This window comes from Nesoenas mayeri, assembly GCF_963082525.1.
Source record: "Nesoenas mayeri genome assembly, chromosome: 1".
Taxonomy (NCBI): Eukaryota; Metazoa; Chordata; class Aves; order Columbiformes; family Columbidae; genus Nesoenas; species Nesoenas mayeri.
Genome location: NC_137541.1, coordinates 34022768 through 34094856, shown reverse-complemented (window position 1 = coordinate 34094856; position 72089 = coordinate 34022768). Strand labels below are relative to the sequence as shown.

At 38.9% G+C, this 72089-nt stretch overlaps 1 protein-coding gene across 1 annotated transcript; it reads left to right on the top strand.

Moving 5' to 3' along the window:
• Positions 1 to 21600: 21600 nt before the first annotated feature.
• LRIG3 (leucine rich repeats and immunoglobulin like domains 3) lies at positions 21601 to 63337 on the top strand (the record flags this gene model as incomplete). Its single annotated transcript, XM_080352501.1, has 19 exons — positions 21601 to 21785; positions 29011 to 29082; positions 29395 to 29469; positions 42900 to 43034; positions 43659 to 43802; positions 46072 to 46215; positions 46529 to 46672; positions 47089 to 47232; positions 48505 to 48585; positions 49252 to 49323; positions 49701 to 49772; positions 52129 to 52292; positions 55931 to 56251; positions 56774 to 57055; positions 57657 to 58109; positions 58322 to 58480; positions 59555 to 59698; positions 59787 to 60062; positions 63093 to 63337. 19 exons carry the CDS (start codon positions 21601 to 21603, stop codon positions 63335 to 63337), a joined length of 3312 nt encoding a protein of 1103 aa, XP_080208627.1.
• Between the last annotated feature and the right edge of the window lie 8752 nt (positions 63338 to 72089).

The window sequence follows — 72089 nt, the reverse complement described above, 5'->3', positions numbered from 1 at the left end:
CAACTGTACTGCCTCCTCAAATGGAGAATACAGGATTAGCTCCAGAGAACATATCCTAGGGTTCTACCAAATGGAGGATGTTCAGAGATGAGGATTAACTCTATTTTAGTAAGGCAGGAGGAACTACTAAGTTTGGGGGCTTTTTTTAGGCTTTCATTATCAGAGAAAATGGCATGACTGACACAAGAACAATTTCAGTTATGATATACTCCACATTTTCAAAGCCAGTTTCCAAAAGTATTCACAACTTCATGTTAACCAGTTTTGCCACAAATATTTATCTCTTTTACTATTGAGGCTATTAACTAACTAAACCCATGTAAAATTAAAAAGCTATAAAAGATTAACATATCCTTTATTTCGAAATGCAAGCTTAATTGAACACATGTTTTGACCTACAGAGGAGCCTGTTTGTTTACCTGCAACTACACAATGTGCATGTGGTGAGATTGCCACATAAATGGACTGGGTAAGTGAAGCAAACAGTTTAAATGATGAATTTGGTGTCCAATATTTCTGACCTTTCTTTGTATCAGTAAGAGCAATATAGGCTCATAAGAAGTATACAGCCAAGTGAACATATTCCAGGAAAAAGTAGTAATGAAAACTGGAAAATAATAGAGAAATATATTAAGATTTCAAAAGAGATAATAGAAATAATTTCTTTTCATAATTTTCTCAATAAATTCTTTTTCATTCTACGTTCTAATTCCTTTTCAAGGCCAGTGATTTAACACTCCTCATTGTAATCAGGAGAAACATAAAAACTCTATGATTAAAAAAATGAATTGAGTAGCTATTTACCTCTTTGTCATTGCTACCAGCGGATCTTCTGTGTCAAAATAATGTGTTTCTTGAATTCCTGAGTAGTTTTCCGTAACTAACCCACAGGGATATTTGGTATGTGCAGAATATTACTCACACGATATGTAACTTAATCTTTAACATAACAGACTTTTCCAAACAACAGTTTAAAACCATGAGCTATTCTCTTACTACTCCAAAGGCAAAGAACCAGAATTTGCTCTAAATTGTACTGGCAACTATTTTCCTCTTTTGAAATGCGTGGAGTCATCATAAATTTGCTGCAGACAACTTGAAAGAATGGGTTTCCCCACTGTCCAGTATAAATCAAGCTCATGGATCTGATCCATGAGTCACACATATTGAAGTCAGCGCACACGCAGGCACAGCGCGCAGGGCTGCCACTGCTGCATGTGACATCCTCTGACATCACGCTGCCAGTGGTGGGAACTAACAAGAAAAGCTTTGGTGACCCATCCCTGGATCATACAAGACTTGTGGATTTATGCATAGACAACTACGGATCTACATCTCTTTCATAGAAAGAAGAGGAAGTTCATCTCACCAGTTTCTCAAGATCCTAAACATTCAATCCCATGAAAATTTATTTGAGCACTCAGAAATTAGGGACTGAGTAAATCTATGTTTAGCTGCGTGCAAGGGAACGGACTTTATGAGCCAGACAGTCCTCCTCTATCATATGTTCCCTGTATGAGAATGGAGGCTAAAATAAGTGATTTGAATAACTCTTTTAAGATTTTACATTAGCTGTAACAAATATAGATTTCTACTTTCAGTGTGTAGCTTCAAATCACACCTGAGCTAAAATACTTCAAACAGTCAAAAATCAAATCTGCAAACCCCCCGGGGTCTCTTTTTGAATGAAAAAGGTAACAAATCGCAGACTTTTTATGGTGGAAAAGTCTCTTCCATGCCATGACCCAAGACTGTTGACCCTATAAGAATTTGGTTTTATTCTGTTACAGTAACAATAGTGGAAGGGTTATAATAAATGTACCTTAGATTTGTTACCATAAAATTCATTTATACCAAAAAGACTAGTTAAAATCTTTTTAATTGGACTACTTTAACAAACTCTCTGTTGCTATAGCAACTGCAGCAGAGCAATAGAAAATTGAAGAATACCCCAATACTGAGAGTTTAACTATTAATACAAGTGATTTGCCTGACGCTAGGTAGAATTAACAGGGCAGAACCCTATTATACATTGCTCATAAACTGATGTGATCTAGTCTCAAAGAGAGCACATAAAGGATGTCTTTGCAATTATTTATTAAAGAAAAATCTGTGTTCTACATTCATGCTACATGAGTAAGTAGTGTGGACCATTAGAGGCAAGCTGGTGCTGTATGTAATTCAGAGGTGTTTATTTTGGACTACTTCTAGTCTGGTCCTGTGGACTGAATGCCCATTAAACAATCGGAGCCCCCTGACTGTATTCCTGGACTACATCTCCAATGTGAACTAAAGCAGGGAAAGTGGGGAGAAAAGTGCACTCCTTATGATTACTGGAGATCTAGTCACCAAAATCAATGGCATCTAGCTCCATGAATGCTTACTTTTCCTTGTTGACTGTAGTGAGAGTTTGACATGATGAGCATTTCTAAACTGCTGAAGACAAATGCCACGTTCTCCATCTCAGAAGATGAGGATGCTGTCTCACAGTGTCTAACAGCATTGTCCTGTGTAAGTTCTCCCGTGTCTACTAAATGTAACCTACTCCCTCAACCATTCTCTTCATTCCACTCAGAATGGTCCCTCACCTCTTCTGTTTAATTTTCTGGAAACTTAGTGACATATAACCTGCCGGTCCTCTGTATCGGTTAAAACTGATAGTAGGTTCAAAAATGATAGAGGATAACAAAATGTAGACAAAAATGTAGAAGGACTGTTCTGTCATTCATTTCTTTAGGAAAAAATAGCACCAAAAACATTAACAAAATCACAGTAGAAGACTCAAAAAGGTTTCTACTTTAAAGAAGAAATACCCAAAGCTTTATAAGCTTTGCAGTCAAACCTGGGCTGCCTCACTCAGTGCATGAAAGCAACAGGACATTGCAGATTTTTTTAGCCAGAGCCACTAGCTGTTAAATATCTTCCTTTCAAACCATTCACTTCCATTTTGGTTTCAAGTTACACACGCAAACAGAGCTAAAAGAACAAGCTGAAGCAAAGAGGCACTGAAGTTCTTCAAAGGAACAAACCAGAAAAAAAGGGGTTTTTTATTTTCTCATATTCACACAAATGGAAATCTGAAAAGTGAAAATGCTAATGGTACTTTGAAAGTATTGAGTATTTTGTGCAATTTTAATCTTTAAAGATTAATGCAGAGAGAATGGTATTTCCACAGTTTTTCTCCACCAGTATCAGAAATTCCCCTTTATTAAACAAGTTCAAATAACAGCTCAGTGTTTCCAAACTTAAAGAAAATGTGAAGTGTTATTTTTTCCAGAGAGAAAATGAGACAACATTTTCTTTTCTGGAATAAGTCTTTTTACATTAAGGGAAAGAAAAAAGAAAATAGATAGATAGATAGATAGATAGATGATAGATAGATAGATAAATATATAAATGCCAGTTCCATCTGAGAACTGCAGCTACTCCCAGAGAGAGCAAAGTCCTGGAAGCATATCCTACTTGGAAAATGGAATCTTTACCATTGCATGTCATAGTTTCATATACCACAGTAAAGGCACTTCTGCCACGTTTCTCTGGAAATATTTTAATACATGATTCAAAAGTTTCACTGTATTTGGTTTTCCTGAGCTTCTGTCAGCAGCAGTTAATATTCTAGAAGATGATAGAGAAAGTATCTCTTAGAAATACATCATTTATGTAAGAATAAAGTATCATGGATCAGTCTGGAAGTGATGACATTAACAAATATTACTGTTATTGAATTAGATTATTTCTTCATCTATCTGTGAAAATAACACAAATTGTTTTAATCAAGAGGCAAACTTTCCTTCTTCAATTTCCAATTTGAAGTTATTCATAGAGAAGAAGCAAGGATAAAGGAACGCAAGACAGAGACAGACTGACTGCAAATGTCTTGGCTAAGATGGTACAATTCCATAGTGTGGAAAGCAAAACAAAGATCAAAAAGAAAAAAAAAATGAAAGCCAGAACTCCATTATATCCTTGTGTCATATTAAGAATTTAGAAAGCAGCAACACATCCAGTGATGAGGGCACTGAGAGCCTTTATCCAGGATTTTTAGATCCTTAGGATTTTTAAATTATTTTCAGAAAATATCATACTGTTTCAGATCTTTCTGGAGAGATAAAGTCAATTTCAATTAAAAGCTTTCAATGGGGACATTTTCAGCAGGGAGTTTTTGAGCAAAACAAGCATAAAGAAGACAGCAAAGCAGCCAGTAGCAGTGAGAGGTAAGCACAGCATCAGAGCTCTGGATTTAAGTTCCTGAACTGCTTGTACAAATTCTAACAGCTGCATCACAAGGGGCTGAGAAGTGTGACTGAATACCCAGTGACCCTCTGGTTAAGACATCCATGAGGCTGAGCAAAGTGCTAGCTGTGCAAAGCATGGGTATGGATTATATTCTTCTACATTGCTATGTTACCAGCCAGATTATTCTGTGGTGAGTCTCTTGCCTCCAGTTTTGACCAGACTTGCCACCTGGTCGATACATACCAGTTTCTATATTTTCCAATTAAGAAAATATAATTTCCAATTATATTTTCACTGGAAAATTCCTAACCAGCTCTCATCAAGAATTGGCTCTTGTTTGTCAGGTTAGATGAGCCACCCCACCACCTGACAACCTTTCCCACACTTTTTGGCAGGTGGCACTTGGTATGAATGCCAAAAGGCATCATCCCATGCTGGAAGGTGTTCACTGTAAGCTGAAGCAAGCATCAAGGGGACTTCCATGAATCGAAACAGCAGCTGGCAACAGTCTCATTACTGGAGGAGAGAGGTCTGGAGAGAAGCATTCCATGACCACAGCATCAAGCTTCAGCAGATGCCTACATCAGTGCTAAGGTAGAAATATTGGGCTGAAAGCAAACTGGGGGGAAATTATGTTCAGATTCTGGTTAGACAGTCAGACACAGAAAACCATGAGTACAGTGCCCAGAATAAAAAATAAAATCAGATTGTGGTGATGTATCTTTTCAGATTCTGCAGTTACCTATGATAAATCAATGTATCATTCTGGTCATTAATTATGCAGTATAGAAGCAGAGATGCAAGAAGAGAACACAAGCAAAGTGTTAGTCCCAATGTACACAATCCTCACAGGACAGCTGGAACTGCACTGCCTGGAGAAGCATTAGCATTGCATGAAAACCCAAGGTCATGTTCTCTGGAAAGGGATGAGTTAGTGGGATGTGTGGTCTCATCACCAGGAACCATCACAAAGAAAATATTGCATGCTGCAAGACTAAGCACAATTCACATTACTGAGATGCAGTGTTATGCTGCAAGGATAAGGAACAACTCACTAAGAGCACTACTAATAACAGAGATACACATCAAAGCATGCCTTCTGGAGACAAGTATTCTTCCCGCTCTATAAAACAGAAAATATATGCAAAATGCAATACCTTTGATTCTCTTTTGAGAGTGTTGAGAATGGCAGCCAGTAGAAAAGTTCATACTCCAGAGCTAGCCATGTCTCAAGGAGCATACACCTCAGGAAGTTAGTCCCTATTACAGACAAAGCTACAAGATGGAGTTTTGTCTAAAAAGACAGGGATAAAACTGTAGTTCCAGAGGATCTGGAAGTTGGCAAAAATGCATTTGTCACACATGGAGAAAGAGATATATCTGAGATGAGCTGGGGGAACAGCTACTTCACAAGTAGAAATGTTAAATCAGCAGCATATGCAGATCTAGGAAAAGATATTTCAGCAATCAACCAAGAAATCACAGTATCACAGAATCACAGAACGTCAGGGATTGGAAGGGACCTCGAAAGATCATCTAGTCCAGTTCCCTTGCCGGAGCAGGAACACCTAGATGAGGTTACACAGGAATGTGTCCAGGCGGGTTTTGAATGTCTCTAAAGAAGGAGACTCCACAACCTCCCTGGACAGCCTTTCACTGTGATGAAGTTTCTTCTCATATTTAAGTGGAACCTCCTGTGTTCCAGTTTGTACCCATTGTCCCTTGCTCTATAATTGGTTGTCACTGAGAAGAGCCTGGCTCTATCCTCATGACACTCACCCTTTACATATTTATAAATATTAATGAGGTCCCCTCAGTCTCCTCCAAGCTAAAGAGACCCAGCTCCCTCAGCCTTTCCTCATACGGGAAATGCTCCACTCCCTTAATAATAAATAAAATACTATATAAATATAAATATAAATAAATATAAATTTATATTTATAGGTATAAATAAAATACTAGTAAAACCATGATGGTGTGAAGGGAAAGGATGGTTTCCTAGAACATCTGGACACTGCTAATGTCTGGCCCCAGCAAATGAAGAAAGGCTTTCACAGAGAACACACTAAAGGAACTTGAAAGTACAACTCAAATGGAAGGATATGGCCTGGAACTGTTCATTAGTTGCTTCTTAAGCTGTGGAGGGAGGTTCCCTTATAGCAAAGCTGTTCAAGAAGTATATGCTGAGCTCATACTAACTCAGTGAGGATAAGTGATATACAGTATGCAACAAGGACTGTTTATATTTTCTCTGAAGAAGGATCAGTTTTAAGATACGCATTCTCCAAAAACCAACATCTTGGAAACACCTCCAATCCTGACTTAATACTTCGCATCACTGCTAAGAGGATTTTCTCTGAATCTGTCCATGAAATTCTCATTAAATTCTTCAGTTCTCATGGTCATGTTGGAGGCAGCTAGCACTTTCCCTTCTTCATCCATAGGTGAAAACAAATAGTGTGAGAGCATCTCTTATTAAAACAGCATAAATTATTTATATATGTATTAGGTTTTACCTTATGTTGAAGCAGATTTACAGCAATCAAACAACAAAATCAATGAAGGGAGTGCTGACAGATACAGGGAAATGGTTAAGAAAGTCATCATGGGTTTTTCAAATGTGACTGCAGGTGTTTGTCTACAAGCAACGCTATTCTTTAAGAATCTAGAAATCCTTGCTTGGTGAATTTAGTGCTTGCAAAATAAGTAACTGTTCTCAGTATGCTGCTCCAGGCAGTGTGCAGTGTGCACTAGGGAACTCCAGCAATCAAAACATAGGCAGAATTTTGGTAACAGTAGTCTTTAATTTTAATTTATGGTATCTGACTGCTTCTGTGGGCCTAAGTCACTTATTCGAAAGTGTGTTTGAAGCCAAGGGCAGAGTTGGAAACAGAGTTTTGATTTAGATACTGGAACTCTGTGCTGAGGCCATCCTTATGTGACTGAATGGAAGCTGAACTTACCAGGTTCATAACCTAATAAATATATGTGAAACAGTGTCCTTGCTTATCTTAAAATGAAGATAAACTCCCTTGCCTTTTTTTCTAATGGTGACTTTGTTCTATATATCACTTTTAAGTATATGTTTGGGTTTTTTTTTTAGGTTGGAGGCAGCAGGGAGAGAAAGGGAGGAAGAGGACATCAGTAGTTCCCTTTCAAAATTATTTTGCAAAAGCATATTTTACTTTCCTGTACATAAAATTTTAATCAATGTGTAATAACCATGTTGTCTGAGGCTAAGACAGTCTTTTCTGCCTATGTGAGGGAGAGAACTGAGACGTATTAGATGTGTCTACAGGTATCTACAGTCTGTCCATGACCTCATGTCTCTTCCCTCTGTGGAAGTTCCTGCCTTTGGATACCAAAAAGTTTTAGATAGGGAAAGCAGAAGGAGAGGGAGCCTATCTGCTAGCCATAGGAGCTTCCCCTGCTGACCCCATACTTCCACTTGGAAATCCAAGGAAAAGTTAATGCTTGCTTCAAAGCCTGAGGCCCAGATAATTTCGTGTCTACTCTAGCTGGCTGCAACCAGGAGCTGCTGGGGGTCTTGGCATGTGGCAGCCAGCTTGCATGGGACTATATTGGGCATAGTGAAGAACAGGCTTTAAGCTGGACCCTGTTTTTCCTCATTCCTGTGAATCAAAGAATCACAAAATACTTACATACATCTAAACACAAACAAAGCAAAACTTTCTGTTGTTATTGAAATTTGACAAAATTATTCCGGAAGTGAACTTACACCTCCACAGGGTAAATGGCTCCAAGAGAGCGCCATCAGTCACTGCGCTGAAATACCTGATTTATTATACACAAGTATGAGGTAATTACTACATATTTATTACTTATTATTTTATTACGTTTATCTTGGAGAGGCAATAGACTATCTGTAATGAGGTATGCATCCATTATGAAGCTTTTTAAAGCTGTTTTGTACCTTTGACTTGCCTTGGCTTGAAAATTACCACATTTATTCTGCTGGCAATAGGGAATGGGTCTTGTTCAGTTTGAAAAAAAAATACATCCTAGCACTCCAGTAACTGAATTTCAACTCAGAAGCAGCAAAGAAAGTTACTTTTATGGCTTATTTTATTAAGAAGGAAAAAAATGTGTTTGATGGAGGAATTACATTTATTTTGTTCGGCTTTTACAAGTTTTTTATGAAATCACTTGCTCTAAAGCACATGGGGGGGCTTTAGTCCTGCCGTGAGTTCCATCCTTTCAACAGTCTGAGTATTCACAAAGCCTGCATCAAGCGAATGGTGATCTGCCTATTTGCAACTCATCCTCCAGACTCAGGGGTTTATGATCTGTTTTCCATTTGTTTCCCAGGTATCATCCTCTGACTGATCAATAGGATATTTGAAACAAGCAAATAAACGAATTTGAACTGAAGCACTGAAAGTTCCATACTGGTACTTGTTGCATTTGAACTGGTGGTGTGTGTGTGTGTTTGTTTGTTTTGTGCAAAATTGGTATTTTCTCATTATTTAAATGCAAAACTTTGTTCCCCTAAGCAAGATTCTCCCCTTTTAGTGGTAGAATGGTGGAAAGTAAAACATTCGATTAATACATTCCTTGGCAATTTCCCACCAGCACAGCCAGGGATAGGACTGTTTTTCATAACAATCTTTCCTTCAATAACTCTTGATAGAGGTTCCCTTTAAATGCACCAGGGTCTAGCCCTTGCAGTCCTCAAGTGCAATTGGTTTTATCATGCCTCTCTTCAGTATGTAAATGCAGCTGGGTTTATTCCATTTTACTCTGTTCCTTAAGGAGAATTTTTTTTAGTTTACTATTTTTAAAAATCCTAACAGTGACAATCATTCCATTGCCTTACAGATTTTTCTGGGTCTAATTTCTTTATTCTTTTTTTTTCCAATATTCTGTAGTTAACCGAAATTAATTTCAAATTGAAATAACATGTAAAGAGAAGTGTTAAAAGACATTTTTTCCTTCTTAGGCAATAAACATCTCGAAACTTCACAACAGGTCTCCCAGTTGTTCAGTTAAAACACATCTTTATTACCCCTTTCAGCTAATGCAAAAAGATGCAAACACTTCCCAAACACTTCACCTTACTAAAAGCTTTTTGGTGTGCCAAGCTTAGAGGAATAGACAGACTTGAAACTGCCAATGATGGCCTGAAAAAGTAATTACCAATGGGCTTTCTGGGAGGATTAGTGCCCTTTAATATGCTGATAAATCAGCTTTTGAATAGTGAAGATCGTTGAGTAAGTCTTTCCAAGTAAAGGGAATGTCTGGTATATGACAACCATATTTGAAAAATCAAGTGATTAATACTTGAAGTGTGTTTAATTGTAGCGATATATTATTTCCAGAAAGTAAAAAGTCCTCAGTAACACATTTATTGCCTGCCCACACTGTCTGTCTGAACACTTTATTTAGGGGGGTTCTTATTTTCGACGGAGCAGACAACAAAGATCCATCCCATGGACACCCTGAGAGCGCAGCGGGAGCCTTGTCGCCCCCCTCGACGACATCCTCACGGATGCCGAGAGCCGCTTTGTCATTGCGCTCGGTTCCTCACAACCCCACCCGCCCCATAATGCCCCTAAACCACAAGTTATTGAGGGCATTCAGCATCTCAAATTGCCTCGCACTTCGCGAAAGTAAGTGCTAATAGGCCTGCTCTTTCGAGCTCTAATTAGTACTATGCATTGGAAATGGCTCCTGAAAGGTTCTTATGATCTCTCAATCTAAGGCAACCTCAAAAAGCAAATAAATAGCAGATAAATATACCTTTTTAAAAGCCCAGTTATAATTATTACTCAATGCAACATAGGAATACTCTGCCTCTTTCTTACAAGTAAACATAATAGTTTGCAAAGGCTTCTCAACTTTTAAGTGGCTTGTCACACCCACGTCTTTATACAAATTTAATGAAAGGAAAATGTCAAATGTCCTGGTGGGTGAAATAGGATCGAGTCTTTTGTCTGTGCTGCGTGGTAAACTCAGAAGTGTACCTCCCCGATCTTGCACTTGTACATCTACTTTTGTGTTTTCTTGCCTTCTAAGTATTCCCCTTTATTGCAATCTAAATCTCAGAGTACAATTCACTATATATATTGATTTAACTGTTTCGTATAATTAATCTCCAGAAAACACCACAGCATGTCTTTGTGTGACTTTAGATTTGGAAGTACTCTGCTGGAATTAAAAGGCCACTCACACTCCTAAAATTAAGCATGTGTATAACTTTTTGCAGAACAGAGGCCTAAATTATCTCATTTCTAATTCTAAAATCTCCAGATCGCATTTATTATTTGCTGTCCTCTGTCGTGTTTATCGTCTGTACCAATTATAAACATATATCAAACGCTTTTTGCTCATTCTTTGAGACTACAAATGAAAATAAAGAATACAAGCCTCGACATCCTACAGGACATTTTTCTCCAGTGTCTCTCCAGAACCTTTGTTGGTCTTTTCTGAAGCTTTCAGCTGAAAATATGATCTGTGCCAGATCAATTAAAAAAAAAAAATCAGGTTTTGTGATGCAGTGCATTGAATGCTCTACTTCATTTCCCAGAAAGGATGAAATATTCTGCCAGAATAATTCACTAAATCTACAGCAGCTGTTGGACTGTGTTTAAGGTCACTGTTAGACACTATGAGATAACACCATACTATTAACCATGGGACAGAACAGCAGCGTCTTCCTGATGGGGAGAAATGCCCAGCCTTTTCTTTCCTGGGGAGAAATGCCAGCTTCTCAGAAAGCCACACAATAAAACACCCATTAGCTTTAGTGTTATCCCCCTTACTTGATGTTTATTTACTGTATGTGTGGAAATAACACATATTCCAAGTTTAGCATCAAAGAGATTCAAAATTGCAGTTGTATAACAATTTGGTGAGTTTGAAAGAGTGAAGCAAAGGTTCCTCATCTGGGAACTACTAACGCCTCAGCAGAGAGGATGTTTCTATCTGCACTGCAAGTCACAGAAACCTGAGGGGTGCAGCAGGATTTGCAGGTTTTCCTGCCAGGCTGTTGAGCCTGAGGCTGCCATTGATGGTCTCAGTTGAAGTTTGCACAATCTGTGCTTGTAACCTGCTGTACTACTGACAAAAATGCATGCAGTACATGAAGTTAAATATCATGTGTACAGAAAGGTAAAGTTCATATAAAATATAATGGCATGTATATGTATATAGAGATGTGTGTATATATGAATCTACACGTACAACATATAAACAGGGGTCTGAGCATTAACCACACAGCATTCAAATCAAGAAACCAGAATAAAAAAACATGCATTAAAGAACCATAGCATACATGCAAACTTTGTGGCTTCAGACAAGTTTCTACAGCACTAGAAATAGAAGAACTTCAAGTAAAGTACTGATGCATACTGTCTGGTTTACTTTCAACTATTTTTCAGTTTTTGAGCCCCCATACATTTTTTACTGGCAATATGAATGTCTGTCAGGCTTATTAAAATGAGCTTGTTTTTCTTGTACTGCAGGTTCCACAAAGATTAATACCAGAACTGTGCATTACTAGAGTAAATGGAAGTGCACACTAAAGACAGATCAGGTGTGAATACTCAATTGCATTCCACCAGATTGGACGTTATGATGTTTAATGCTCTCTTTAGGATCTTCTACTAGCTTTGTTCGAGCTATAGGTATATCCATTCTGGTCGAGCACAAAGTTAAACTGGTGGAGGGAGACAACATATGAACCAGAATAGTTTTGAGGACAAAGATACCTATGGATAAAATATTGAATGCATTTCAAGAAGCAGACTGAGGTTTTTAAATTCAAGGGACTGTGATTTTTCTAAAGTCAGACTCAATACCTGAAAACTGGATTCACGATCACATTAAATGAGATTCTTCAGGCCACAATTTATCTGATATGTTGTTTTCAGTGGTAACAACACCTTAAGGTGCACCCAGGACTCCCAGTGTCCTGTCACTTGTTCCCTGGCTCATATTATGGCACACGGCATCATTTCTGGGGGCAAATGACAAACCAAACGAATGAACAGAGACAGGTTAAAAATAACACCAACAAAAAATCACGGTCTGGCTTCCTGTAAGGCACCACAAGCAGCCGTGCTCACATCATGGAAAGGGTGGTAGGGGCAGGTCTGAGCAGGCAGCGCACTGGATAGGAAAATCTGAAGCTATCGTTCTTTGAGAAAACGGGATGAGGAAACATTTACAGGGACAGTCTGTGTGCACTGCACTCTCTCATCCCCCTCACTTGAAAAGTTGTCCGTGGGTGTAAGAAAGGTCTTCAGGCCACAGTCTAAAGGCTATTCAGGCACACCTGATTTGCTGAAGGAGTAGTGCTAGAGATGGCTTTGGGCCACGCACACTTAGAGAACGCCTGCGGCTGTAATTACTTTCCCATCAATTGTAGTCAGGGTTGCTTTGCCCAAAGTCTGCACACTCACGAAGGGGTCCTGATCAGGAAAGGTTCTCACCATTCACCCCACCAGACCTTCCATTCTGTGTCCAAACCTTCTTCTTAAATACATGCTCTAGTGCTCTTCTGAATCAGGGCTGTTCACAATATTCCTTTACAGCCCTGGAGACCAGTGTATACCACTAAATGATGACGACAACAACAAAGGGCTGTTTGCTTTTGCAAAGTAGTCAGTAGTTGCTTCTTTGGTAGAATTATTCATTCGTGTGAGCTGCTCCAACATATTTTATAATTAAGTATAGACTTGATTTTAAAACATCTGTTTAAGAAAATAAATTAAAGAATGAAGTATTTGGAAAGCATTAAAGACGTTTAAGAGATTTAAAATGCAAAATAAGTCAGGCAGCTATACTTAAAAAATAATTTAAAAAATCTTGCCACTTCATGTTTAACTGTTGCCATTGTTTAGATAACAACATACATTCAAAAGCCATAGAAGAGATTATGGTTTTAGTTTTAACTCTGAATGCCCTCTTCTTGTTGATTTTATTTTAAAATACTTTATGGTTCCTTTTTTATGACCCACAGCCATATATATATATGTGTGTAAAAATTCATAATTTAAGAGATTAATTTATATACTCAATGAAATATACATAAGGTTACATTTCTTGGCTAAATCTCTTTCAATACTATTTTTAATTTGTATTATTTTACTAATGAGATGCAAGTCCAAAGATTTAACATTGCCTCAGGAGAATTAAAGTCCCTGAGGAACATATTGCTCACAGCTGCAGTGAAATATCTATCACTGAAAATTTCAGCACTTTTAATTCCATCTCAGTGACATCAGTGGGATAACTGAAATATTACTCACATGCGGTACTCAGTGAGTGTGTGTACGATTTTATCAAAAATCTAGGAAAGTAATGTTGTGTTTATTATTAGCAGTTTTTTTCTAACAAAAAATCAGAATGAAAAATATAAGTGTGGATAATGTGGTGTATTGGTGGATTTTTTTTCGTTATGATTAAAATATGATGTAATTTTCCCGAAGTTTATAATGAATAGAAAGCTTCTTCTTGTTTACTTTAGTTTCTAGCTTTTCTTTTTTCCCACAAAATTGAGGAATTCATACTGTAGAAACAGCTTAGCTAACCTTACGAAGATGTGTCTGATTATAAATCATTCGAAAGATAACTCAATTATCAAGTACCTGCAATTCACTGAAAGCCACTGTCTCTTAATCACCACTGCCAGACTTGTGCCCAGCCTGATCATGTCTGTGGTAGCACTGCTTTGATTTTGACACTATACATGTGGGTCAAGGCACCTAATAACCCACATTGTGTCACTGTGTCTTCTTATCCACCTGGGATGTGGTATGATGCTGACACAACATGTTGTTGGTTTCTCTCTAAAAGGCTGCTTTTTCTACTGCTAGGGTCAGCACAGTCCAAAAAGAGCTGCACCGAGCTATTTGTCTCGTAGCAATGCTAAAGCTTTGCAGCCTTTTATCCTATTTATTTTCCCTCCATAAGCTGTAACAGCAAGAGAGAATACACCTGCAGGGAGGGTCCCTGAACCAGAAGTTTCTTTTTCGGAGATGATGGCACACAACCAGAAAAGTATTTCAAGACTCAACATGTGCAACTCTCTGCACCGCTAAATATTTCCTTTGATAGATCAGGGACGCCAGTGAAAGGGAGCAGTGATTGAGAGGAGATGACTAGGCTGCAAACCTGGGAGGAAAAACAACAAAGGAAAAACTTCACAACAGAAAACATTAATGGAAATGAGTGCTGATGGCTCTCTTAGCTTACTCTAGCAGATAACCTCTTTGAGAAAGTAACTGAGGGCCAGGAAAATTGCCATGACCATTAGGAAATGGACAAACCTCAGTCTCCTGGTGTTAGCTGTCACCTAACAGGGCTATTTAGAAGGTGACATCCGCATTTCAGAGGCTTCCCAATCCATGTCGCCTGAATGTGAGAGATGTAAAAGCAACTGCGGAAAGTTTTACTTGTGTAAAATTCCCAAAAAGTGTCAGAGCAACGAACAGAATTCATACCAGTGTCCCTTGCAGCTTCTTCCAGTTCTTTATTAACAAGATCAATACAAACAGCATGTTGCAGACCATTGTTCACCAGTCTGGCCAGCTGGTGCAGAGCGCTGGTGTTTGCTGCAGCTCCTGCTCCGCAGGCTGTGGCCACTGCCCTCTAATCCGGGCTGCTCTTTGATGCTCGGGCTCGGAAAGTCAGACCTTATTGGCAAACGTGGCTGTTGCAAGTAACCACTTCAGCAGCTGTGGAAGAGCTGTAATGCATGTTTGGCCAACTTCTTACCGGGACAGTGCTTGCTTATTCTGGTTTATGTAAGAATTGGGAAAGCAACAGGCAGCAGAAAGCGGGGAGCAAGTCCAAGCGACACCACAGTCTGCTATGACTCACTGGTTTCCAAATGGCAATGGAAGAGCTTTGTGCAAAATCTCAAGTGCTACTTGCTGTGCTGTGACGCTGGGTATTTGTTTTGTGAGAGCTGCAAACTGTGTCCTCCAGAGACTGTTACCAGCTTTCCGTAGCCCTTTCCTCTCCTTTTAAATTTGACCCCCAAATGGGATACAGTACTTCATTTCAGCCCCCACCAGAACATTATTTCTTTCTCTCACATTCAAAACTCCAACTGATAAACTCAGAAATGCTTTCTTTGATGTTTCACTGTTGACACATACTTATTTAGTTTGTGATGCACTGCTAGATCCTTTTCCAGAGTCCTCATTTTGTATTTGTACATGATACTTCACTTAAGCCTAGCACTTCCCCTTTGTCTTACTAAATCTTATGGGATTTAATCTGTTAATAAAACCTTAATACAACTTGTTACATCATCAAGCAATAAAGCAAACTATTAAAGGGGTATAATAAAATGAAAAACTACAACAATTCATATTTGTGAGAAATTTTGATTATTACTGCTACAACAACATTTAAGGTACCCATAATAGAAAAAGGTTGAGAAATATGCTTACATATTAGTCTATTTAGCTATTCAATGTGCATGTTTGAAGGCACAGACTGGGAATCATCAAAAAATCCGGGGTTTAGTCTAAAGTAGCCATAACGCTCTTTCTGGTCAATGGAGAAGGAGAAAGTCCTCCAGAGGCTGATTCATTCCGAATGCCTTGATTGCTTAGAGAGGTAGTAATCACTCTCTGGATGCATCTTTCTCCACTGACTATGGAAGAATCCAAGATAACTGCTTTAGAATAGATATCAAGCTTTCAAATTGATAACTGCTTTAGAATAGACACCAAGCTTCCAAATTGCTAAAATTACACAAGATGAGTCCCAGCTGTAGCTTATTCCCACCTCCCCAGAACAGACAATCAGACCTAAATTCTTCAAAGATTTAGGTCCTAACTCTCATTGATTTCTCACTGTGAGATTCTTCCAGCCGTTAACTTCAATGAGAGTAACACACCTAACCATGGTGAATACTTAACATCGGAGGCCGCAAAATACTGACAAAAATCTTACCAAATCTGCCTGTGAGGATTTAAGCAGATACAGCCTCCAAGCACCCACGCCTCTCCTCTGGCAGAAATTTCCATTCCCATTGCAGAAGGGAACATGAGTTGGTGCTTCAGGTGCAGTAACCCCCCCACCCAAGGGACAGGGAAGAGCTGAAAACACTCCTGTCTGGGAGAGCCACTGCTAGATTTGACAGAACATCTCTATGGGATTCCCTTTTTGGCCACTTCTTGATCTTTCTTACCACAAAACGTTTACTTATTTTAAAAGATTATTTAAAAAACCTCAACAAACTAAAACAACGAGTAGAACAGACATGACAGGTGTTTTATTACAGTAGCACCATCCTGAAATTACATCTACTTATTTTTATTCAAATTGACAACATTTCAACTTGAGTGTTCCTTAATGTTCCTCTTTGAAGTTACATCATTGTAGATGCTGATTGTTTAATTGTCCTTCCAATCATGCACTTAACTTCCCACTTAGCCCCATGCAGGACACGACTTGAAGACATTAACAATTGTCCCTAATGTGGATTGCCTGGGGATGTTTAAGTTTATTTGTAATGGAGGCAAACACTCACAGTTTGGATGAATTCTATAAAAGCTGAACGTTTTCTGCCCTAGGCAAAGTTTTCCGAAAGAGTTCATATGGTTTTTCTGGTTGCAATCAGTGCATTCAAATTATGCATAATTTGGTTTTCATGGTTTCAGTGTTGGATCACATAAAGTCAAGTATAATTACTACCAAAAATAAATTTCTGTATGCACCTTGGGATATTCACCATGGACTTACAAGACACTAGTAGGTGATTGACAATTACTAGGAAATTATTTAAGAACATTTTATTGTTTTTCTCAAATGCAATTGAAATTGCAATTGAAATAAATGTTCACGAAGTCTTAGTGCTATTATAAATTAAAAGTAAAATTAGTTGCTATACTTAATGGGCAGAAGAAAAGAAGGGTAGGAAACCTTTGCATTCAGAAGCATTTGCATGAAAAAATCATGGAATTTTAATGGAAAATCCAATATTTTCTGATATTGGATTAGATTCTTATTTGTACACACAAAGTGTAGAAGTGAAAAGGATCTCCTGCATCCACTAGGGAGTTTTAGTGGGACTCCCTAGTAACTTCCAGGCAGGTGCCTGAGGCAAAACCTTCTATTGCCTATTGCAAGCTTTTTCGTGTATGCAAGCAGCCTCCACAAAAAAAGTACATCCTGCTCCACTTTTGCTTTTTAAGCAGGACAGGTCTCATTGGTTCATCTCTCTCTCAGCTGTGGCTTTAGGGAAAGTTTTGTTAGCCTTAAGATTTTTTATTTTTTTTAACAGATTCAATTGGGTAACCTGCAATAGGGAGTGACGATCTTGGGAGGATGAACTCTTAATTTCATTCACCATTCTGTGACTCCCTTCTCCCAGATGGTCCTAAAGTCTTCTTTGACTAGAAATAAAATGGAACTGAGAAGGTTTAGGAAAAAATAAACAGGACATTAATTCTGCTAATACTCTTACAGGGTCATTTACTGATAAGAAAGTGGATAGATGGGCTATATGAGAACTGACATGTATCAGAGCACAAGCAACGTTGTTCTGCTTTGCTTCTCCTTTTTGCTGATGAAAGCTACCTAAATCACTTTATTTACCTATGAAAAGCAGAAAATCCGAAATGAACATTAGACATGGGTTTGGATTACCTGGTGATCCAGGAGTAGATGAGGAAACTCTTAATTTCCAGGGTGGCCTTGAAGAACATAATTTAGTCAATGTAATTGTTCACTCTTTTTGACCTTCTGACATAAATCTTGCAGTTTTAACTATACGTAACTGCATACAACTATATGGAATTGTCTCTGTAGTGGCGTGAGACTCTTTTGAAAACTAATGAAAACCTCTGAATTTAGATCAATCAAGCTGTTAAAGTTACTAACATTATAAAATATGTTCTAAATATAACTCAGAAGATAAAATGTACAGGATCTTAATTTAGTTTTGCTTAACTTAGCAATAGTTTAATTACTTTTAGTAATCTGCTAAAACCAGCCGGATTTGAGGTTGATCTTTTCTGGAAGTAGGTTATGTGAAACCAGCAACTGATTTCAATGCATTAATGATATGTAAAAAAATCATAATTAGACAGCTTCTGGGTGTGTCTTTTGCCTGAAGTAAATGCATATTTTAAACAACATGAGTTTGGACTTGAATCTGTAAGCCCGTGTTTATTTAATTTTTAAAAATCAGGGCCTGAAAAAGACACCATTAGAGTCAACCCACGACATCCTAATGAAGGGTCTACAGTTGCCTATGTAGTCTCCTTTCCTCCACTTCCAGCTCACCCAAACTATGCTCTGTAGTCTTATGGAGGAAACTAATCTCATTAGTTAAAGAGAGAGCTTGAGGGTCTAGTTTTACAAGAATTTTTCTCTGCAGTGTGCTTCCCCCTCCTCAACATCATCCCCTCAGGCTGACCTATATTCAGGCTGCCATGGAAAAGGCCTGTCTTTGCGTAACCACCATGAATAAATCCTCTTCCTTGTGCAGCTACATGGAAAACTGGACAAGGAAATTACTCCAACTCAGAACTAAAGCTAGGGGGATGCTATTATTTTTTTATGGGGTTTCAGTCAAATTGGTCCTTTAATCCTGTTGAATATGCATTTTCACTAATGCTGATGCCAGACAATGGTCGGCAGAAATCCCTTGCTACATGTGGAGGTATTAATAACAGGGTACAGGAATGTGAGACCTCTTATTTTGATATAAGCTTACTTAGGGCAGATACAGTCCAGCCAAACATTTGAAAGAGTAATTTGTATTTGCTTATGTACAGTCATGGTGCGGTCTCAACTTAGAACTACTGGTGAAGAGATTCCTGGGCTTGGGGGCTGCCAGAGCTCTCAGTGTTCATATCAGGTGCAAGATTTCTGAGGAGAGCAAATCTCCCTGTGGGAAGAAAGACTTTCTGTCATGGGCTCTGGAGAACAGCATACAAACATTTTAGAATTCATAATATAATCAGTTTTTAAATGTTTTATTGAGTATTTTGAGAAAAGAAGCTACAAAGACAAATGGATTAATTTTCTGAATTGATTTACCTTGCTTAATTTAAAACAGTTTCATATATTATTAGCACTAAATATGCATTAGTTTTTTCTAAGGGCACAGTATTCTATGACTGCATGAGTGGTTTTCAAAACTACAAAACCAGAAGTTCTTGTTCTTTTCAACATTTCATGTGTTTGGTTTTTTTTTTTTTTGCATTCTTTTCTCAGATTCTCTCCTGTTCCATAGTTCACCTACACACCATGTATATTACTTACTGCTATGATAAGTTCAAAACACTTTGTTTCTACTTTTTCTTTCCCTTGGATGTTAAAACTGACAACTTAATGACTCTGTTGCCACCTCGTAGTGAATCACTGCCCTTGCCAACACTCAAGATAAGACAAAGTCACTTTTCCCAAGGAAAAGGCGCTTTGCTGTGTACTCTTGGAACTGCAGTACAAGGCTTAGTCACTTTAAATCCATTTTCATTTTAGTGAAGTGCTCAATAATTCTCTGGAGCAATATAAAAATGAAGGTCTTCCTCTTAAATTTTTGATTACCTCGCAAAAGTAGCAAGTATAGCATATTTTACGTAAATATGAACACATGTTCAAGTGTCTCTGTGTCTTAGTATAATGGTGTGAAACAACCGGACAGCTAGAACAAATGCTGTCACTTTTGAAACAGGAGGATGCTTTCCCACTGACCTCAGTGGAAACAGGTACAGGATAATGAGGGATAGCTTTGAAAATCTGAATCTGGCACTGCCATATTGGCTGTTCAGAAGAGCTTAGTGTTTCGCAGGCTTTGTTCATCTAATGTCACTGTGACTTTTTCAAAGGAAGACGGTTGCAAAGAAACTGAACAACTATCACATGCCGACACTGCCAAGACAGTTTTCATTCACAACAAATAAATGAGAGTAACTTGTAAATGCATACTAAGTATTTTTACCATGTGTTTTGCTTCTTTGCTTGCTTGCTTTTATGTGTAGAGAAAAATGTCTGTTCCTACAGTGTTTGTTTTCCCATACTACTTTCCTTAAGAAGCACCAGTGGTCAATGGAGCACCAGCTGACAAGATACCACACAGCTCTGCACACACTGTGCACCTGAAAGTGTCTTGTTGGCAATGGCACTGGAATGTTTGTAGTTACCCAGGACTTGCCTGCTTGGTTTGCAAATTCATTATTTCTGACTAAAATGTAGGTTTGTGTAATTTAATCTGTGTCCTGTGATACACATGAGAACAATAAAAAAAGGGACACAGTTTCAATCTTACAAATCTTGATATCAGAGCTGTCAGGCTTTTGATGTTTCCAGTGTCTAAGATGTTTACAGTCTTTCAGGTGAAATGTATAGAAGTGGGAGAGAAGGAACAGTGTCTCTGAGCAGTTTGATGTCTGCTGCTGCTAAGTAGGAGCATGTGAAACCTATAGTAACTGAATCCACTGCAGGGTCCGGGCTCACATACAGAACTTGAACAATAGGTATCTACTTAAACTACACAAATTACCTCAGAGATCTGGAATCTGTATGCCCTGCCCACTTCCCTGAACCTCTGGAGCTGGGATCCTGTGGGGAACATAATGGGCTTAATTATGGTGTCTGGACTAGCCGCGCAGGACCCGGAAGGCAGGAGTTAACCTCACCTCACCTTTTACATGCCAGTGACCCCAGGCTTGGCTGGGAACCTGTTGGGGCCTCTGGAGCAGCTCCTGGATTGCCCCGACCCGCGTTAACCGGTGAAGGGAAATCCCGCACGGCCACGGCCTGGGCGCCTTCGCGCCTCGGGCCGCGACGCTCGGGGCACCCAGGGCCCGCTGCCCGCTCCGTCCCGCCAGGGGAAGGCTGCAAGAGCCCACACGTGCTCCCGCCGTGCTGCGAGGCGGCCCGTCGGCTGCCCCTCAGGGCGGGCAGCGCGCCCGGGGGGCCGCCGCAGCGGCCTGGCAGCAACCGGGCGCAACGCCAGCGCAGCCGCGCCCCAGCCCGCCATCCTGCACCCCCCGCCCCACAGGACCACGCCGGCCGCCCCAGGCTGCGGCGGGGCGGGCGGGGGTTAGGCTGTCACATGGCAGGGGGAGGGGGCTGCGGCGAGGCGGGCCGACCTCGGGGCTCCCCCGGCCGGGTGGAGGCGGGCTGAGGCGGCGGAAAGTTTGCCGAGTGGCTGGCGGCGGGCGGCGCTGCGAGCCCCCCCCGTCCCGCTTTCTCTCGTTACTTTTTGCTACACACCCCCCCAACTTCCACCCCCTTCCCCCCTTGGCGGCGGCTTCGGGGCATGAGCCGGACCCGCCACCCGCGCTGAGAGGCGGGAGGTCGCGTCGCGCCCGGCTCTGTCAGTGAGGGAGCGCCCGGGACGGGAGCGCGGGCAGCGGCCCCGAGCCCGCCATGCCCCTGCAGCCCCGCGCGGCGCCCGCCGCCGTTCTAGCACTGCTGCTCCTGCCGCTGCTGCTGGGGGCCCGCGCCGCCGCCCCCTGCCCCGCGCCCTGCCGCTGCGCCGGGCACCTCGTCGCCTGCAGCCGCCTGGAGCTCAGCCGGCTGCCCGAGCGGCTGCCGCGGGGGGCGGTGCAGCTGTGAGTATCGGGGCGGCGGGCAGTACTGGGGGCTGGGGGTGCCGGCCTGCGCCCATCCGCCATCTTCTGTCCCTGGGGGCCGAGGTGCCCGCCGGAGGCCGCGGTCCGGACCGCCGGCGCGGTTTGGGGAGGGAAACGCGGGTTTCGTGGCGGTAGCGAGGCGGGCGGTGCGTGGGGCGGGAGGGGCAGCGCCGGGGGCCGGCGGCCGAGCTGTCAGCGAGCGCGGGGGCGGCGGCGGCCGCAGCGTCCCTCGGGCGGGCTGCGGGCCCGGAGTGACGGCGGTACCGGCCGGGCTGAAAGCGGGCCCGAGAGCGCTGCTCGGTGTTCAACAGGTGGAGGGAAAAAGTTCCGATGACTTACTGAAAACGTGCGATAATCATCAAGTTAATACTGATTCGTGTGTCGGGAAAACCTGTTCTCGGTTTTGTGTAGTTCTTGATCTTGATTGCCCGATGGTTTTGGGTTTAATGGTTTCCTTGCCCCACTCGGGTCGGTGGCACGGACTCACTGGATCCGTAATAACGCGTACCAAAATGCTATCTGTAGAAAATTTCTTTCAGTGACACACTTTTATGGACAAAGCATAAATTATGGATCTTTCTAAAAGCCTGAAAATAGCTGAGGGACTTTTCACATTTGTTTTTAATCTCTTGTCACTTAAAGATCTTCTGTATTAGTCGTATTAATTTTCTGTTACATTTCCAAAGCAGATTGAGATAAGGACTTTAAAGTAAACAGGAAGACTTTCAATTAGTTGTGGCTAATTCTGTTCAATTGCCTCGTCTGGAGGTCATGCTGCTTTACTCATGAAATGTGGATGGTTGTATTGACACCATATGGAACTGAACACAAGCATGGCTCTGGGAGGTGAATATTTGCAGGAGTGGTATAGGAAAGTGTGAGGGAAAAGAAACTTTTTTTTAATGCGATTGAAGCATAAGAATCAAATATCGAATCTGCTTTACATTCAACAACTGGCTTTGCTTCCTATTAAATTTCATCCCTCCTGTTCTTTTGAACTATTTCAGTTCTCTAATGTAAGTTTTCTGACAAGACCTAAGGCTTTTTTGATACTAAGCTAAGCTTCAGAGCCTAGTTTCTTAGCTTAGCTTACTTTAGTGCTGTTAAGTTAAAATTCAGGTGTGACAGCATGCTAAACAAAAAACAAGGGTAGAAATCTTAGAACTTTCATTTTAAGAGCTGCTTTTCAAAGCAGCTCTAAGTTAGCAGTAATCCAAATTTGTCTTTTCCACTTACGTTACTGAGAGACAATAAAACACATTGCAGTGCTTTTTTGTTAGTACAGGGGAGGTTTTTCTAATTAGAATTCCCTTGGTAGTGTAAATTGTCCTTATGTAAGTTCACATTCCTTTAAAAGTGTGAGAAAATAAGTTCCACTTGAATAAATAAGCTTTGGTCTGTTGTAAGAGGCCCTGCTGTGATTACTCATTGGACAGCTGTGTCACTCGCTCTTAAACTCACAGGAGTACAGCTTTGTAGGTGTCACCAAACCATGTGGTCTGGTCGCTTTTGTGTAAATATTCCTTTTGTTTGTGTCAAATGCCTCAGAAGTACCCTGCTCTTTCTTCCTTCCCCTCTTCTTAATAAGAGGACAAGGAAGAGTGTGGGTTGTCTGTCTCCAGCTGCCCCAGTACTTGGAGCTGGGACTGCGCAGTCTGCGAGATTATAAGGCGTTTCAGTTTTACATATGCAAAAAAGGCTTGAATAGCCTGGATTATTGTTGCAACAAGCTGTGCACTTACAAATTGTAAAAGACTGTTTATGAATTTTATTGGTATATGTTTGCTGTGTTTTCTGATGAAGTCCGTGGCAGATATAGCCAAAGGCTAGTAGTTTAATTGCAGGCTTTCCAATCCTCTTTAAAAAACAACAGCTATTACACCATGTTATTAACATATGCAGGCGAGGTCTCCCAAGCAGAAGGGAAGCTCTTGTCCCTAAGAAGGTCTAGGCCTGCATTACGCTTCACACCTTCTGCCCATATGTCTGCTCACCCAGATGGAGAGTGGGTCAGATGAAGATGGCTTTCTGAAGCTCCATTTTACACTTGCATTCCTTTTGTGTTCAAATCCTCTGGTGAAATAAAATGAGGGTGTCTAATGTGGAAAGGCTGAGTGACCTCAGGGTGGACAGGAGGGAAATAAGAAAATGAGCCAACGAACTGAGTTGTGTCCTCTTTTTTTTAGTGGCAAGTGTGAGGGTACTGTTTTGTATGGAAATGGCTTCACAGGATGGAGTGTAAACAGGGTATAATTGCCAGCTTTACTGTGATTTTAGCCAAAAATACCATCTTCTGTAACCCTGACTTTATGGAGGATAACATTCCACTGAAAACTGTTGAACATTTGTAATGCCTTTGTGTACAGATAGTTTTGAAGTTGGATTTCAGTTTCATTCTAGGATGTGTGTTCTGAGATTGGAAGAATGTGCGCTGGTTCGAGCTGGTGTAGCGGAGCTGGAGGCGGAGGGAGTGTGTTGAGCATGGGCCGGTGCCCTGTGTGTGTGCAGGCTCTGGTGGCACTGCCGTACGCCTCGCCAGGTTCACCAAGGAATGCTAAAACTGTTGGTCAGGGGGGAGGGAAAGTCTGAAAAATGGTTTTCACTTGTGTTTGTATTACATCTTTAGTATTTACATTTTATAAATCCTCTAGTTCTCTACCAGAATTGCCAGAGAAAAAGGGCCGTATGGTTTTCACAGCTGTTTTTCAATATTTTCCAGACTAAAACTTGAACGTAGCAAGCTGATTTATGAGTCACTTTGGATCAGTGTCTTAAAACAGCTACAGCCTGGCTTTTTGTTTTTCAGCTCTCCTGATTTCTGCTGAATTAGCAGCTCTATAGGCCCCAGTGGGACTGATTAAGAAGCTGTTGCTGGATTTGCATTTTAAAATTTGACTTGGGGCTCAGGTTTCTGAGTTCTCTAAGGAAGAAGATGATAATTGTGACTAAGTGTTGTAAATTAAGTTTGATTCTGAAAGTTATATTTATAAAATGTGTGAAGAAACGCTCCCCCTCTCCCTTTATGCATTAGACCTTCCTTTCAGTTTTTTATCACACAAACATTGATGTTCAAAGTTATGTTTCAGCTTTCTAAGGCAGAGACTTGTGAGTTATGAAAGATGGCCATACAAACATAATGGAATACAGAAAATAGTTTCTTTCATAAAACAGGTTCTTAAAGGGCCTCTAAAACTATGGTATGCTTTTTCAAGTGTAGGCAATTCTACTTAAACACTCAATCACTTTTACTAGAAATCTGAGGAACAGGTATATATACTTTTTATTGTTATAAAGAATTTCTTAGTATAAATCTGGTTTCTGAGTGCATTCACTGTTGTATCTTTCATGGCTTTTGAAACTAGTGGCAAAAGTAATCACAGAGGAGATTTTCTCCCCACTTGTAATATGGTTTTAACAGACAAGTCAAATTCAGAATTGGAAGATGCATAGTAACAATCTTAGTGTTTTAATGTTGTCAGTTGCATTGCTGTGAAGGAAGAACACCGATTCATTTTCAAAACTTATATTCATACTTGTTTTAAAAGATGTTGGGAAATGCATTGGACTGAAATGTGCTTGTAGCTTTGCAACAGGGGTGATAGATTTTTATATTAAAAAAATGCCTCAGATCCAGTGTTTGTAAGTTTCAGAAACTTCTATAGGCTTAAGTTTCACTTAGGGTATTAGTAAAAGACAGATATTTTAACTGTTGGTTTGCTTCCAAACACTCTGATTTAATTTAAAAATGTAACTTGCAAGACTTTTTTTCCTGAAGCTTCTCATGCCAGTAGTACTGAAATAAGGTTTAATAAAATATTTATGATTCATATTTTATCTAACAATTGGTAGACAAGTGTGCTTACAGCTGTGTGAAACAGCCGATTCAGTATTGTCTAGAGGGGTTTTGTTGTTGTTTTGCTTTGGGATTTTTTTTGCAACTTGTGTTTGACAAGCTGCTGTAAATAAACCAGGAATGAGGAATTTGTACGTATGTATATACTTTTTACAGTAGGTGCTACATGGAAAATCTGAGCGTATCTTTAGTGTTAAAAAACAAATTAAAAAAAAAATAGTTTGAAACCTGGTGTAAGTTGTTACGCTCACGGTTGCCTTGATGGACTCCAGATGGATGTGAGCTTGAGCTATGAGTGAAAGTGTCTGGCTCCAGTGTGGTGATCATGCACAGCAGTGGTTGTAATTGTAGGATTTTTATAGTTTAAGGACTCTGCCAGATTTTTTTTTTTTTTTTTTAACGTGTTATAACTTCAGCAGAACAAATCTGCTCACGTCTGTTACTGTCTGGTAGGTCCTTTAGGCAAACATGTTTTAAATAAACCTTTTGCAGGGTTTTTAGATGAAATGAAGAAATGCAGGTTTTTAGCACTAATATTGAAAGCTCTTTGTTGAAGTAATTACTGATTCCTAAGTCTTGTCTGAAGCAAGAAGAACAGTAACTTATTAGGCACTAACAACCATAACTTCACTGAATTTTGGCTGTTTATTTGCATAGTTCTTATAATCCCTACAGACTAAAGCCAAATATTGAATTATGTTTAAGGGTAAAAATTGTCTCTACTCTGTCTGCTTTAAAGGACCAAGTTAGGTTCTCGTCTAGATCTTTGTAACAGCATATTTTTTCAGTATTTACATTTAAGAAAGCAGTATGAGGGTTTCAGATCTATGCAGCTAATGTCTTCAGATGTTAAACAAAGGGATTTTTCTCTAGTCTACAGCCAGACTAATGTTTGCACTAGATTTTTAAGCAGTGAAAGATGCAGCCCTCTAACTCAAGTGTGGTTAACCTCATTTACAGGAGGGCTCAAAATCATAATGCTGAAACTAACATTTGTGGGTTTTTGAAAATGTTAACACTGTATTGGTTTTCCATCTTTAAGAGAAAAATCTATAGGGGTTTAGACACCTGGAAGAATGTGTGGATATATATTAAGTGCTTGAGCCCAGAGTTGAGTCTTGGAAAACATCCCCTCCATGGCTACCTGAAGATGTTGGAGTGTGTTCCCTCTTTCTCAGTGGCTCCCCCCAAGCCTCAACCCCCTTTTTTGTGTTGGAAAGTGCCTTTTGCACCTGTGGGTTTGCCCTGTACGGGCTTCTGGGCAGCCCTGGCTTGGGAAGCGTGATGCCCATCTCCTCCCTGTGCGTCGCCCTGAGCCGGCACTGGTGGTGCTGCAGCTGCCCAGCCTGCTGGGCCTGATCTGAGAACACCTTGTAACGGAGCACTGGTGGTACCCCTCGTAATGTCCATGCCTGCCTGGGATTATTTTTAGTAGTTGTTTTTTTTTTTAACTGCAGTCCAAGGCAGGACAAAAGGAATGATGGTATTGTCCTGGCAATATTAGAGAAGTACTGCATAAAGCACCAAACAGCTGGGGGAGGCTAAAACATGGTTTTACCGTCCCCGTGTGCTGTTGAAGAAGCCTAGGTGCCTGGCTGGGTTGCAGTGTTATGCCCGTGTCCAAGGATTTGCAATGGTGGGTGCAGAGGAACTAGACTATTCTGGATCTGCAGTTCTTCAGGGTTTAGTTGCAGAACAGAACACGTAGCACAGACCTTGAACCTGGCTTGATTAAGCCAGTTCTGGTGTGTGTGCAGCAAGGATATACTGATCATCAGGCTTCTTCACTTCCAGAACTGTAGATGAAGAGTAGACACGTCCATGGCAGTCAGCCATGTTTGGCATGCTCAGTATAGGTGGCTGTACTGAGTCATCTAGAAAAAGTAAGCCATCCCGGAGTTTCCTCATGGATTCAACTTGAAATATACTTTGTGCCCGTACGACTGGATAACTGTTCTGTGCTTAGTTAGCACAGGGAAAAGTGTCAGAAAGTGTGAGAAATTTCTTTGCTGTTACCCGATGCCACAGCAACTCACCACTGACACATGCCAATGCACTTTTTGTGTGTCTGCATTGCAAATACTCGCTGGAGTGAGTTGAAGAACTCCTTATAAATAGTGCAGTTTTTGGTTGCTGGCTTGGGTAAGCTCAGTGTTACAATATCTAGCAAGTGTTTTGCAGGTGGCTGAATCGGTGCAGGTGAGGCAGTGACAGGCTGCAGTACCGGAGCAGGAAGGTGCACACTGTGGTAGGTATGTGGCCAAAAAGAGAGAGATCTTGAACAGGGCTGGCCAAGGTGACGAGATCGGTTGTGAATGTGTACCACTTGTGCGTATCTCCATAGACATATGTATAAGTTTGAGTTTCTGTGTTTAACTTCTCTGCCTTCTATTGTATTGTCATTCCTTTATTTCTGTGTTTCCAGCACTTCTCAGGCTACGCAAAAGTTTCTTAAGACTCTATGTTATGGTGCTCTCAAATGTTTCAGAGGAGATATGGTGTCAGTAGGGAAAATAATTTCTTAACAGTGATCAAGCTAATGTGTTACATTCTTAATACCCTGGATTGTTTTGTTGCAAAGACATGAACAAGATTTCTTATAAACTGCATCAATATATATTTGGGGTCTTCATTACAGAGTGGCACAAGCAAAGTGCTTGAGCTACGTTTTCAGGTGTGACTAAGTGCAGTATTAATGTGACTAGTATCCAGATGTCTTGAAACTCAGAATAGAATTAGGCCTTCCTGTGTCTGTTTTCTTCTGATATTACTTGTTTAAGAGCCTCATTAGATGTGGTTATGCAGGAATGGAGTCCTGAATTGTGTGAAAGCATGAAAATAGAACTGAGTTTTATGGATGGTCCTCACTGTGTGCTTATGATCTGTCTGTTGCTTTAGAGAAGTGAGAAGAGTAAATGATACAAATATTATGATTGACTCAAAGAATGAGACAATACTGAGTATTGGTTTATGAATTTTCCTTGTAAGCAAGAGGTTGCTTTAGCCAGATCTTTTGTTGTGAAGGGGTAGGGAAAGAGGAGTTGTTGGTGGTGTATGAGTCAAAATCTTAAAATGTTTTTCATAGATCTTACACACACATCAGTGGACGTTTCTAAATTGTTCAGAGATATAGGAAATTCTTTGACACTGCTGGCAGTGATCAAGGTATTTACACTTAGTTTCTAACTCATTTGAGTATACAAGGTATAGCTAAGTTTACTAATACAAAAACCAAACAAACTTTTTATGTACTTGGAAACAAATGATAACATCATTTGGATTGAAATTGTATTGCTTTACCCAATATTTTATGGCAAAACTGACAGGCTGTTTATTTTTCTAACCTCATAGGGACTTAAGTCACAACAAATTATCTTCAATCAAGACCAGTCTCCTGGATCACCTTCATAGTCTTCGGGAAGTGTAAGTTAATTTGCCTTAATTAACAAAGGGAAAAAAAAAAGAAAAAAAAAAAAGATCAACACCCCAAACCAAAAACCCAGTGAGAAAAAAACCAACCAGTGTTTGTGTATGTGAATTGCATAGCTATTTCTCTAGGGGTAATTAGTTGAAAAAACAAAGTTGTTTGCTGTTCTGATATTTTTTTACATTAAGTGAAACTGGAATTATTTTTGAATTTTTGGGGTGACACTGCTCAGCAATTTAGCAGATCCAATGCACATACTTCTGATTAACATCAAAGCTGACTCTTTTTTTTTTTTTTAATATTAATAGGAAGTTGAACAACAATGAACTGGAGATCATTCCAGATCTGGGGCCCGTCTCTGCAAATATAACTCTTCTGTCTTTGTAAGTAGATCTTACTCTTGTCCCTCGTTAGTGGAACTAACTCTATAGGGTTTGTGGAAATATGTGCATTACGGAGATTAAAGTGAAATAATTGGAAATAGAGCAGCTTGTGGTTAGGAAGTTGATTATGTCATATTATTTAGCAGGTTGTTTAAAATGTGTATAATTGAGCTTAATCCTTGTAGTTTTTATGCTTCCCTCAGATACAAAGACTGCATTAGAATTAATTTATGTTGTGGTAGTGCCCAGAAGCCTCAGCCCTTTTGAGCTAGGCACTGTACAAACATTAGTAAATGTTATACAAACTTGCACAATGCAGACTTTAAAATAAGAGTTAAACTCTGTCATTATGCATCTTGGATGAAATCCAACTTGCGTTAAATCATGGCAGAATTCTCTTATTTTCAGTGGACAGCATGGGGAAGTCCCCTGGAGATGCAGCTTCAGAAGTATCTATGTTAGAAGATTTTTTGCCAATAGCTTTAAAATGTCTTTCTGAGCCCATTTTTATGGATGGCATAATTTTTTTTTACAGCTGCAGTTAATACATATAATTGTGACACATGATTATTTTGATGTTGATTGTTTTGTTTGGAATAAATCAGTAAGTTGCTTGATATGGCATCTGTAATATGGGCATGAAGTTGTAAAAGGCAAATAAGGCCCGTAACCAAACAGTTCATTTTGAAGGAAGTTTTTTTCTCCAGGTTTTCACTTGAAATCAGTTTGATTTTTTTTTTTCCTGTTATTTAATTTCTCTAAAATGCTGAAGAACTGCTAACAAAAATAGTTACTACCATACTGTTAATTGGAAAAAAGAAAATACATGTTTGGGATTTGGCTTTTATCAATGGGAATCTAAAGTGTCTAAAGCTAGTAATATGTAGCCCTCTGGCCAAATCCTGCCCTTGAATACAAATTGAAAGTTACCTGTATTGAAGAAGCCCTGAAGGGTTAAAACAATACAGTAAACTTTGGAAAGCTGTTCAGTTAATTAAATTGATCACTATTCAATTGCTTACATCTGGTGATTTATAGGGGTTTGTTTTTACTCTAGGCCCAGGTCAGCTAAGTCAGCTGGTGCAGCCGCTGTGTCTGGACTGCTCTGTTTGAATAAGAACTAAGTGACATTTGATACTGATGTGGTTCCTTACAGATCAAAATCAGAAAAGAATGAAAGAAAAAGCAGATGGTGTCTGCCAAATAATGGTCGCATTTAAGCATATCTTGTATTTTTTATTAATGGTGATGTTATTTTTACACTGGCATAGTATTCTGTAGTTTAAACTTCTAATTGATCTAAAATATATATATATATATATATATATAACCTCGCTAAGGTTCTCTTTACCACAGAGTTGGAAATATTGACATAGTAAAGTGGTTTATATCTTCTTACCTTATTTCTGATTAATATAAAGTTGAGAATTTGTCTTAGCATCTCTAGTCCTTCTCATGGAAACTTAACTAGTTTAGATGAACCTAAAATCATCACTTTGCAGCTGTACAAAGATTCTTGTATTCCTTTGAGAGAATACATGAAAATCAGTTGCTGCCGGATTGGTTGTTCCATGTCCTTAGGTCACTAGCTTGGTTCATTTACTCAGGTGGTCAAACATGGAAAACCTTTGTTAGATCAGTGCTCTGCACTATGTGTACTGACACTCTGACACTTAAAAAGGAGAGGCGAGGGGAGAAGATTTCTAAAAGCTGTTACCATACTACCAATGCAGTTAAGCTTGGTCTGGTTGGGTGGTAGCTTGTTCTTGCTCTAATTTCCATTATTTCTGTGTGGTGTGGGGAGATTATTGAATATAAGTGTGTTCCAGCTGAGATTTTAATACCTATTCTATGACCACAGCAGAGATTTTTGAGATTAATATGGTAGAAATAATTTATTAAGTAATTGAAAGGTTTTAAGTTATGAATGTCAGTGTATAATAGTTAAGACAATGGTTTGCTCCATATCAAAACAGATGTACATGGAACATAAAATTTGAGAGTGGTGTTTCATTGTTCAAAAAATAAAGCATCTTGTTTCTTTTGCGAAACTTTCTTTTTAAATGTCTTACAGCCTGGAAGTTGTTTATGTAAATATGTCAAATCTCATTTAAAAAAATAAGGATATAAATAAAGAGTAATAAACATACATACCATGTCTGGCATAAAAATATATGTAATATAGTGGTAACATAGATGGACAAATATTCAATCCAATGATAATTTTTTTTTAGGACTAAAAAAATACATTCACTTATTTTTTGTGTGTTGGATGTTATTTGGAGGGATTGAATTAAACTGAATTAATATATATCTTAAGTCATGTGAGGAGAACACATATGTAACAATTGGAATATAATTTTTAGCACAGTCTTCAAAGAAAAACTGTACTTAAAACATCTGATGGCTTTATTCAGGATTTTAAACTTTTATATGAAAGAAGCTTGTGGAGCCTTTCCAAAACAAGCCACTGTTTCCTTGTTGAGTCTTTGTTCTGACTTTCAAGTAATAGCAAAAAAGAGGGTGCTAACATTCTGAAACTTGATTTGATTAAATTTCTTATGATGTACATATACGTTGGTTTGTTACTGTCTGTTGAAAAGCCAGGTGTTTTTTCCAGGGAGTCTTTAAGGAATGCTGTGGAAGTGGTGCCCTCCTTGCTTGCCAAAATGATCATTGTTGAGGAAACTCTCTTCTTGCAAAATGTTTTTTACTTCTTAGTACTTGTCTCTCAGCTCTGGAGCCTTAGAATTTTACTTGTTTTGCAAGAATTTTCTTTCTCTGCAAAGGAAATTGCACTGCTAGTATGTCTACAGTGAATAATAGTGTAGGTATCTCCATACAGTGCTGCATGTCAAAATTCTTTGAGCAGTGTAAACAAGCGTGGGTGGAGTATCATGTTAGTGTAGTTTCCATTTCTGGAGCTGCCTCATTTCTAACTATCTAATTGATATATATCTAGCTTAGGTATTTACATACTGTTGAATTATGCAGGGTAAACATACCCAGAGCAAGAGATGTTCCCAGTGTCATGGTCGTGGTCTGCCAGTAACGTGAAGCAACGATGCCAGCATTTTGTTTTGATGGGTGCCAGTTGAGACTTGAACACCATGGGAGAGAAATTATCAGGCAGGTACACACCCCCTCCACCATGCAAAGACCTTGAGTCTGTGAAGGAGTGTACAGGCACATGCAGGTACACTCTTGCTAGATGGGTGGAGATGCATCTACGTTTTTATTCATGTGATGATTATGTATCTTGTCAGATGGCATAGGGCAGCTTCTGAGCCTCCTGGGAATCACGACACTGCTGTGAACTAAATGGGTGGTAGTTGGGGCTGAATTTGGTCCAGAGGCCTTAAGTTGTGAAGCTATGATGAATTGCCTGACACTGACAGATATAATACATTCCAGAGGGAGGAAAGAGTAGCATTCATCTTCTCTAACCTTAGTTCTTGAAAGTCTGGCATCGTAAGTATGAGTTACTAACTGTAGATCCTGTTCAGGATGAGCGGAGAAAAGGCACTCTCTGAAGTGATTTCTCTCCCTACGCTCGACATTCCTACTGAAGCCCATCTAGGTACCTATTTTGAACTAACTTTTAGATGTTTCAAATTAGGTTCCTTTTGAAATGTCTAGCCAATGTGGGCATGCCTGTCTTACAGTGACGCTACTTGTAAAGGTCTGGTAGCATCTTTCAGCATGTTTGACCATTTAAGTCAGTTATTTGAAACTGAATTTGCAGGGTGTTCTTTGTGCTCAGCCACCCAGCACTTTGTCTTCTGTGAGAGAAGTTTATCAAGGCAGAAAGAGAGAAGTTCAGCCATTTGACAGAGATTGCCACTTCTCTCTTCAGCATAGTAGCTCGAGGCTGGATTCCTCAAGTGCTGGACAACATAAGCTTTTGGAGACAATACTGGATTTAACAACTGATTTCCACAAATATATTATGTACAGATTCCACACATGGTAATGTAGCTGCATTTATCCCTAAAATTTGCATTCCTGAAGTGCTTGTAAAAACAGTTAAATTAGTGTAGAAGTGCTTTCAGTGGTTGTGGTAGAAAATTCTGCGGTTGTTGGAGAATAAACAAGTTACTTTTCATTGCTTTTGTGTTAGGTAAGGAAATGGACACTAATGCCCTCATACCAGGAGAACAGGCAAAGGTTCTGGGTTTGCTTCCCATTCTAATGGCATTCCTTCTGCAACATGTACCAGTCCTCTCCTATTCATCATGAAAATCTGCTAGAATCTGTGATGTTGATACATGAGAAGAAAACTAGTATTGCCTTTTCAGGTCTGTCATTGCTGTAAAGTTTTGTACCTAGTCTGAATCCAGAAATAGGTTGAAACCAAGTAATATAGGTACAGTAGCCTTGTGTAGAAGTCCTGCGTGGTGTTTAACTGTCAACTACCGTTTGCATAGGGATTTTCCTTTAATATTCTTCAGAAAACATTAACTACTTTTGTGTAATTAGTGCTTTGTAAGGAAGAAAGACACTGATTTGCAAATGGTGCAACATTATTTAAGGTTTTGTTTAAGGATGTACAGTTTAAATAAGAAACCCATCCTACCTTACTTGAAGAATTTTTAAAAATACAGAATTGTGGGCACCATCTGACATTATTGGTGCACTGCATCCTTGAGTGCTGTGGCAAATGGAAGGCAACAGTGACTATAAAGAGACAGAACAGCTTTGAATATTGATGTATCCTTCCTCCCCAACTAAATTTTACTGTTTGTATCAAGATATATATTATTCATAATAAAAAACATGTTTCTTATTACCTACATCCAGGATATGTTATATAGTAATCATCTTGCTGTCTGTAGGGACTAGAAAAGCTGTACGTGCCAAAGTGTCTAGTGTGTATTGTGAGATGCTAATGTTAGTTTAGGCTAGCTTTAAACAATGGAGTGTTTTAAATAAACTCGTGGTTTTACATTTTATTGAGCAGAAATTACTTCGTTTAAAAGCTCTAGTACATATGGTGCAGGTAATTTAGATGGAAGTATTGTTGTAGCTTATGTTGTGAAAACTGATCATGTTAGTCTAGAAAACAAACAAATAACTCGGTCTTACTAAATCCAGAGTAGAAAATACAAAGTTCATGGTGCTGAACTAAAAGGAGGATGGGTGAATGATTCACAGTCCAGTGATGCTTTTCAGGTTTTACATTCAGGTTTCCACTTCATTTTTTTTCAGACTGTGAAATCTTCTGTTCATAAGAGACATAGAATATGGACCAAGGTTTTACTCTGCTGTGCTGATGGGACCCTCCAGCCCCATCGGAACAGGAAGCCTTTAAAGCAGTAAAAATGAGGAGTAGCCATTCACTTTTGAGTTCTGCGATGATGAAAAATGTTGCCAGTGTTGAGGAGGATTCTTGAAACGTTCCCAGTTGTTTGTTAGGTGCGGGACTGAATCCACAAGTCACTTTTCTGAAGGCTTTCAGTTTTTAATGTCTTCCTGTCAGTATATGCTGAGTTTAGATGCATCATCTTTGAAGGCACATGTCTTGTGTCCTGGATGTTTAAAAAGAGAAATGAACAAAAAGTATTAACAAAAAAGATTGGTCAGGAGATAAAAAAACGTGGCAAAAGGACTGTAAAATAGCCAGCCTTAAGTGACTGCGGAGGTCACAAGTTTTCATAGTAAGCAAAACTGTTTCAGCTTTAAATGTAGCTTTCTGATGAGCCCCTGCAAAATGACTCTGACTACTTGTTTATGTTTACTTGATTATTAATCTCAGACCTTTGGTGTTCAGTGAACACTTAGGTAAAAGCAAACCTAAAAGCTGGAAGTGAATTGCTATATGGAAAAAGTACAAAGTGATTCTCTTCAAAGGCAAAAAAAACCCCCAAAACTAAAACAAAAAAACCCCGCACAACATTACTTAAACCGTCAACAATTATTTATTAAAAAAAAAAAAAAAAATTTCGGTCACTGAAAACAAACAAAAACCCAGGGAATGCCTGTAAAGCTTTTTCAGGTCCAGATGGTAGTGCGTGCTCCGAATGGGAGGTTCTACTTGCTGCTCATCTAACCCGCACAGATGCAGCAGGGAATTTGTTGGAGATCGGCAGGTTTTATCATGAATAAGCTCTGAAAATTTAAAATTAAGTTACCAGAAGAGCCCAAGTTTAGCTTTGTGTCTTCCTATGTTAGCTTCTTCCTGCTACCCTGCTTAGTTGCTCATTAATCCTGATTTCAGTCATCAGTAAAATCTCTTCAGTGGACAGCATGCTTTGCTCCAATCTGAATAAAATCCTGGTGATGAAGGACATGGTTATGACACGGTTATTTATTGAGATTGATAAAGCATTGTGTTATCAGGCAGTGGAGACAGAGCTAGCTCTGATGTGATAAAAACCTTTAGTATACGGAGCTTATGATACTGCAGTGTCATTTCATTATCTTTACTTATAGGGCTTTAGGGTGAATGGGATTGTTCATCCTACTTAAATTAAATATGTAATCTGAAAAGGGATTTTTCTTCTAGCTCTTAAAACTAAGTAAACTGACTCTTAAATTGAAATGGCTTGTCATAGATCTTTGCTAAACAAGATGCTGAGCTTGTGAATAAAGATTTCTAAATTCATCTAGCTTCATTCTAGCTTCCATTCTCATTACCAGGAAGAAAAAAAGTAGTCTGACCTTCTTCATGTGGGAGGGGGGGAATAATAAAGCATAAGAGTCATTGATTTTTTTCATTCTTGGTTTAAAAAATACCTTTGCCAAAAAGATACTCTTCCAAAATTTGAGTATGCACTTCTGCATCCTGGCTTTGATTAGTCAACGTACAGCTTAAATGCCTATTTAACTTTATGCACAAAAGTAGTTGCTGGAGAAAAGTGGTGATTAATCTCTTATACTACTTAGAGGGGATTTATAATGGGCATCCCAGATCATGCTTCAGATAGTCATCTTGAGAAATAAAATTCAGCTAATTGAAGCAAATGTGTAAAATAGGTCACACATTTGTCCCAGCTGGCAATGTGGAAATAAGAGTGGTAGTTTGCACTGTGTGGCAGTATTTTAATGAGGAAAACTCCTGTGAAGGACTTTCTGTAATGATGAAAGGTTTTTTTCATAATCTTTGTTCACAAGGTTGTTTGGAATAAGGGTAGGTATGAGAGATCTGCCTCTTTGTTATCTCACAGTTGGCTGGGAATGGAGGCTGTTTGTAATATCTAGGAGAACACTGTCTCAGTTTGCATTTGGAAAGCTGCAGTCACAAGAAAGAAGTTTAGACTCCACTCCTGAAAATGAAAGCTTACATTCAGTTGGAGTGGAAGCCTTTCCCTTCTACGCTTGCCAGAGAAAGTGGTATTGTGTGTTTATAAAGCTAGCATACTAAACTAAAGTCTGGCTCTCAATATTAAGAAAATGTTGGTCAAATATTTTACATCCTTGTCATCTCTTCAGCTACCACTTTATTATGGGAAGGATTAAGATTTGGATGCTGCCTGGAGGAGTTTGTTTTGAAGAAGGATTGAAAGAAAGGATAGAGGAATGCCAGACTGGGCTTCAGGCATAAGGCTACTTTGGAGAAAGTCCCAAAAATGAGAGTGGTGGTAAACCATGTGTCATTTGGGCTGAAGTTGTGAGCAAAATGCTAGAGCAAAGAAACTTACTGGAATTAGTTCTTGCAGTCTCCGACATTTGGTGCGGAGACTAAGAGGAAGTAAATGAAAGAATTTGAAAAGGAACCTGTCTTAGTCAGACTTGCAGACATGGAAACTAGATTTTTTTATGGCAGCAATCTAGGCTGAATGATGGGAAAGGGAAGAAGTATGTAGAAACCTAGAGTTTGTTGCAGCAAAAATACACTGAGAGCCTAGACAAATGCTTTTGCAATGAGAATGGAAAATGCAAATTTTATGAGCTATCTGCAAGTGGAAAAAAATTACATGATTTTCTGATCAACAGTGTTAAAGAAAAAGGTGCATTTAAAAGAACAGTAATGGATCAGAAAAATAGAGAACATTTCCTGTGTGACAAAATGGAAGAATGGTAGGAAATTTTACCAAGGAGGAGGTGCCAAGTTGTAGGACATGCAGTAGAGAGAGTGAGGGAAATAAGAATGAAGTTAAGAAGTCAGGTATAAGTATGGGGTGATATCTTAGAGAAGTGGTAGGTGGTTATTGCAGTAGAGCAGTAAAATGCAATGACTCAGTGCCTTGAGTGAAATAGAAGTAGATAGGAGAACTTTCCTCAACTCCTAATCTCAGTTGTTAGTACTAGATCTAGAAAGATGTTGTGGTTTGAAGTGCCTGGACTGTGCCTTCCAAAAGGGAAGGTTGGCTCTGTGACAATAAAGGGTAGATGTTTTTACTTAACAAGTCCATATATAAGATTAGAAATACGATTTATAATATTGGAGGGTGTTACATGCTGGATTTAACCTAGGTCATACTTACGATATACATTCTGCATCTTTCTCTTCAGCTTTTTCCAGTTCATATTTGGTTTGGGAATTAATAAAACTTTGGTCTCAAGTTTTGGACAGAGTATCAGTCGCCTGCAGAGTTCTGAGTTTTCATTTTCAACTTTATGCCTGTATACCACAAGAAGCATGAAGTATAAGAGCAGAGACTTGCTGACATCTGGCTTCAAAAAGCAATGACAGGCATGGATTACAGAATGAAGGAGACCTTCAAAGGAAAGAACAACTGCTTGCAGCAAGGGATGTGAGAAGCCTGTGTGTGAAGGAAGCAACAAACTTGTAGACCTACCAGTATGACTGGAAGGGAGCCATAATCCTGGCTCTCTCTATTTTTGGCATCTTCATCTTGGAGAAAAACAGTTTCACTTGAAATATTTCTGTACCTAAGAGTGGCAAAGATGAGCAAAAAAAAATGGAGGTTCTTAATTCAGTGCAGTTGGATGTCTAATGGTGAGAAAAGCATGTAGTCCCATTAATATAATGGGATTTTTGTAAGGGTAGTGTGCAGCTTGAAACCATAATTACAATATTCATAATGACGTGATTGTTCATTACAGTCTGACTAATTTTAATAGTCAAATAAATAGAAGTTGAAGAAAAAAAAATCTTTTTTCTCTCTTCTTATAGGAGTTACCGAGACACTTTTTTTCTGGCATATGCTCTTCAAAGTTGTCTAGCTTTATCATAAAAGTGCCAAAACGTGAGTCTTCCAGCACTTCCTGAGGAAGTTTATTACAGTCTTGATCTTTCATCTTCAGTATCTATTATTTTTTAAAATTTTTTTCCTTAAATTTTCTTTCTCTCAGTGTCTTGATGTTGTTGTTTCTTACAAGAGCTCCAAAAGTCCAAAGGAGTTTGTGAGGGCAGGAAGGGCAAGAAACAATAGATGATATCCCAGAAGTCGTGTTACTTCAGTGGGTGAGTGGAGGGAGGAACAGGTGAAGCAACCACAAATATTTGAACAAATGTGAAAAGAGAGGCTGTGAGCTGTAGTGGCACATGCTCAGATGGGGACAGTCATGTCAGCTTTGCCTGTGCTCTGACATGGCTGCCTCCAAGCCAGCTCTAATCTGGAAGCCATGTAAACACAAGATGGTTAAACTAAACATCTGTGAACCCCGGCATCTTGGCTTCAGCACTGCTCAGAAAGAGATGTCTAGCCCTAGCAGAGTGCTTTTTTTCTCCTTACATATCCTCTTAGTCCTTAGCAAGAGACTTCACTATGATTTCATTTGTCTACTTATGAGGCAAATTCAGGACATCCAGCCTCTCAGGGCTTAGTTGAGGGACAGGAGATACTGTCCTAGTCCAGAATCAGACAGATGTTAAGACAGTTATTTTGCATCTAAAGACTTTGGAGAACACGCTGCACAGACACAGGTCTCCAAAATTCTTTCTAGACATCTTGTTTTTTAATGGATTGTTCCACTTCTAGACTCCTATACATGATCCTTTTCAGGATCATGGTGTAAGATAAGATTAAGAGGTCCTCAAAACACAGCAGATCAAGATCTACCTCAAATAAAGAGTTACACTGGAGAAGAAAATGCAAGAATTTTGTTGTTGTTGTTGTTGTTGTTTTTGTTGTTTTGTTTTTGTTTTGTTCTGTTTTTTGAGTGCGCTGAGATTTTTGAATAGAAACAAAAGATAGGACTTGAAGTCCTAATCTGTTTTGGAGTTGGGATTTCCATGTTACAGGACCAGAGTTACAAAGCTTGCATAGGTATTTCTCTTAGGTAGAAAACATAGCTCATTGACAATCTTTATCAAGAGATACTTAGTCATACTATCTCAGATCTTTAATTTTTTTTATTTTCCCTCAGCACATAAGAGCTATTATGTCTAAATGGTGTTAACTAGATTATTAACAAAATTAATATGGAAGTTGCTGTCCTTTATATTTCCCCAGAGGCACAGAAGGTACAAGTCAATAACGTCAGATGTATTGTAGCTGTTGCTAATATAGAATGAATCTTGAGAACATGATTGATAGAGCTATTATAGACGTTTTGGCCTAGTGGTGTGGTTAAAGCCATGAACGCTGAGAGGGAAAGCTAAGGGTTCTCATACCCGTAATGGAAAACTGATATTCTCTCTTAAGCTGGTATTCACACAGGCTTATGTAAAAATAATTAAAGCAGTCTGCATGCACTCTTGGGTTGTTGGGGTTTTTTGCTGCGAGTCAGGGTGTAGACGCTCAAATTGCAAGAGGCATGTTCAAATTCATGGACGTATTTTTGGTGGTTTTATCTGTGTTCCTCGATGCTCCTGCTGCTGTTGCCATAACAGGAGAAGTTGTAAGGAAGCTGCTGTGTGTTGCTGTTACTCGCACATGAAGAAATTGAGATCAAATTGCTGTAGGTCTGCTTCTGTGAGAACTTGATGTGCTGGTTCTGTTGTTGCAGGAGTTCTCTGTTGCTCTGATCTCCCCTTGAGGGTCTGTGAAATGAAACCAGTGCACTGTGTGCAGCTCCTTTTGTCTGAGCACAGTAATATAACAACACTTCGCTGGAAAGTTGTTTTTTGGGGGGGAATTTTTTGTTTGTTTTGGTTGTGTGTTTTTTTTTTTTTTTTCTCCACAGTGAACAAACTTGTATGTCATTGTGCCAACACAAAGGATAGTTTGGTTTTGCCTTGACAATTAGATGGTGATTTGGTGGTTATGAGGAAGCCAGTACATTGTTTTTATTTGATTTACTTAAGTGATGATTGTGAAGAAAAATCAAATTAGCATTGAAGTTTCTCATTTTAACTAAAATTATGCCTTAAAGTAGAACTGCATAGTCTTCCAGATGTGAATTATAGCACTGAAATTTTTTTGAAGGGAAAACTGGACTAGAACATTGGAGCAATAAGGAGCAAACCATTCAGGTATTTTGTATTTTAGTAGCTTCTACAAATATGAGTAACCAGGAAGGTGCAGTGAGGACTGGTTTGATTTGATTTCTGTTGTGAGATGGAATAGGATTGGATGTGTAACTCTGTTACAGTGAACAAAAGAAGTTACTTTCTCCGCACAATATGACCTTACCATCTCCAAAAAAGAAAAATGTTCCCCGAAACAAACAAGCTGGAGTTTTTTGTTTGTTATTGCTGTAACCTGGTCTGTGTCAGGTAATTTGCCAGTTAGTTTAAGTGCTAATCTAAAGGCTGTGTAAGAGTTTTATTCAGTTCCATTAGGTCCAACCAAACTTTGTAATACAGGGGCTATTATCCTGCCGGTTGTGAGGAATTTCTGTTTTAAGGAGCAGTGCTGACACAAAGACAGCACTGTGCGAGCCCTCTCTATAACTGAGCACTTTCACACTGCAATTTAGGAGGCGTGCAGTTCAGGAAATTGCTGGCTTCTGCTGGAGCACACTTTTACTGCAAGGAAAATTTTATTCGTCACTCAAGTAATTGGCAGTTTTAATACCTTGTTAGTAATTACCTTATAAACAAACTAATGCATAAAGGCAAAGCTCTATGACCTGTTATCTAACTCGCAGTGTTATTTGGCCAGTGGAACTGACACATGGCGGTGGTGTTTGTTGTTGTTTTTTATTAAGGTAATTTGTTTTCATTTATTATAAATACTTTCAGCTAAGAGTTAAAGAAATGCAGTGTACCTCTACCAGACAGCCTGAGGAATGAAACATGATACAAGCGCAGCGTTGGAGGGGCTGCAAGATCACTTACCCATTCCCACATGTGGTCAGAAGGCCCATTAATCTAACTTCTGGTTCAGTTTTTGAGTCAGGACTTTTTTTTTTGTCTCGAGCACTAATCCCCCCACACTCCTTCAGTATGGGAGGGTTCTCCATGCTATCCGAAATGTGTGACTTACTATTTGATCCAGAGCAAGTATTTCCAATAAAGGCAAACACCTTCCAGAATCAACATTCTTGTTGATAGTTTTACTGAAATTGCCTTTGCCTGCAATCTCTAGAAGCTGCAGAGAGCTCATAAATTTTGATTATTCATCATACTAGGTACAGAATGTACCACAGCCAGAACTGACTTGAATTTCCCAAGGTAACACAGATCGTTTCGGGTTATGTTCATTTAACTGGTCATGATGGGTTTTCCCCTATGTACGATTAGTCCCAAACGAATAACCCTATTAATGTTGCTGATGTGCATGTATGATTCTATGCATGCAACTGGGATGGAAAAACTGGTAGGTTACTGGGTATGAACATGAAACATGATCTCTGAAGAAACTACATTTCATTGGAAGTGAAAGAAGGGGTATTCCTTACAGTAGACTAGGATACCAGTGTCTTTAAGCAGTTCCAGTGTTTTTGTTGTGGACTTGGGTGTGATACTTAGCTGAAGCTTTACCAGACAAGAAGTCTAGAACATCTGGAATAAGCAGAAATCTAATTCTTTGCTAACTCACAAGAAAAATCTATTGGATGAAATACTAGGTCTAATTGCAAAATTCTAGAATGTCTTCCTGAGGAGGTGCACTATCGTACACAATTTCTAATCTAGCTCTGTTTTTCTGGAAATTCTGTCTGATTTTCACACTACAGGAGTCTTCAAAAAATGAAACACTATATCTAGATACTATGATGTTTATTTGGTTAAAACAAAACAACTCTAATCTCATTTCATTACAGTACTGTGAAATACTCTTCAATGCAAATAGTGGGTATTTCTGCTGTTCAGAAGTAGATGATCATAGTGTTTCACATCTTGTTCTGAAAGCCATGAATTGCAGTAATTGCATTATAATGTAATTTTTTTCATCCTGTGTGCTCAGAACATGTTCTAAGAAATGGTGATCAACATTTTGACTTAGAGCATTCCACTTTGTGATTTGGGATGACTAGAAATGAAAATTGTGTCTAGATAAACACTTCATTGGTTTTCTTTAATTATAGATTATTTTCAAGTGGGGGAATTAAGAACTAACTCTCATCAGAGTCCTGTGTAGTTAACAAGTGTTTACTCTGGAAATGACAGTCTTTTGACCGCTGCCCTTAAATTTCAGGACTAGCAACAAGATTGCCAACATCTTGTCTGAACATCTGAAGCCATTTCAGAGTCTAGAAACTTTGGACCTGAGCAACAACAACATATCAGAGCTAAAAATATCATCTTTTCCATCATTACAGCTCAAGTATCTGTAAGTAAACATACTTTATTTCTTTCAGGTTACTTTCAGAAAACTTGTTGGAAAACTTATATGGGCTGCTGTTTATTAAGGTACTAAATCATCTTTCAATTAGGCATGCATTAAGTATTTATTCCTACTTTCAACTGTTGAGTTTAGTGTAAGGTACTAACTTGAATACATGAGTTGTTGCAATGAGATGTTTTAGTTTATAAAAAGTGAAGGTCATTATCTTGAGATTATCTTTTGAGAGAAATAATTATGTAATGAAATGAACTGATGTTTCCCATGGCCGGGCTAATGTTGAGTTATGTGGTGTTTGGTGGACTTCTTTCAATCTACCTTAATTCTTATTCAGTAATACTACAATGCCTGAGCTATACTGAATGAGAAGAAAGTAATGGTGTTGCGATGTGCTATCTTCTGCCAATAATAGACTACTGCAGAGTAGAGCAAAATGTTGGTGGTGAAACACTATTTGACCATAGACTGATCTGTCAAGAGCTCTAATTAATATGATAAATGAAATTCCATATATCAAGGAGTAGACAGCACAAGAGCTTTGTGTTTCACTACTTGGTATTGAGAATTTATTAAATAACTGTAAATTTAACCTTCTAGACGTTGTTTCAACAGGTACATTAACAGTAACCGAATAACCTCCATGGAGCCTGGTACCTTTGACAATTTGTCTACTACACTTCAAGTATTGAAACTGAACAGGAACAAAATTTCAGCAATCCCTCAAAAGATGTTTAAACTCTCCCATCTGCAGCACCTGTAAGTGCAACCTACAATTGACTAATTGTTTTCAGATTTTCCAAAGCACTGGCAGTGCTTGAACTTTAGCCTTTAATTTAACCAGAGGCAGAGTGAGACAGACACAAAAAACATATTACTACAACCCTTACTAACTGCAGCTTTGTACTGAGCAAAACTAGTCTTATATATGGGTGAGATGTGAATAGTCTTTGTGTTTAAAATTGTGTTTGCCTATTAAAAGAAAGAGAAAAAGTCTGGAGAAGGGGTAGTAGCAGCATTCCTGCTAAAAAGCATTGGAAAAATGCTAATTGAAGTTAACTTACATAGTTCACTACAGCAGTCACTTATTTTGTGCTTTCATGGTGAAATGAGGAGAATTAATGTGCTTTTGAAAGATATGACAATAAGCAATATGCTTGAGTAAAAAGACCTCCATCATCTTTACTGATACAATGCTGTCTTTAAATGTTTTACTGTATAAATAAAGTCATTTAGTATAGAAAATGCTGGAGAAATCTCTTCTTCAGGTATTGGGGTATTTTTGGTGTCTTTTTTGGAAAACATAAAGAGTGCAGAAAGTTGATAAGATAATTATTTAATAAATATTAATAATTATTTTCCATATTAGATAATTAAGTAGAAATTATGAACTCTCTCAGATTAACCTTGAAAGTGAAAGGTCATAAGAACAATGAAGTCTTAGGATGCTTTACACATCTGGAAGCAGTGTCTATGTGTTTTATATATAGAAATGTAGGAAGAGTTTGACTCAAGCTCCAGTAGAAGAGTATGAGAACAGTCCTGCAAAGCTCAGGATTTGTTGACGGTCTTAGCAGGCTTTCTGATCTTCAGATTCAGCTGAAATGTTGGAAGTTGATGATATTCTTGCCTAAGCCCATATAAGTTGATGATATTCTTGCCAGTAATTTGTGTTGCCACCTGAAAGAAGTATTCAGAGGGTAGTAGAGGAGAACTGAAGGCTGTTCTTACTGAATGTTCTTCACTGCTTATGCACATTTAAACACAGGAAGAGTAGGGTTCTCTATTAGGTATCTGTTAGCAGGTACGGTTCATGTTAGGCTGCCAGAGAGGAAAGCTGAAACTCTGAAAAATAATTGTGGTATAACTACAAAGAGAGTATTATTTAGGCCTTTACTTCATATGGGGAAGTAAGTTTTAGAGGAGAGGATCCTTCTTAGTTTTGTAGGATGCAGGCTGATAGATCTGAGACCTTCGTGAAGCAGCAGATGATCATGTGTTGTATGAGGGCCTTTTCTTGGTTATTGTCTAATCCTGTCTCTTCATACTATATATCAGTTGTTGCTAATAAACAAACTCTTAATTTGGCAAATGATGAGTAGTTTAAAATTCACTGTTATAAAAACAGTTAACTTTGTGGCTGTGTGAGGCTAGGCCTCCCTTTTCATGTAGCTTGGAAAGTCAGAAAGCTGCTTGGGGTTGATGCAGGGTTTGGAGTTAAAAAGTATCAAAGCCAGGGAAGTGTTGTGGAGAGCAATGGACACATTCCTGTGTAACCTCATCTAGGTGTTCCTGCTCCGGCAGGAGCATTGGACTGGCTGATCTTTCGAGGTCCCTTCCAATCCCTGACATTCTGTGATTCTGTGAAAATATTGAGTACTGCTGTCACTGCAGCTTGCACTCTTGTCTAGTTGTGCCTTACAGCTCCCTTCCCAGATACACACAGGTCCCAGCTTCTGACCTACAAGGGGGTGTGTAGTGGCAGAAGGGCGAGTGCCAAAACCAGTTCAGAAAGAGGGAAGGAACTATTTGTAACTAGTTGTGGAGAATGAGAGAGGAATGTGTAATGAATGTTTGGCTCTGGACTCAGAAAGAGGGATCATCCAGGATGTTTATTTTTGCCTAGTTATCACAATTGAAAGTTTTAACTTTTCGTTTCAGGCTGATTATTGATTGCAATTACAAGTTAACCTAGTGGCTCTAATGCTGGATAAACACAAGGAACTTACTTTCATTTTTGAATTTGTGAATGGGATTAACCATGACATTCTAGGTCTACAGGGATTCTTTAAATCTGAAAATCAAGGAACTACCAAGTACTTGTCCTCAGTTTCAGAAAGGCAGAAAAGTATTAATATGGTTAAACATAATGTATTACAGTACATTACAGTTTGATTTTTATTACATCTTGTCTCTGTTTTATGGGCAAGAAAAGCATTTAAAAAAGGTTTGTTTCCGGACAGGAAAGAACGGTTGTTGGCATGCAGGTAAACTTACTCTGCTGTAACTGTAAATTTTATTGATGCAGGGAGCTGAATCGCAACAAAATTAAAAAAATAGATGGTCTTACCTTCCAAGGACTTCCAGCTTTGAAATCATTAAAACTGCAGAGAAATGGAGTTACTAGACTCATGGATGGCGCTTTCTGGGGATTGACCAACATGGAAGTCTTGTAAGTATCAGCCTTTTTCTGAGAGATTCTGCTGCTAACATATTAAGTAGAATTGCACAAAATGAAGATAATTTCTTGGTGAAGTTTAAAGATGTTTTTGGATTAAATTGTGATTTGAAGAGCAGCAGGCAGTCATTGGTGACTGTGTGTTACAGGACAGCACATTCTGAATGCATGCATACAACTCTAAATGTAAATAGAGGCTGCAGCTCTCTGGCCAGTATCATGAAGTCAGGTGTGGACCCCTGGCAAAGTGTACACACTGCTGAGTTTCTGAACCTTATGTCTTTTATCTGTTTGTGTGTGTTTGTAGGCAGCTGGACCATAACAACTTAACAGAGGTAACTAAAGGCTGGCTTTATGGCTTGCTGATGCTGCAGCAACTCCATCTCAGCCAAAATGCCATCAGCAGGATCAGTCCTGATGCCTGGGAATTTTGCCAAAAACTCAGTGAGCTGTGAGTAGCTTTTATTTTATTCCAGTTTTGAACGCTGGGTATGTGCCAAAGCATGAGCTTCTTACCACTCATGTGTGAATTTTTCATAACAAAGTTTCCAAGGTGACAATAACTTTTTTGTATGTGAGACAGTTACATTTTGTTGAAAGAAGTTGAAACCAACCATGACTGCTTCATTTCACTGTGGCAGTTGTACTAAAGCTGTAACACAGTCATTTTCAAATGAAAGCAATTCATTCTGCACTAATTTGTGAATTGTTGGAAATGATATACAAGCTTTGTGGTCAAAAATGGTGTAGGTTTTGTGATAGTTGTAAGGGGGAAAAATTTCTCCCCTCTGAAAATTCACCTTGTTGAACTGAGTAATAAGCGCTGCAGCATAAACATTCAAATATATTTTTTCCTTGAATTTGCAGAGATTTGACGTTCAATCACTTAGCAAGGTTAGATGATTCAAGCTTCGTTGGTTTAAGCATGCTGGTTGGACTGTACATTGGAAACAACAAAGTAAATTACATTGCTGATTGTGCCTTCCGGGGACTTTCCAGTCTACAGACTTTGTAAGTTGACAAACTCAATTTTTAAGGTCAAAAACCTTGCAAAAAACCCTCAGTGTTTATAGATTTTTTTTTTTTTTTTTTTTTCTTCTTAAGAAACCTTTTGTTAACTTCCCCAGATCAGCATATTTTTCTTACAGTAGGATTTTTTTTTCAGAGGAGTTGGGAGAGGGTGGGCTTCCTCTTCCATTAAGGCTGAGCACAATGGGTAGTGGTAATTATGATAGGAAATTTCAGTAGCATTGTTATGGGAAAGGCATGTCACCATTTGAAGGCAGCAAGCAGCACTACTACCCACAGCTTTAGGGATCTGGATCATAGTTGTGTCTTAACTGAATCAACATTTTCCCTCATGATAGAAATAAGAAGACAAAACACAAAACTGTGTATTACTATGGATGCTGATGCTTGTCGTGACTGGGCAATTGCTTTAAGCATTCAAGCAAAATAGCATTTCTTGAAGGAAAAGAAAGAAGTAAACTAATATGAATATAATCTGCTTCATTAAAATCTTCCAGTTATCTACTGTTGACCCATCTGTTCACCAGATGAATGAAATGGTTGCGTTTCCCTCTAGGCTTTGAAAAGGGTGCTAACACTTTACTTTCAGGGGTTTGCTCACATACTCACACTTAGGGCATCTAGCAAAGATGCAGTTTGGATGTGTGTATGGTCTGTTTTTTAAGCATATGGGGAAAGAAAGATCATAAAAAGAGGAAATCAGAGACTTGGGAAGTGTCTAGGAGTTAAGTATTAGATTTTTTCCTACTAGGATTCTTTGCTGACACACTGTTCTTTTCACAAATCTCTAATCTCTTTATGCTTCACAGGTAATTAAGCTAGTGTTGTGGATGTTGTACAATGTAAAAATGATTCACGTATTAATAAATCTCTCTGTGTTGGTGTGTGAGTGTATTTTGTTTTGAAGAAGGAACCGCTGATCCCTTCCTATGACGCTTCTCCTCTTATGACAGCCTTGTATCTGAATACTCTTGTAGGGGAATGTGGGTTTGTGTCCTACTGATTCTTAAAGTTGTTAGGTTTGTGATCTGTTTAATTATCAGTGGCAAAAGTAGTAATAGTCTACAAAATCTCTTAGTAAAAACTGAAATGAAATAGCTAATCATGAAAAGTTTATCTCAAAGATAAATGAAAAACAACCTACCAGAAAGCTATTTTAGAAATTGTTTTAAATAATACATGCTCTTGAAAAAGTATGTACCTTGATCTTTTTAATGGCTCATGTGGATTGATTTCTCCTCCCCCCTTAAACAGGGATCTGAAAAACAATGAAATATCATGGACAATTGAAGATATGAATGGTGCCTTCTCTGGCCTAGATAAACTTAGGAAGCTGTGAGTATTACTACAACATTTGTATCTCCTCATCTCTTAAAAAAATTAGCTTAGAATATGTGTGTTTCAAGGGACAAGCCCAATACCTAATGGTATTATATTTTCTATAGCCAAGGTGATTTTTTTTTCTCACTTAACATTTTGTTCTCTATAAAATGTTCCTGTTCTATAAAAGAAACTCCTGATTTGTCAAGTCAAGCTAATCTGAACTGTTTTAAATATTACTACTATTTATGTAAACATTTTTCAAATAATAAAGTTTTTCCCATAATAGGAAGTAATAAGTGCATTATATGACAAAGACATAGTGACAGGGATAGTCTTTGGTAAATTAATGCAGCATTCAATGGAAATGGCTTCATTGCATTGAAATCTTTGGATCTAGATTAATGAAATAAAAAGATGCGTACGTGTATACATTAGAATAATCCATATCACTGAACTGTACACATTAAATGTCTTCTAAAATAATTGTAAAATCTAGATGTTTACTCAAGGGGAATAAATGAGCATCTTCTAGAAGTCAGGCATTTTGCTGAATTGGAGAAGGCTGAGTGGTCAGTATTAGTCACAGTTTAGAAATAAAGGCCAAATACACATTTGTTCAGCTCAAAAAATGCTTCCATTGTGTTGCATCTTTTTATATCATGTACCTATGTATTTCAGGATACTCCAAGGAAACAGGATTAGATCCATTACGAAGAAAGCATTTTCTGGTTTGGATGCACTTGAACACCTGTAAGTAGTAGAAATTAACATTTAACCCAACATGGGAAAAACTGAATTTTGATACTAATTGAAATAAATATAGGACTAACAAACTTTACTTATGACTTCGAATGAAATACAGTTACCCTGGTTTCTACTGTGACCTTGAGAATGTTCTTGTATTCTAGAGTTATGCTGAAGATAAATTTTGGAATTAATTTTAGGAAGTGTTATTTATTAAGCATGCTATAAATCTCCTTAATCCTGTCTCTTTAGTTTTTAAGCTAGAGGATCCTTTGTATATCATTAAGGTAGCAAAATATTCATTGAGTCTTAACTATGTTCAGTTTAGTAAATTCCTTTTTCCTACTCTGATGTTATTCTTCTGTTCTTCTTTGTTTTCCTAGAGATCTAAGTAACAATGCGATTATGTCAGTTCAAGGAAATGCATTTTCACAAATGAAGAAACTCAAAGAATTGTAAGTTTTTCTCTAAAGACATCACCTCTATTAAATATATATATCCATATAAATAAAAGCCTTGTAAGATGTTGCCTGTTGTTGTGATAAACTCCCACTGTAGTTGCTCTGAAGTCATGTAAAAAGAGTATGTCAGTGTGTTGGTTTTTTCTTTTATTTTTTTATGTGATTACTGTATTTAAGGGAGATAGCGTAGGATAGGAGGCATTCATTTTCTGCCACATTTGCTGTCTAGAGTCCTTATTTTAAATTGGCTAATCTCTAATAGGTATTAGATAAGGGAGACTTTGATGTAATGTGCTATAAGATCAGCAGTGCTATCACTGAGCTAAAGCTTACTGGACCAGTGAAATGCAGTGCTGTAATTCTTTTGGAAAGACCTGGTTGTCAGTGCTTGTAATTGGGTCCTTCTATTCTGTAGTAGCAAAGGGGCAGATCTTTGGAGAAGTCATGAAGCGGTCACTGGGAAGAATGTGTTCTTCTAGTGAGTTTTGGGGTTTTTTGGTCCTCTTACCATCTTTTTCTGTTGATCAGTGCAGAACAACACTGTCACTGTTCCCTGTGTTTTGAGCACAGCTAATTCTTACTTTTGCTTATGTCTTGTCTCCTCTATTGGTATCAGCTTTCTCTAGTCAGATCTGTTGTCCTGAGCTGCTCTGTGGATAATCTGTCAACAAATGGAAGAATAACAAAAAGATGCTCCTCTCATTATTTAGCACCACATCCAGCTGTGTCTCTAAAACCTGTTGTACCAGGGACTCCCATCACATCCCTGGGGAGGTTGTTCCAGTGTATGATTATTCATATTACAAAATACTTCTTTCTTGTATCTAGACAATATTTGGCTCCTCTGAATTCAGTTTGTCAGCCATATCCTGGTGTAGCTGCAGCTGCTCTAGGGAGCAGCAGCCGTGCTTCTACCCATAGCCAGGGGTTTCCTGCCTTTCCTCTTCCTTGAGTTGAATCTAGTTGTGTCACTTGATTAGTTTGTTGAACTCACCCAGCTGCTGGGCATTTGCTAGACTTGGCCCACGAGAAACAGTGAGAGCACAGTACTGACAATTAGGGATTGATATAGATTATTTGAAGAGTGATTAAATGTGATGGAATGACAGTCTAACGCTGCTCCATGAGGTGTAAGATGCTACAAGATCTCAGACTCTGAATATCTCCGTGAAATAACTATTCAAGATTCATTGTTGTTTTTTGTTTTGTTTTGGATTTGTTTGTTTTGTTTTCTGTATTTTTCTTGAAACACCTGGAAGACATCCATTATGTCTGAGGAAGATGTAGACAGAGGGAAGAAAGTACTTCCCCAGAAGTAAGATTCTATGGTGTAAGTTCCTATCTAGTAATTTTATTCTGAGGTCCCTAGAGAGTAAATCTGAAAATAATATGACATATACTCACTGTATCAGGGTAGCAAAAACTGCTGTGGTTTCTCTGCCTCCTAAGAATAACAGGAATGCCCCTAGAATTTCGGTGAAAGATGACCTGTTTCATCTAAATGTGAAGTGAGGAGCTATCAGTGTTAGTGTGGAAAGAAAAGACCACAGAGACACTCTTCCTTTCTTCAAGAAAAAAAATCAAGAATTGGTGTGTCTTCATTTATCTTTAAAGTGGTTTCTCTCTCTGGTTCCATAAATTATTTTTACTTTTCCTTCAAAAACAGATAAAATTTGAAGAGAGGAATTACATTACCCACTGTGTTTTTTAATGTTTTTAAGAGTGATTCTGAGTTTTCAGCCAAAACTGAGAATCCTTCCAACTTCAGCTCCTGGTTCTAGATGCTTCACAGAATATACCTTTGCTTTCCTGTTGTTTTTTTTTTCCTCCCTCTGTGAATGTAGCTATTCACATAGGTTAGGTAGGCTGGTAACCAGTTCTACGCTTGTTATTTCAACACATGACTATCCTTCATCTCGCCACTCCCCTTTTCAAATATCCTCCCCAACATAAATTCTGACTGAAATGGAAATGAGTGAATGAAATTGTCTCAGAATTTTTATGTGAGCTTCCAGGGTGCCTCCCTTCTGCACTGTTCTGTGTGCCCATTCTGTGTGTCCTACTGCTGACTGTAGTTTGGTACCCAAGACACTACAAACACGCCTGACTGCCTGGACTCATATTTGTAGCAGAAGCTGGGAGTTCAGGATGACATGTCTACTTTGTAGAATGTAGGACTCAAGACAATGTTGTCACCTCATCTGAGCTAAATAACATTGCTGTCTTTTTCTTGTGATACATGTATTCAGCCTAACAGTTTAGTTTTGTTATTTACGTGTGCTCATATAGATCTTTGTTATAAAGAGAAAGAACAAGCAAACAGCCTTTGAGTGTAATTGCTTTTTCTTAGGCACTTAAACACGTCGAGTCTCCTGTGTGACTGCCAGTTAAAATGGCTGCCACAGTGGATGTCAGAGAACAACTTTCAGAGCTTTGTAAATGCCAGTTGTGCCCATCCACAGCTCCTAAAAGGGAGGAGTATTTTTGCTGTCAGCCTGGATGGATTTGTCTGTGGTGAGTATAGCCTCTATTCCTCATTCCATAGAACAAATTTTGTTGAATGCATTGATTTTTGTTCTGTTCTCTTTGGTATGTTTTAGTTTCTCTAACAAAATGGAGAAGATTTAGTATTTGTTAACATTACTTTCTCTGTTCCCAAACTGTGACGTAGATGCTCAAAGCTTGTGGCTTTGTACAAGATGGGGATTGACAGTTTTCTGACTTCTATTTCATGTGCAGTTTGCTTACATTGTGCATAGCATAGTGTGCAAAGGAAAGCTCAGTAGTTTGTGGTGGTAAATGTATATTCCTCTAGATTAAAAAGTTGGTTATTGTTTAGATTAACAGTCATTTTGAAGTGAGACATATTTTGGCAATCTTAAGATGCAATTCTTGGGTTTGATTATTTGTAAGTTCATACTTTGTCAGTCTTGGGGTTATTCTAGAGCTGAGAAAATTTGAAGGTAAAATAGCCATATTGGCTTCAACTCTGACCTTTTTGTGTGTGTTTGTTGTCTATTTTAAAAATTATTTGGACCATGTAAGTTATTGCCTGTATGTAAACTATATTTTAAAACCTCCGATTACCACAGTTATGCTACTGATATCTTGCATTTCAGTACACCAGATGGTAAATGCTAGTGAAATATTTTTACTTTAAGACATGAGGATTTGAGGTGATAGTATCCGACTTAAAAATGGAATTTCTCTGTGTGTTTAGGAACATTCGTTATCACCTATATGTTCTCTATTTAAAGCAAAGCGAAACTAACTTTTCAGAGTAAAGATGTGTGTTTTGAGGGATATGATACATTAAATGGGAACTTTGAAATTATCAGGAAATTAAAAGCTAACTGGATTTTGCATACTTTTGTTATATAGATTTTATTTTTCTTATAAAGAAAATTCAAACTTTCTATTCTTTGGTGATAAAACAGTAACCATATTTGTCTTCTCCCTCTCATAGCAAATATGACCACATAATTTTTACTGTTGCCACTCATACCCTTTTTTTCAGTGGGAAAGCAGGCACAGAACATAGAATAGTGTACAAAAAAAAATAGTTTTCTCCCTTCCCATTAGCACTCAGATGTTTAATATATTAATGTTCAATAATGCGTGGATGGTACATAATCTAGTTGCTGCTGAAAAAGGGAAGTTGACACAGTGCCGGAAATTACAGATTACTCAATAGCTAATGGAGTATATATGAAGTATACATCCTCATTTATGAGAAGCCTGTCCTGGCAAGAAATTAAATTGGGGGATTTAAATATATGTGTCTTACTTGTTAAACCACAGGGGACTTTTAGCTTCTGAATGCTATTTGTAATGAATTAATTAAAAACCCTTTAAGATATATTAGCAAAAGGGATGTACTGAGAGTAAGCTGTTGCATTTAATACATAAAGTAATTGCCATGCAGAAGCAACTAGAATCTCTTAATACAATCAATGAATATTTTACTGTTTATTAAATCTTTAAAGTGTGCTATTACTAGACATTTGGGCATGCACACCTCGCCTTATAAGTTTATAATGGCCACTTTTGCTTTTATAGAATTTTCAAGAGGAGTTTTAAGTCTTGTCTGAAATTAAAAAAAAAATGTTACATATAATTTATATGGGTATATAAATCCTCCAAATGATGCCAAGTTACATTTTTGAAAACAGCTAGGAGATAGCAGGGAGTCATCCTAAATTTGTTAAAGGAAAGCACATGTTAGGCAAGGGTTCCATATCTCTTAAACTAAAATAAATAAATAAATAATAGAAAATCTGTGTAATTTCTGCTTCTTAATATCATGTCTTCCAAGCTGAAACAAATCATGAGACACTTCCATACTAAAGATAACTGTGGAAGAAAAATAGAGTAGATACTCTTTTGACCTATATTAATTATTTCAAGTTAACGTAGTGATGCTAAAAGAGCACCATCTAGGTGACGAGTAGCTTGTTTTCTGTTACATAGTAGTCAAGTGGCTTCTATAAAATGAGAAATATATTTCTCAAAAAGAGAAAAGTCTTATCCTAGAGCATTCTTCTGTATTCTGTAATATCTGCTTATTTGAATGACTTTTTCATCCTCCCTTCTTGCCAAATAATTAAGATTTTAAAATATTTTATTATTCCATGGATAGTACAGCTAAAAAAGAATGAAGTGTGTCTGTCTTTTCACAAGGCTAATTTATTTACGAATGTTCTACTTAGTTATCCCTGTGCAAAGTCAGTGATAGCATCAACTCAGTTTGCCATAGAGGATTGGGTATGAAACATAAAAACCAAATGTCCTGGGAGATTCTGAAGGCCCCCTGCTTAGTGTCCCAGATGGGGGATCTATGTTGCCCTGTGGCAGGAGCGCAGCTCCAGACTTGCAAGTGTTTTGCAGGCAGCTCAAGTTCAGGCTGTCTGCACATCTCATTTTCTTTTGTAACACACAGCATAGAGGTTCTTCAAGGAAATAAGGCTTTGACCCTGGTATGTTGTTCCCAAACAAATGAGACTGAAGGAAGCAAAGTGGCTGGGTAAAACCTGACTCTGCAGTGCAGGCAGGGCTGGATGTAAAGGAGTGTTTGGGGCACAGGGCTTTTCCCATAATCCCTCTCAGATTTGGGCCTCTGTCTTTGTCAGGAGGTACGAGACATCTTGAAAGCTGGGAATAGGCTAAGGCTTTTGCATTTGATAGTGGAAGCATTTAATTACCTACTCTGTTTGTACATGCAACCACAGAATGTTAGGGGATCGGAAGGGACCTCGAAAGATCCATCTAGTCCAAACCCCCAACTGGAGCAGGAACACGTAGATGAGGTTACACAGGAACATGTCCAGGCGGGTTTTGAATGTCTCCAGAGTAGGAGACTCCACAACCTCCCTGGGCAGCCTGTTCCAGTGTTCTGTTACCCTCACTGAAAAGAAGTTTCTTTTCATATTTAAGTGGAACCTCCTGTGTTCCATTTTGTACAGAGTTAGCAGAATAAATAGTTCAGAAGGCAACTAATTCTGTAAACTCACAAAGTGGCACTTTGCAAGTAACTTTCCAATAGTAAAGGGACTTTCAGAAACAAATATGTTGAAATTCTTGTGTTCTGCCTGGTTAAGGGATCTTCAGCACTGCTGTGTTAGTAAGGTGGATAAAACAGCCACAAATCACTGGAACAGTGACTTTTATATGTACTTGTTTTTTGTGGGTTTGGGGAATACCCTCGACTTTAACTTTCAGTTTTCAATGGCAGAAGAAAGATGCTTTCAATAAAGAAAAACTCACAGCAGCCTGAGGTGTTAGGAAGATGAAGGGTAGGTTTCATGACTGACATTCAGAATAGTTCTTAGGGATGTCAGGGGGTAGTTCTCCCCTCTTCAGTGCTGCTGTTGAACAAGCTGTGCACACAGTCTGCTTTTAAATGTGCTTGCTCTTCAATAAGAGATGACTTGGCACAATAAACTCATAAATATGGCATCTTTAAATTCCCTAAGGCTAACAAAATTTAAAACAAAAGCATTCTGTGTCTATTTTATAAATATTAATACTTATCTGACTCTTCTATCAAATCTATAAAACAAGGCTTATAAATTCTTCCTAGAAAGAATCCTCAGGCCTCACATATATTTTTTTTTTTCTCTTTCTCTGTGTCACTTTTTCTCCCTTCTGTGCAGATGATTTTCCTAAACCACAGATCACTGTCCAGCCAGAAACCCAGTCAGCAATCAAAGGCTCAAATTTGAGTTTTGTATGTTCAGCAGCGAGCAGCAGTGATTCCCCAATGACATTTGCGTGGAAGAAAGACAATGAATTACTGCAAGATGCTGAAATGGAGAATTATGCACACCTTCGGGCACAGGGTGGTGAAGTGATGGAGTACACCACCATCCTGCGACTGCGCAATGTTGAATTCAGTAATGAAGGGAAATACCAGTGTGTTATTTCAAATCATTTTGGTTCATCATACTCTGTCAAAGCCAAACTTACAGTAAACAGTAAGTATGTTACTTTTTGCTTGGGGACTTGTAGAATGTTTTTAATCAAGATAGGTAAACACAGTTTTTTATTCCATTCTCATCATCTGTGTCTTTTAGAAAATCCCTCAATAAACTGAGATTATTTCTTAAAATGTAGCTATTTCCAGCATCATTCAGTTTTACATCTGGCCCCACTGTGCTGAACCATAGTATAGGAAAAAAAACAAATAACAAACTCAGTTCATAGTAAATCTGACAGAATCTAGGTAACAAGATGGGAAAACATTAATCTTTTATTCACAGGTGAAGTGTATACTCTGTTTCAAGGTACTATGGAAAGATCATGTAAGAGGCTGTAAGAAGAAATGAGATTTTGATCTAAACGGTCTCGCAGCTCCCTCCCTTTCCCTTTGCTGCCCACTGATAAATTTAGGTTGTATGCTTCACCTGCGTCTTTAGCCCAAGAAGAGTATTAAGAAAATGCTGTGCAAAAAAAAAAATTTAATTTATTCATTTTTGCTGTCACTAACTTTTCTGTAGTGCTGCCTTCATTTACGAAGATCCCCATGGACTTAACCATTCGTGCCGGGGCAATGGCACGATTGGAATGTGCTGCAGTTGGGCATCCTGTTCCACAGATTGCTTGGCAGAAAGATGGTGGAACAGATTTTCCTGCAGCACGCAAGAGACGCATGCATGTCATGCCCGAAGATGATGTATTCTTTATTGTTGACGTAAAGATCGAGGATACAGGCGTTTATAGTTGTACAGCTCAAAACACTGCTGGAAGCATTTCAGCTAACGCAACGTTAACAGTACTAGGTAAGACATTGGCAATCCTTAGTGGCATAATCTCCTTGAAGAATGAAACTATTGCTGAGCACTTTTAAAATCGACAGCTGATTAAAAGTGGCGTTATTACAAAAGTGCTGTATAGACATAAATTTTCTGAAATAATTTGTATTGATGCATATAGATAGAAATATGTACACCAGCACACAATCACTATTATGATACAAAATAATAAAAGTTATGTTTCTCAGTATATACATAATGTCTGATACAGTGGGAGGAGAGGGAGTGGAAAAGAGTACTGTTGTTTAGAGAGAGAAGGTTTTGTTTAACTTTTAATTTAATGACTTTTTTTAGCCATTTTTAATGTAGTTCTCTCCAACCTTGAGCATGAGTTTGGCCATTTTACCTTCCAAGGTCATCAAGCATCTAGGTCTGATCAGTTGACAAGTAAACTACAGGCTCATAAGTTCGAATTCCTTGAGTGTGTTTTTCCTGAGAATGAGAGTAAGCTTCATTAGGCCTTACTGATGCATTCAGTTTAGCTATTCCTCTTGAGCTGTGAAGGACAAGGACATATTCCTGTTCTTTCAAGGTCATTTAGAATATAAGGTTTATGCTTTCTTTTCAGAAACACCATCATTTTTGCGGCCTTTGTTGGATCGAACTGTAACAAAGGGGGAAACTGCGGTCTTGCAGTGTATTGCTGGTGGTAGCCCTCCACCCCGACTGAACTGGACTAAGGATGACAGCCCTCTCGTGGTAACAGAAAGACATTTCTTTGCTGCAGGCAATCAGTTACTAATTATTGTAGATACTGATGTAGAAGATGCTGGAAAGTACACTTGTGAAATGTCTAATACACTTGGAACAGAGAGAGGCAACATCCGTCTCAATGTAATTCCTACTCCCACCTGTGATTCTCCTCCAAACATTGCCCCATCACTTGATGATGATGGATGGGCCACAGTTGGCATTGTGATCATAGCTGTGGTTTGCTGTGTGGTGGGCACTTCCTTGGTGTGGGTGGTCATCATCTACCACACCAGAAGAAGAAATGAAGATTGCAGCATTACAAATACAGGTGTGTAAACTGAGGGTTTGCCTTGGAAAGGAAAAAAAAATGTTTGTGGTTGCTTTGCAGTGACTTTATTGTAGGAACATTTGTATGCTTTGACTCAGCGTCAGAAGAATGAATTGCTTGTTACCTTCAGCACTTTGCTGACAAGTTTAAAAATGCTTCTGCAAACTCTGAAGTATGCTGATGGCTTTTGTGTGTATTTTCCTTCCCGACAGATGAAACAAATTTGCCTGCAGACATTCCAAGTTACCTGTCATCTCAGGGGACACTGGCTGAAAGGCAGGATGGATATGGTTCATCTGAAAATGGCAGTCATCATCAGTTCCTCACATCTTCCATGGGAGGGTATTTTTTGCAGCAGAGGGACGGTAATGGTAGGTATAAAATGTTAAGCAGATATTCCACATTGCTTGAGTAGCTGCAGTTTGGCTATTGTCTTTCTAACTAATAGAAATAACATTAAAGAATCATCTTCACTGAAGTTGAAGAGAAGATGTGGTGTTTATTACTTCAGTGAGATAATAACAGAAACCTGGTTCTGTTTATCCAAATCACATTATGGCTTTGCTTAAATTGTGAAGTTTTTGTCCCCTCTCAAGGGTAAATTTAAACTGATGATCACATTTCCAAAACAAGAGTGTCCAAGAGGAATTGCAACAGCATGTCTTCCTCTGTGATAGCTTGAAAAGGATGCTTTTAATGGAATGTAGGTATGGCTGGTAATAGCAGTGTAACTTTAGCGTAATATAACTGATTAAACTTTGCTGATGGAAAAGTCATTAGGGTCAGAGTCAATAAAGGATTTAAGGTGACTGTAGGTTAAAAGCTGCAGTACTCAATATTTGTACATCTGGCCCCTGAGAATCCAGAACATACCTGTGTTAGAGAGGAAAAAGCACCTTCAGGCAGAAGTTGGGGCAGGTGGGAATGGAGCAGTGGTGAGACAGTTCTGCAGTTGTAGAGTAGTGAGAAGAGCAGCTTCTTTGTGGAGCAGGAAGCGCAGACCATGTCTATAGCTTTCTGGAACCGCTAAGCTGGAAGTCAGTATAGCTGTTCGAGCAGCTCGTGACTCCTTCAGACTCTTCCACCCAGGACTTTCTCATGAGCTCTCTGTGCTCCAAAACGTGTCTGTGTGACAGAGCACGAGTCTGGCTTCCAATGCTTTAGAGGAAGGAAGCTCCTGGTTCTCATCCCTGTGGTTAGGTCTGTTTCTGTTATCGAGGGACTGTATGAAAAAGCAAAGTGTGACATACATTCTCTGTCGAGCTAATTAATTGAATACTTGCTAGTATTAGAGTTCTTGTCAAAAGGTTAGGTTAAACTTAAGTTCTAAATACACTGTGAAATTTAGTTGAACAGATGGTGTTCTTAAAAGAACAAAACGTAAGAAACTGTAAGCTGAAATGTAATAAAAGACCAGATGCTGACATGTCAATTTTATTTTTAAGGCATTTGCCATCTAGATAATGGCAGCGAAACAGACTTGGAGGGTGTTGCAGATCCATTCCTGTGCCATTATCTGGGGACTTCAGGGACTTTGTATTTAAAAGGAAGCACATATGGCTCTGAGGCCTTTGAAGCATACAGCGCAGGTAAGTTGGGATAAGGGAGGAGTTTCAGTCCTGATTTGATTTTGTGCTATGATGAATCTATATAAAAACAATTTTTCATTTTCTTTAGGTTGCAGCTCTGACCAAAGAACAGCATGCCTGGACCCTTATGAGTCTGGATATTTAAAGAAAAAAGAATGCTATCAATATTCACCTTCACTGGAAGATCCCTTTGACCGTTGTGCTGGCATTATTGGGAGGCAGGCTACAAGTAGCAAATTGAATAATACCATTTATACTCAAAATGAAGGAACTGGACTAAAAAGCAAAAATCTGAACTTAGATACATTTGATTTAAACAGAAGTTTGGAACCCTCCTCTGTTATCAGTAACGGCACTTTCATGGGTATGTTCTACCTGTTGGTTTTCATTCAAGCTGCTAGTGTCCTTGCTGTCTTATTGCCTACTTCCAACACTAAACAAAACTGATTTTTCAGCTCTTGCTTTTCCAGTCTAACAACAGGTAATTCTGTAGTAGTGTTTAGATGCTCATATAGCTAGTGTTGGGGAAAAAAATAACTTTATGAAGTTTTGCATGGGTTTCTTTATTCAAGTGTCCATGAATTTCATAAGATAATACAGCATGTGCAATGTGAGTACTTTAGAAAAGAGGAGAGAAGATACAGGAAGTAGCTGAAGAAAGGCCCTTTGAGAGTTGGCCTCGACCTTTTGGATGTGTTCTTGTCTTCTAGTTTTGTTTTCCCCTCTTCCTCCCTGAGCACCTTGTGATACTGCAGTATCTATTTTTTAAGGCTCACAAAATTGACCTGTATATGTAGGCTCGCTCTCTGCTGCAGTGCATGAGGACAGTTGGATGCGCTAGAACTCAGGGTGTCTTCTGGATCCTACTGGGAGTTAGCCAAGAGATGGCCCCTATCCTGTGTTGCAAAAGGAGCATCTTGGAGCTTGGTCAGAAGCAGAACTGACGTACAGGGAAGGAGTCCTCGGGTTAAACATGGTAGTCCAGTGAGGTGGTTCCCGTCCAGGTGTAATTGTGAGCCGCCTTCTGCTTCTCAGGAAACTGGACTTGTAAGGACTATTAGATAAAATATCCCAGATGCTTAAAGTTCAGGAACAGGAAAAACTGCTTAATGAGCATATTTAGATCACCAGGAGATCTTAATAACTCATGCTTATATAAAAATCTCTTCAGTGGTGTGAGTCTTGCCTTTAATATAGCTGGCAGATTCCCATAAATGTTAGGATAGTTACTTAAATGCACCTTAATAAGCTTTAGGCACACCAGTAGTTTTGCCTGACGGGCAAAAGGTGTGTAAGGTTCCAGGAGGGCTCAGGGCAGGTGGGGAGACTTGAACTCCAGTGTATGAGGATATATAACACAGCGAGCCAGAACTGTTTACCCTTCAAAGTATGGCACTATGGAACAATGTGATCTCTACCCCACCTTTGTCTTCTTTCCTCATGAAGTGTATGACAAAAGAGTTCCTGAAGCTTAATTCAGGGTTTACAGTTTTAATCCAGATTGGAGGGAGAGGTGGAGGGAAGGATAAAAGTGTTGCTTTAATTTTAAAGGTGCCTAAATTTGGGGTGTTGGGTTGGTTGGTTGAAAATTCACATAAGCCCACATACTGCTTTCATCCCTGTGATATCTGAGCGCCAGGTGCAGCCCTGGTACTGTGGATTGTCTCCCCACTGGTGTGTCTGTGTAGTTGATCAAGGTCTTGGTCTGTTGGCTCTGCAAGGGGACCTGGGGGAATGTGCATCACTGGGCTCTTTGTTCTCAGGGGGTGGGGAGGGAGGGAGCCACATGTTTGGACTTTAAAACATTGCAGATGCCGTGACATCTGTCAGAGGCCCTGGGACTACACATGGCCTCCTGGCTGCCTGCTGCTATTGCTGTGATGGGACTGTGCAGATAGGGCTTTACCACATGTCTCCTGCAGAAAGTAGTTTTACTGTATGTGGGTACACCAAGGAGTTAACACAAGCTTGAGGGCTCATATTCCCCTTTCTGCCCTAAAAACTTAGGCAGAGCTACTTTTTCTGTCAGTTCTCTGGTCTACTGCCCCACCTAAGTTGGATCGTAGTTGCCTTGGATGCTTCATAATCATTAGCATTCTTCACACGAAGAGCTTATGGTTAGATCTTGAAGGTGGTGGCTGTGGAAGAAGTCTTCATAGATTTCCTGTCTTTAGTTCTGAATTTGCTTCTCCAGCATCATTGCCTTCAAATTCAACCCTCCTTTTGCTTCTGCAGTCACAATGAAGACAGCTGGCTTTAACATCATTGTTGATACATGAGCCAGAAAGTTCACAGCTTGGAATGTTTTTTTAAGACAGGATTCATTTGTAGCTCTGGTGCTGTGAGGATCATCCTTTCATGTTGTGGTAGGAGCAAAATTGCTCTGCAAATTGCTGATGCGAATATGGACCTTGTCCAAATACATTCTCAGTCTTACTTGAAACCTCTGCTTCTAGCAAGTAAGCAAAACTAGAAGTTCATCTTTTTTGGGGTGCAAAGCTTATTAATGATTGTAGCGTTACTTTATTAATAAAAACTGAGTTCTTCAAAATCAGCCCATGGCACATTGTCCTCTGAAAATAAGTGTTTTGAGTATCACATACAGACACTGTGAGCTGCAACAGCCCTATCTTTCTTCAGTGAAAAAAGCGAAGGCCCTTCTTGCAGAGGTGTTGACACTAACACCTTCCCAATGGTGAAGAGTGACAGGCACACTAATTATTTTCTGGCTAGCAAATCCAAATAATTATTATCAGAGATTTAACTGAAATGCTAAATTCTCTTTGGGCTACGTCTATTCTAGCCAGTTGTGGGCAGAGATGAACAGGTGTGAGTGGAGAATTTGGCTGGTGGGAACCTTTATAATAAAGGGAGATGCTAGCCAGAAAAAGATTGTTTTAGCATTCAGATTGCACAGTGGGGGGGATGTCGGATAACCCTACATGTTTTATTTATTTATTTTTGCTGAACTGCATGGCAGATACATGTGCCAGTCATTCAGTGAAGAACAAAATAGGGACACTGTTGTGACTTTCGCATTAGAAAGTGTCTTAAAATGTGTTTGCAGTTTGGTTGTGTGCTCATCTCCTCCCTAACCACCCTCCCCAAATTAAAATGGGCATAGGAGTAGTCATGAAATCAAAAGTAATGGAGTTGTGTGTGGCTATACATTTACTTTGGAAATGTTTTTGATGTCTCAGATAGCAGAATCTTGCTTGTGATCACGTGGGTATTTTCTTTTAAAGGGTAGAATAACAGTTAAATAAAATCTCACCTTGGTGAACTTTCGCTTGTGTTGATCCTTGGCTTGCATTTTAATGTGCAGCACTTAGTGAGACACAAAAATGTTATCATCAGTACTTCTCTACTTACTTACTCATTTGCTGTCTTTCAGGAACATTTGGAAAGCCTTTATGGAGGCCTCAGCTGGACTCTCTTTCAAGTTGTAAACAGACAGCAAACTGCCAGCCAAAAACCTCCCATAATAATCCTCATGCCTCACTGGACTTTGATGCAGAGGCAGATGAAGATGGAAAGGAAAGGACAGTTTCTAGAGGAGAAAACAGCATTTATACTTACAAACAGTCCTTTGAAAACTTTAGGACTTCTACTTTCCAATCCTGTGATTTGGATACATAGCTCCTTTTGGACCTGCCACTGGTTTCTGGAACCAAAGAAATACTTTGACGTGCTACTACCTCAGTGTTGAATTTTATTTAAAAAGGGAATAAGGAAAGGAAGAATGGAAGAAAGAAACCACATCATGCTATGAATACAGAAGAAGCAAATGCATTGTTATTCAAATACAGCATAATTGCCAAAATGTTCTACATTTTTGTACAGGGAAAACATTCCTCATAAAAATACTCTATTTCTAATTATTTTATAGCTTTGTTTAATGCAAATAATATCTTTTGTAAATTAATGGTGTAAATAATACAGCGTATGTATTTCTATGTCAGACTTCATTTTATTGAAATGAGCAGTAAGCATTCTAATTTTGTACTGTTACTTGTACCTTTTTACAAATGGAAACTCCATGCTGTTTGCAGGTATCATGCATCTTATTTGCACATGACTTAATAAAATATGCTGCTGTGTGGTCTCTGACCCACATTAGTGTATGAAGAATGAAAAGCATGAATTATGTTTGTAGATAATGTTGCATATGTAGATGCCTTCTGTTCCATTTTTTCATCTTTCTTTGACTAAAACTCGTATCTTTAGATCTACTGTGTTAAACATGTTCAGCTTCTAAGAGTGGGTGTGGTCATGCCACAGCTACTGGTAAAGTGGGTTGAAGCTTTTTGTGCCAAAGTAAGTTTGCAAATCTTGCACTGTCTGAATTCCTGCTACCAGGTGTGTGTGCACACATTCTCAGTTTTCATGCCCACAAGTCTGTAGCACCAACAGTCTTCCCACACCTGTGTGTAAATAGTATGCACGCATCTGGAGGAGGATATTTGCACAGTAGATGCACAAATCTGTATCACGCTGTGTAGTAGAAGAAGACAAAAAGCATTGGATGTCTGCCTGCTAGCATCACTCTTTACTTAGTGGCCTAGTGTTAGGTGTTTACCAAATATGCAGTGAATGCCCGAGTCTTTGCTTTCCCATACCTTTTGTCCCTCATTTTTTGTTTCCGTAGCCAGTTCCACGCCCAACACGAGAAGGTTAATCCAATTATAAGATAATGTTTTCTTTGGTTTAACTCATGCTTCTGTTCCTTACTCAGCTGCCCTTTTCTGGTTGTAGGTGAGATCTGTGCTTTATTCAGTTACTCAGTCAAATTGAACAATTGTAAATTCCTGCTGGATGAAATTTGCGGTAATGAGCCCAATGCCTTTAACCATACAAAGTCCAAGAAAGAGGGTTGCTTACCATAAAATGGTAATTAAAACTAAGTGAACACACTCCATTTTGTTTTTCTATGTACAGATGCCTACTGTTTTAAAAAGCTGTGAATCCTGTTGTCATGACTGCATTAAAACAGCAAGACTCCAAAATGGTTAATAGAATATTATGGGAGATCAGCTTTTTACATCTGTCTACTTTGAAGGTGCAAACTTACATGGTTGCCAAATAGTTTCTTTTAAGCTAAATTAAAAGCAGCTGTTAGAGTAGGTCATCACAGACATCACGGCTAAAGCCAGAGCAAAGGTTTTGCTGCCTGGTGGAGTTGAGCTACCGGCTTTTTGTTGTTTGTAGCCAGAAACCTGGTACCCAGATTGCGATGCAATTTCCCTTTAATTTAGGCGCCAGTATTAGAGACAGGAAGTTAATCCACCCTTAGTTGCTGGTGGTCTAAGCGTAGAGAATGGATTTTGCGTGCCTGAGCTGATCATATTGCCAGATTTTCTGACTCTTATTGTTAATTTGTCTTCATTGCTGCCAGATGTGCTGATGTGGTGACAGACATTGATATGGGTATTTGATTATAATTAAGTGCATTTTGAAAGAGATTAATTTTTCTTGAGTTAAGCACATGCTATAAGTCAGTAAGGCAAAAAATCTTATATTTGATTCACTGGACAACTCTCCTTTTTCTTCTCCCCACTGACCCTGGCTTTTTTAGGGGGAGGAGAGCTGGGTGCCATGGTAGCTTGTGTTTTTAACCAGATACTGCTTTTTATTAAAAAAAAAAACAAAACGGTAAGTACATGTTTCATTCTAGTATTAATGTTTATGATTAAGACTCCATGTTAAAGTCATAATGAAAAATAAGCTTGAAATTTGTTTTCTGTAGCAGGGGAAGATTGGGAACTATGGCAATGTCATTTTATTCCATTTTCATCTTTTTCCTTAAATACTTTTTTTTGGATTTGCTGTTGGAGAGTATAAAGATTCTCATCTTCCAAGGACATGGATCTCTGACCCCGAATGTTTATTTGGGTTCAGTGACTGAATTTTAGAGACTTCCCATGAAGTTTCATGTGGAATCCTAAAAATAAGAGTGACCAGAATATTATTTGATGCCTTAAATACCTAGAAATGGAAATGAATGCTCCCAAGCCCTCTTTTTTTTTTTTTTTCTTTTCTTTTTTTTTTTCCAGTGTGAGTTTCATGTTTAGTAAATTGTTTGTACTTAAGTACAGTGGTAATCTGTAAACTGCAAGATACTTGCAATCTCTCAATATATCTCAATAGCTTTAAGACCAATGATGTAACCAGACATCTATTTTAAAGGCATGTAAGTGTTTCCCTAATTCTCTTCCCCCCCCCCTTTTTTTTTAATTCTTTTATTTTTCCTTTCTCCCTCTGAAGATCCAGGCATGAAGGAGCTGGTAGTTTGATATTTACACAACTGAAAGCTAAATCATAAGTTAATGTGATGGGGAAATAATTTGCAGCCAAGACTGAATAAAGCTTATACTGCATCTGAGAGTCACAGAATGAGAAACAAGTGTTGCTGAATGGCAGAACAGACTTTGTGGTTTTAGGACCAATAGCAACTGGAATCTTGTCATGGGCTCACTTAAAGCTTATAAAATATTTTTTAAAGGTAATATTCTCTTAATGCTTTACACAACAAAATGTTTTAGTCAATGAACTCATACAAACAGTTAACAAGGTATAGTTTCTGCAAGGCCTGGATAATAATTTTAGACAAATAAATGGAGTTACCTGTTTACTAGGATCTCTCTGGAGCAAATGCTTCCTAACTGAAAACTTAAATGATGTGTCTGAGATGATGCTGGGGAGTACCTGTGACCATATGTCACTGTTTCAAACACACAAAACCACAGCATTTCAGGACCAAATGCTTTAACTTGGAATTATTTTTACTTGGCTGTAAATGGATTTTGACAGTACCACAATGGCAAGGAGTTAGGCCCAAACTTTCTGCTGAAGACTATTACTACTTTTCCAACTGAAGACTCATTAGCATCACCAAACATGTTTTATTTCAGTCCTGTGGGTCTCTTGAACACTTAGGTCTTATTCCTTGAACTGCTTCAAAGAAGTTTAAAACTAGGACTTAAGATTCAAGATCTATTAAGCATTTGTGAATATTTATCCTGCAAGTATTTGTGTTCTGTCAACCTTACAAGCCAGGATGATAATCAGGGGTTGTATTTTGTTTCAATTGTAAATGTAAGAATTTTTACTTGGAAGACTTCTTGTTGCAGATGTAACATGTCTCAGAGAACTATTTTGCCTCAATGAAGTCTTCACCCTTTTCTTCTAGCTTTGTGTATTGCTGTATTGTTGCAGAGAAGGTGTCTGACTAATTGCATGTTAGTTTAGCAGCTATGTGAAATTCTTGTTTTAACAAAGTAAAGGGGAGGGGGAAGCTGCAGCCCATTTCATGAAGGAAGGAAACCATTGTATAACAAGGTGCAGTTCTTTAGCATATGATTTTACTGGGATGAAGAGCTTACCAGACACCTTCCCTTATTATATTTTAGGGAAGCGTTACAGCAGGGAATAAAAGTCATAGTGTCTTTGCTCGCTTTCCTGTGGAGAAAAGTGCTTCTTGCAGCTGTTGTGCCAAAGTGTTAGGGTTCAGTAGTTCCACTGAAACAACGTGTGTCCACACTTGCCGAAAGGCACAGGAGCCCTCTCCTGTTCCCCGTGCAGCTCATTACTGCTCCCATGTCCTTTGGGAACCCTCCTTGGTAACCCACACTGCTCTGTTTCCAGTTTCTGTGCTTGCCCTGACACTGTGGTTACACACTGGGACTAATGTGCTCAGTTTACAGAGCAGAGCGCAGTTGAAGGCACTAAGTCAGCAGTGGTGGAGCGCTGGAGGGGAAGCGTGGGGAGACAGGCTGGCCACAGCTTTAGAAACCTCTTGGTATGAATATGCAGTATATGCATAATTGAGGAGATATAAAATATTTATGATACGATACATACCTTCCTGTACTCTTCACAATACTAATTCCACTTATCCTCTGTCCTCTAAAATGCCAGAAGCAGCTATGCACTAAAGAACATGCCATCTGGAGAGTTATGTTTTAATGCATCTAAAAATCTCCTTTTCTGGTAGACAAGAAACAAGATACATTTGTTATTCTGTGTTTGTGTTCAAGGCTAAATATTGCTGGTGCAATGCATAGTTTCCCAGAGCTGAGTGGTCCATGGGGTCTGCTCTGTCAGAATGCTTGTGATCAATGTGACTCAAGAATGCCATGGGACAACAGGATCTGACAGTGAAGTTGGTAGTAATTTAAGTTCACTGCTTGTAAAACAAATTTAGGCTTTGTGAATCAAATCCAGGATTTTATTTCCCACACAACAGAGAACAGAAACATAAATTACTCTGAATTATGGACTACTGATAGTACTTCAGCCTGATCACTTTTCCTCAGCCATCAACAAGTGCTTTTGTGTTATTCAGCTTGGCTGTTGACCATGGGCTGTTCACCAACAAATACAACACAGGAGTTTGTAATCTGAGCATCTGTGTATAGTATGTTCTGAAATGAATGGTGGCTAATTTTAAACCCTGTGAATTTCAAATATGATGGCACTGGAAATCGAGATTTTACTTACTTGACAAAGGTAATAAGATCCCCTGAATATATGACAGACTTTGAGATTTTATAGGCCTTTATTTAGAAAGACTTCTATACAACATGGTCTAAAGACCCCCTCGTTTACTATGGTAGTGTGCATCCTACTTACTTGCAGCACTTCCTGTGTAGATCTGCATGGAAAAGCTGTGACTTACAATTTGGGTCCACTGATGGATAATAAAAATTCAGGTATTGATTATACAGCCATTTGAAGTAACATCTTGGACAGTGAGGCTTCAGGTTCTTTTATGGCAAAATGGCTCAAAAATTGCATCAGTTCATATCCAGTTAAAGATTCTACCTTTGGCACTAATCCTGGTGTCCAGTTGACTTATTTTAGAAATCAACTGAGACTGTAGTGGAGAAATTAACATTCATGTCCTTAGGTTTTATTTATGCCTCTGTGTTCCATTTTGCGTTGCTGTAACAAGGAGAATTCATGGCTCTGGCCTCCGTTCATCAACAAACGATGGCATTTTGCACTGATTTTCTTAGATGTGCCAGTACTTGACAGCCATATCTAAATCTGTCCTACTGCTAACGTGCTGGCACGCCACGTGTAAGGGAAGTTGTCAGAGCTACTGTCAGTCAGAGCTGCAGAAATACTGTGAAATGAATGCAGGGGAGGAAGGTTGGAGTTCCTGTCATATTGTAAAGTGATTTTGAATATTCCAAAGGAGTAACTTGTGAGCTTTTAATGTTTACTCCTTGTAACGCAGTTCAATAAGCTCATCAAGGAGCTAGAGCTGCCACTTTGTCAGCCCCTAAATGGGGCAGCTGTGCCATTTTTTGCAGGACGTGGATTATGTTGGAGCTGGAGATACTTGGTGAGATACTTGTCTATGCTGAGTCCAGATATGGCAGAACGGTTGCTAACAGAGAGCTGTCCAGGTGGCAGGTGCCTCTGAAAAGATGTGCACATGTTCCCCAGAAATGTTAGAGGAGTTTTTGAAACTGCTTTTCAATCTCATTCTGATTCCAGACTTCTAGAAATAACCAGAAAGACTTGGTCCTTCATTTGGCATCAGGAGGTCCCTCAGGTTGTTGCACACAGAAAGATTTTGCAGACTATTGATTGACATATTTGAAAACCAGAGAGCTCACACACAAAAAATATTTGATACACTGATACCACATAATAATTGTAACGTGTCTCCAAATGAGGCTTTTGTTCAATAGTTTAGCAGCTGTGGCTGACTAGTACACCAATGAAGAAGCTTCTATTTGAGTTAGTGGTAGAAGACATATATAAAACAAGCCAGCTCTTATAACTGAAACTAGCTACTCTCCTGGCTTAAAATAACCCGTACTTGCACTGCTGCCTGCTGCAGGTTTTTATGCCAACAGCATTAAGAAAGCACAAGTGCTACAGCAGCCAACTGCCCAGAGCCTGGTTCGGCCACACGCTGATCGTGTTCTTTATTAGTGTAAACTTCTTTCTCTATTAACCTTCCCATAGGAAAGGGGAAACATGGCCTCCATCGTAATTAGCTTACACAGCATTCTATGTAACCTAAAGAATAGAAAGTGTCAGGGGCACTTGCAGCAGCCTCATAGGTATTTGCTGTAAGAAGGGAAAAGTTAATCTGCTCTCAGATTTTGGCAAGGGAACAAAATCCTATATGTGAAATAGTACTTAAAATGAATTACATTTCACATAACTGTGACCACACAGTACGTAATGTAGTAAAATGATGGCAATGATGGAAAATATGACTTATCGGAAAGCTGTATTGACTTAATGAATAAAATTATGCTTTAATGTAAACCAAGGTTCTTAAGAGCCTCATTTTAAAAATGTGTTTGTTTATTGGTCTGTAGCTTGCAACAACCGTGCTATTTCAACTACCAGCACACTCTAGCAGTTTCATCTGAAATAGCATTTTCACTCAAAGTAGGTTTACAAAAAGAAAATATGAAATTAAAAAGAAGCTCTGTGATGCTGCGCTACTGAATTTGTTTTACTAAATTGCTTAAATCAGAACATTAAAAAAAAAAAGAAAAAAATGAAATGCTTTTATTTTTCACTTTGAACTTACTTGTTGTTGCAAAATATTTTTCATTTATGTTTTTAAGTTCTCACTTTTCCATTCAGAACAGGAATACAGAATGCAGAGCCCTTTGGGTTATCAGGGCAACACAGCCCAGGCATAGGAACTGGTGCGGGCAGAACTGTTTCTTGTTCTGTCCCCACTGCATGTGCCTCTTCCCAAATCCACTTGATCTGACTTTAGCAGATCCCTGCAAATTGATTCTCATTGCTGCCAGAGGGTGTTTCTCTTCTGGTTTCTTCTTAGCCCTTCTGACTCAACAAGTTCCTATAGTTTTAAAGAGCCAGGCTTAATATTTTTCTGTGTGATTAGAAATGTGCTGGGCTCTGTACACTGTGAGAACTGTAGGAAGCGGATCCCTGCACTTTCTGCGTCATCCAGGTTGGTTTTGGTTCTGAACAAGCACAGAGTGGACCCTCCAGAGGTGCTCCCACGCGTGCTGCGGGCAGGGGAGCCGCAGGGACGGGGTGACTCCCACCTGGGGGTGTGCCTTCCTCCAGCAGATCTCAAACAGCACCTCGGCTTCAGGACCTGTGTCAGCACCACCCAAAGCATCACTCCTGTTGAACAGAAGTGCAAACAAAAGGCTGCATCACACAGTCATCTCTCAACAAGGCAGCTGTGTAAACTCCATAAAGTCTATAATGTTTGGTCAACTCAATTTACTTAAAAAAATCCCCCAAAACTAAAACTTAAACAGCACCATGTTGCAGGATGATGAAAATCATGTTCAGCATTCCCAAATGTATCAGCTATCTTCCTTGCTTTCCGCAACATCATAGAGTCTTGCAGAGAAAATGTTCAATAAGCAAACAGAAAAGCAAGTTATTGCAGGTGTGGAGGCTGAGGAGAGTAATCTAGGAAAGGCATTCCTACCTCTTTCCTCCGCCCTTAACTTTCCACTTCTTTGATAGTGTTGGACCTCTTTTCTCCTTAAAACATTCTTAAATGGAAAAATAGGGATTTGTTCATATAGTTCATAGCAATTACAAAGTAAGTATTATATAAATTGGGTGGGATTTTTTTTAATGAGGTCTTTCACAAAGGAGTTTTTAGCCTATGTGGGCTTCCTGTTCAAACTTCATTTTTTCCTCAGGAAAAAATAAATAAATAAATAAAAAGGTCTGCTTTTTAAAGGCCAGGTGTTTTATATAGCTAAGTTAAAACAAGCATAGAAACCCCATGGTCATTCTCCTGTCTGAAAAGTAATGCAGTTTTTTTCATTCCCTCCTTTTAGTAACGTTTAACATACACTTTAAAACACATTGTTTATTTCTAATGTTTTCTGTTTGTGAATCTTCCATTACCATTAGTTTCTTTGAAACACAGGATTCAAATGGGGACATTGGTTTCCTCCTCTTCCTCAAATATTCTTACAGATGTTGCTGTAAATCAATTATGGGGCTGGCATTGCATTTGGCTGCCTGATAAATGTGCCATAATAAGGCAGCTCAGTAAAATGTGGAATTTCTGAGGTACTGCTTGTAACTTTTTCAATGCTGTTCTAAATTACCAGCCAAGTTAGCGCAGGTGGAAACGAAGTCATAAATAAAGTGTTCATGTGTGTGCATGCACGTGTGTATGTAGAAGGTGGGGAGTAGAGAGGTTGCATTCTTCCTAAAGAGTTCCCTAGGTGCTTAACGGCTTCCATGATTTAATTTGGCTACTTGAAGTGAATTAAAAAAAGAAATCCCTTCATTAAAATAAAAATAATCTTGCTAACCAAGTTTTAGAGAGAGAATGTGTGTGCAAATTGAAGCAAGTCGGTTGTTGCTGCTGTGGGTACGAGCCAGCCCTGGTAGGCCATGCCAAGCTTCA